The sequence below is a fragment of the Lycium barbarum genome, chromosome 4 (genome assembly GCF_019175385.1).
Source record: "Lycium barbarum isolate Lr01 chromosome 4, ASM1917538v2, whole genome shotgun sequence".
Lineage (NCBI taxonomy): Eukaryota > Viridiplantae > Streptophyta > Magnoliopsida > Solanales > Solanaceae > Lycium > Lycium barbarum.
Window position 1 is genome coordinate 24,886,097 of NC_083340.1, and position 69,994 is coordinate 24,956,090.

The 69,994-nt window shown below is 36.2% G+C and overlaps 4 protein-coding genes and 2 pseudogenes across 4 annotated transcripts; 5 read left to right on the forward strand and 1 right to left on the reverse strand.

Annotated features, from left to right (window-relative positions):
* Positions 1-22,261: 22,261 nt before the first annotated feature.
* LOC132637311 (uncharacterized) lies at positions 22,262-22,972 on the forward strand. Its single transcript, XM_060354423.1, has one exon. It carries the CDS (start codon positions 22,262-22,264, stop codon positions 22,970-22,972), a length of 711 nt encoding a protein of 236 aa, XP_060210406.1.
* A 41-nt stretch (positions 22,973-23,013) lies between these two features.
* Positions 23,014-23,538, forward strand: LOC132637312 (uncharacterized). The gene has a single exon (XM_060354424.1). The coding sequence runs from the start codon at positions 23,014-23,016 to the stop codon at positions 23,536-23,538; it is 525 nt and encodes a 174-aa protein (XP_060210407.1).
* Positions 23,539-38,465: 14,927 nt separating this feature from the next.
* Positions 38,466-41,931, forward strand: LOC132638297 (aspartyl protease family protein At5g10770-like; annotated as a pseudogene).
* Positions 41,310-45,675, forward strand: LOC132637313 (aspartyl protease family protein At5g10770-like; annotated as a pseudogene).
* A 3,319-nt stretch (positions 45,676-48,994) lies between these two features.
* LOC132635615 (aspartyl protease AED1-like) lies at positions 48,995-51,947 on the forward strand. Its single transcript, XM_060352073.1, has 2 exons — positions 48,995-49,677; positions 50,587-51,947. Exons 1-2 carry the CDS (start codon positions 49,536-49,538, stop codon positions 51,777-51,779), a joined length of 1,335 nt encoding a protein of 444 aa, XP_060208056.1. The 5' UTR covers positions 48,995-49,535; the 3' UTR covers positions 51,780-51,947.
* A 4,533-nt stretch (positions 51,948-56,480) lies between these two features.
* Positions 56,481-57,538, reverse strand: LOC132635616 (putative germin-like protein 2-1). The gene is made up of 2 exons (XM_060352074.1): positions 57,335-57,538; positions 56,481-57,216 (listed from the first exon to the last, which is right to left on the reverse strand). The coding sequence occupies exons 1-2, from the start codon at positions 57,456-57,458 to the stop codon at positions 56,654-56,656; spliced, it is 687 nt and encodes a 228-aa protein (XP_060208057.1). The 5' UTR covers positions 57,459-57,538; the 3' UTR covers positions 56,481-56,653.
* Positions 57,539-69,994: the final 12,456 nt, after the last annotated feature.

The window sequence follows — 69,994 nt, forward strand, 5'->3', positions numbered from 1 at the left end:
AGTTGATATTCCGAAGACCGCTTTCAGAACCCGTTATGGCCATTTTGAATTTCTTGTTATGTCATTTAGATTGACAAATGCGCCAGCTGCTTTCATGGGTCTCATGGACAGGGTCTTCAAGCCTTATCTCGACTTATTCGTCATTATATTCATTGATGATATTTTGGTGTATTCTCATAATGAGGCTGATCATGCAGAACATCTCAGAATAGTGTTGCAGGTTCTTAAAGATCGCGAAATTTTTGCAAAGTTCTCAAAGTGTGAGTTTTGGCTTAAATCAGTGGCGTTCTTAGGCCATGTGATCTCAAATGAAGGTGTTAAAGTTGATTCTCAGAAGGTTGATGCTGTAAGGAGTTGTCCCAGACTAACCTCAGTTTCTGATATAAGAAGTTTCTTGGGTCTGGCAGGCTATTATCGACGCTTCGTAGAAGGATTTTCTTCTATCTCTACCCCGTTGACTAAGTTGACTCAGAAGAAGGTTAAGTTCCAATGGTCAGATGCTTGTGAGCAAAGCTTTGAAGAGTTGAAGAAGAGATTGACTTCTGCTCCAGTTTTTACACTACCAAAAGGAACCAAAGGGTTCGTGGTTTATTGTGATGCTTCGGGAGTTGGTCTCGGATGTGTCTTAATGCAGCATGGTAAGGTTGTAGCTTATGCATCTCGTCAGCTCAAGGCTCACGAAAAGAATTATTCGACTCATTACCTAGAGTTGGCAGTTGTTGTTTTTGCACTTAAGCTATGGCGTCATTATTTGTATGGAGTGCATGTTGATATTTTCACAGATCATAAAAGTCTGCAGTATATTTTCAAGCAAAGGGAGTTGAATCTTAGGCAGAGGAGATGGCTTGAATTGCTTAAGGATTATGATGCGAATATTCTCTATCATTCGGGGAAAGCGAATGTTGTAGCCGATGCTCTTAGTCAGCGCTCCATGGGGAGTTTAGCCCATGTTGATGCAGATAAGAGAATTATGACCAAGGAAGTTCACTGTTTGGCTAGTCTTGGAGTTCGACTTTTAGACTGCGAGGATGGCGGCGTAGTTGTTCAGAATAGAGCCCTTTCCTCCTTAGTGGTTGAAGTCAAAGAGAAACAATTTAGTGATCCCTACTTGTTGCAGCTGAGAGAGGGGATTCACAACCATAAGACGACGGCTTTTGAACAAGGGGGAGATGATGGTACCTTGAGGTACCGAGGCAGATTATGTGTTCCAGATGTAGATGGGCTCAGAGAGCGAATCTTGTCAGAAGCTCACAACTCCAGGTATTCCATTCACCCAGGTTCCACTAAGATGTACCATGATCTTAAGGAGATTTATTGGTGGAATGATATGAAGAGGAATGTAGCATATTTTGTAGCTAAGTGTCCGAATTGTCAGCAAGTGAAAGCCGAACACCAGAGGCCTAGTGGCTTAGCTCAGAATATTGATATTCCTGTATGGAAATGGGAAATGATCAATATGGACTTTGTATCAAGTCTACCTCGTTCAGTTAGGAGGCATGACTCTATTTGGGTGATCGTTGACCGTCTTACTAAGTCGGCACACTTTTTGCCAGTCAAGACTACAGATTCAGCAGAAGATTATGCCAAGCTGTATGTTAATGAAATTGTCAGATTGCATGGGACACCAGTGTCCATTATTTCAGATCGTGGTGCTCAGTTTACAGCGAACTTCTGGAAATCCTTTCAGAAAGGATTGGGCACCAAGGTGAACCTCAGCACAGCTTTTCATCCACAAACAGATGGCCAGGCAGAGCATACTATTCAGACTCTGGGAAGGCATGCTGAGAGCATGCGTCTTGGATTTCAAAGGTAATTGGGATGATCACTTACCTCTTATTGAGTTTTCTTATAATAACAGTTATCATGTTAGCATTGGGATGGCACCATTTGAAGCTCTGTATGGGCGAAGGTGTAGGTCACCCATTTGTTGGTTCGAAGTTGGTGAAGCAGAGTTGTTAGGGCCAGATTTGGTCTATCAGGCGATGGAGAAATTCAAGTTGATTCAAAAGCATTTGAAAACGGCTCAAAGTTGCCAGAAGTCTTACACAGATGTGAGGCAAAGGGACTTAGGGTTTCAAGTTAATGATTGGGTATTCCTTAAAGTCTCACCTATGAAGGGTGTTATGAGATTTGGGAAGAAAGGGAAGCTTAGTCCCAGATATATTGGACCTTACAGAATTTCACAAAAGGTAGGTCTAGTAGCTTATGAACTTGAGTTGCCACAAGAATTGGCTGCTGTTCACCCATGTTTCATGTATCCATGTTGATAAAGTGTGTAGGAGACCCATCGTTGGTTGTTCCTGCTGATACTATAACAGTTAAGGATGGCCTCACCGATGAGGAGATCCCCGTAGCCATTCTTGATCGTCAAGTTCGCAAGTTGAGAACTAAGGAAGTAGCCTTAGTAAAGGTCTTATGGAGGAGCCAGAAAGTTGAAGAGGCTACATGGGAAGCTGAAGAAGGCATGAAATCCAGATATCCTCACTTGTTTGAAGAGCAAGCAAATAGACTTCAAGGTAAATACCTTTAGTATTCATGTCATGTCCCTTATGTATTCATGCCTCACGTTTCACCTTCAAGTTCATGTATTCTCTATTTATGTCTCATGTTTTAGCACTCATTTTTTCATGAAACTATGTCATGTCAAGTTTTCCATTGTTCTATGTCATGTTTCTTCACGTTCATATATTCAAGTTATGTCCAGCCACATTCTTAACAACGACCCATCATTCGAGGACGAACGATCCCAAGGGAGAGATATTGTAACACCTCGTGCATTCGGGCTAAAATTTGACTCATAAGACGGGGGTATAATGAACCCAATTTTAGTAGTGTATAAATGGTGTTTGAAACCCAATCAAGACATGAGAAGAGTCCTTGAGCAAAGGAAAGTCGGAAGCTACCCTACGGAGCGTGTTTTCAAGTGACTGTGCACCATGTCTCAATTAAAATGAGTATACAGAAAAATATGTAAGGATTTTGGGAATATTTCCTGCTTGAAAGTTGTAAATCTTTGAAATACCTTTCCAACGGTATATTATGGGGGTCAAACAGACATCTGTACGAAAATTTATGCCCATTTTACTAAAAATAGTGTTCTGCCGATTTACGGTGGAATATAAGGGTCGTGAAAATTATACGGGTCGTATATACCAACCGTAAAATTGGTTCAGAAAGCCCAAATCGCTATAATTGATTTACGGTGGGATATACGGTCCGTAAAAATTTTATGGGCCGTAAAATAGGGCGTAAAATGGGTCCGACAGAAATTTTAAAACTTCGTTTTAAGGCTTTTGCACTTCATTCTTTACACCCTAAGCCCTAGAACGACCTTCTATTCTCTCCCATTGTTACACCTCGTAGTCGCGTACGTGGAATCTATTGGGCATTAGTTGGTTAAGTCTAGACTTGGCGCATTCATCTCGTGGTTACGCTGAGAAATAGAAGTAGATCTGGCCTGGGATTCTGCATTCATAAAAGAATGCAACAAATGCAGGTCAGTACAAAACCACAGTACTTGTAGGTATCATCGGCAGACAAAGTATAGCTAACATAATTTAGACAATAAATCAAATAGGCAAATAAATCAACAAGTATGAGCTGAACATAATCAGAACCAAGTACAAGTCATCGCCTAAGTAAAGCATCTAATCCCAAATGTGCCAAGTCTCAATATGTCCAATCCAAAACCAACATCACAAGTAAAACGCCAAATCATCTCAATATAAGCCATGATGCAATGCAATGCAATAATGTATGAGTGCAATGTAATGCCATGCAAATGTTGTGTACACATGTACTCCGGACGGAAATATCGACGTCTCGGTAGCACAACCCATGGGGGACCCCCGAAGTCCATGTACTATGTCGCTCCGTATAACACAGCATAGAGACGACCTTTCCACCCTTCACGCCTACCGACCATCCCGTATCACACAACATAGAATGGTCGCGCAATTAGTATAAGACCTCCCAAGTATTTCAAACAAGATAGGCCACATCGTTACCGCCCTGTCAAATGTGCCTTATATATATATATATATATATATATATATATATATGCAAGATGAGTGCTCAAAGTATGATTCAAGTATGCAAATGACAACAAGAAGATCTCTTATCACAATCATTCCGCTCCGGTACATGACCTCAGATCACGGACTCTCACATCACACAATCCACGATTCCGGAACAACCATCGGATATCGGACTACTCTCATCACTCTCATGCAAACTGAGCTCAACACATCACAGTGTTTCATCAAGTACCAATAGTGTCTCAACAGTATATCATGAATAATGAGAATAAGTGAAATGCACGTGTCAACATCAAGAATCAGCTCAATATCACAAGTACCAACATGGGTACGCCAACAATATAATCAATGTCATAAGTACTAATCATGGATACGCCAACAAACATATCAATGTCACAAGTACCAACATAGGTACCCCAATAATATCATCAACAACTATCCAGATCATACGAATATCTATGCTCACATCAACCTTAAAAGTAAAGTACCATCATGTCATAATCAAGCTGTAACAACAGTTCTCCGATATATATTAACAACACGTGGCATCAAGCCAACACAACATATCAATCAAGTCACACACAACGGGGTGGCAAGCCCCAATCACGCAACAGGGCCCAACCCAAGACAATATCCAACCCAAGACAATTTTAGCAATTAGTTTTTGGGTTTTGATCACCTAGTGCTTAATTTGACGTTTTACTCCCGAATTTCCCGTTTTGAACTTGTGGGCCCATTTTCCCAAATTCTAGGATTGGTTTTTGACCCAAATTGAATGATAGCAATATTAGTATCTTTCTTCATGATTTCTAATCTAGATTTCGAATATGCCTAGACATTGGACCATTGACTTCGACTCCTGCTTAGAAGCTTCAACTTGGACTGGAGTTGCCACATTGGATTGCCTTCTATTCTAGTTTCCCAGCTTTGTTGCACTATCTCTAGGAAATCAGGTTGTGTTGTCCAAAAATTCAGAAACCTAAAGTACTTAATATGTTGTTGTTGATCATTATGGGAATTCACCAAAAGGGGTCTACGGTCTGAGCCTGTTCTAGCCAAATGCTTAACAATATTGTTATTAAAGTTTGGAGCCCACTGATCATTGACTAGGACTCTATCAAGTCTTTTCCAAATTCTTTTTCTTGGTCTTGTATTATTCATAAGCCTCCATAATACTAATAAAATCTAGGCTCTTACTTGCTCTGTAATGTTTGCCACCATGATAACGTCCAAATCCACCCTATTAATTAGAATGGGCACGGTCGTATGCAAATATAATTTACCCAACTATGAGTCGGGGTCGAATCCCACAGAGAACAATATGTAGGTGATTTAAGCAGATTAGGAATTATCACTTACAATAGTTATGCCCGAACGCATCAATGGTTGTTTTTTATAAGGTTTTTATAAAATATGGAAATATAAATTCTAATCTACAAAGCAAGTAAATTGATCAATGGCAACAAGAATGGAAGAAGGGAAACTACTTCTCAAGTAACGATCCAATCTATTTCACGAATTGTAAATAATAGCAAGTTTATGTTATTTAGCCTCGGATAATGACTCTAAATTAACTTCTTCCGAAGATTAACTAGACTACCCAATTGAAGATCCCTCAAGCAATTAGGAGCATTAAGAACACCCGAATATGGCTACAAGTGGTATTGCCTATTCCTAGGTCAACTTCCATTAGATGAGGGTTAACGCCCCAAATTCATGTTAATTATTCTATCCCAACTCCGTTCTTCCTCTTCCGAGTTTCAAACAAAGTAAATGGGCGAGTTCAAAGGTTAGCTAATCCAATGAAAACATTCAAGAACAAGAATAATTAAAATAGCAAAAACTTACTTGATTAAGAACAATGCAAATGAATAAATAAGCACAACAAGAGTATCAATCTTAATTGTCACCAAGAGATTTCCATCAACAAGGATTAAAAAGAAGAGAGAACATTTTTGTAGGAACCCTAGCCTCCAACTTGTGGGAGCTGCCAAAGATAATCTGATATTTTGCCCTAGTTTTCTATTTATATGAAGTGGGATGGAAGGCATCGTCAAAATCCGAGTTCTGGTCGAAAACGCTGAAAAATCCTTCAATGCGATCGCGCCACGTCACTGCGCGATCGCGTGTAATTGCTTCGTTTACGAATCGCGAACGCGCGAAGAGGAACCGCGATCGCGCAGGGTCACGGACGCGCGTGACCGCGACCGCGTGAACTAACTGCGCGTTCGCGCAGTGTCACGGACGCGCGTCACCGCGAGCGCGTGATCTTGCCGCGCGATCGCGAAGAGCAATATTTCGGAGCAGATGACATGGTTGTTAAGTCCCTGCGAGCAGAGTACCATTTAATGTATTTGCAAGAAACTTTCAACATATTAAGAAAGTAGAACATAAAGCTGAACCCAAAAAAGTGTGCCTTCGGTGTCGGTTCAGGTAAGTTTCTCGGATTCATGGTATCAAATCGAGGGATTGAGATCAACCCGGACAAGATAAAGGCAATTGAAAATATCACTGTGGTAAACAACATCAAAGGGGTGCAAAGGTTGACCGAACGGATAACCGCCCTGAGCCGATTCATCTCCAGATCCTCGGACAAGAGCCATCGGTTCTTCTCATTGCTAAAGAGTAGAGAAAAATACCGACTTCGCCTGGACCCCCGAGTGCCAGAAGGCCTTAGCGAAACTCAAGAAGTACTTATCGAGCCCACCTTTGCTACACACACAAAAGGTGAATGAGGAGTTGTACCTATACATGGCGGTGTTCGAGATAGCGGTAAGTGGTGTCCTGGTTCGAGAAGAAGAAGGTACGCAATACCCAGTTTTCTATGTAAGTAGGACCCTAGGTGATGCTGAAACCCGATACCCGCAATTAGAAAAACTTGCATTAGCTTTATTGAGTGCATCTAGAAAGTTAAAGCCTTACTTTCAATGCCATCCTATATGTGTCATAACATCATACCCGTTGAGAAATATCATGCATAAACCCGAACTCTCGGGCCGGTTAGCAAAGTAGGTTGTCGAGATTAACGGGTACTATATTGAATATAAACCCCGGATTGCTATTAAATCCCAAATACTAGCGGACTTCGTGGCCGACTTCACACCGTCTATGATCCTCAAAGTCGATAAAAAACTACTCCTCACTTCGGGGACCAATTTGGGAGTTTGGACCTTATACACGGACGGTGCTTCCAATATGAAAGATTCCGGGTTGGGAATCGTTCTCAAACCACCAACTGGAGACATAATAAGATAATCTATTAGATCTATTCATTTGACTAACAGTGAAGCCGAATATGAGGCTATGATTGTCGGTTTAGAACTAGAAAAGAGCTTGGGAGCCCAAATCATTGAGGCCAAATACGATTCCCTCCTGGTGGTCAATCAAGTGAACGGTACATTCGAGGTCAAAGACGACCGAATGCGGAAATATGTAGAAAAACTACAGGTGGTCCTCCATAGATTCAAGGAATGGACACTGGAACACATGCCTCGAGACCAAAATAACGAGGGCGATGCTCTGGAAAACCTGGGATCATCGGTAGAATTGGAAGGGTTTAATTCTGATGCTGTGGTACAGCTAATGAGTTCCATCATCGAGATCGGCCACGCTGAGATAAATTCAACTAGCCTCACTTGGGATTAGAGAAACTAATACGTAGACTATCTTCAAACAGGGAAGCTACCACCCGATGCTAAACACTCGAGGGCCCTTCGAACCAAAGCAGCTAGATTTTGTTTGGTCGACGGCCAGCTGTACCGAAGGTCGTTCTACGGTCCTTTGGCAAGATGTTTGGGGCCGGGGGAAATCGACTATGCTATGAGGGAAATTCAAGAGGAGATTTGTGGAAACCACTCGGGAGCCGACTCACTGGTCCGTAAGCTGATCAGATCAGGTTATTACTGGAACGAGATGGATAAAGACGCTCAAAACTTTATTTGAAAATGCAACGAATGCCAAAAGCACGCCCCAACGATACACTAACCGGGGGAGGAGCTTCATCCGGTCTTTTCTCCATGGCCATTCATGAAATGAGGAATGAACATAGTAGGGCCTTTGCCTTGGGCCCCAGGTAAGGCTCATTTTATTTTGCTTATGACTAATTATATCTTTAAATGGGTTGAAGCACAAGCACTTGAAAGGGTCACAGAGAAGGATGTCATTGACTTCATTTATGACCATATAATCTGTTGATTCGGGGTACCCACGAAAATTGCCTGTGACAACGGGAAGCAGTTCATAGGAAACAAAGTCAGCAAGTTCTTCGAAGAATGCAAGATCAAAAAGATCTTGTCCACCCCATACCACCCGAGTGCGAATAGCCAAGCTGAGGAAACAAATAAGATTATACTGCAGAACTTAAAGAAACGGATGACCGACTCTAAACACCGATTGAAGGAGATTTTACCCGAGGTCTTATGGGCCTATCGCACTACGGTGAGATCGAGTACCGGGAAAACTCCATTCTCCCTAGTATATGGAACCGAGGCCCTAATACCCGTCGAGGTCGGTGAACCAAGTTTAAGATTTCAACATCCTGCTGAAGACTCGAACCAAGAAACGATGTCTGCTAGTCTGAATCTCGTGGACGAAAAGAGAGAAACTGCCTACGTCCGGTTAGCAGCTCAAAATCAAATGATGAAAAAATATTATAACCGAAGGGATAACCTTAGGCACTTTCAGATATGGGACTTGGTCTTGAGGAAGGTCAAACTTCACACCAAGAACCCCAACGAAGGAAAATTGGGTCCGAACGAGAAAGGGCCATACAGAGTCACGGGCATAATCGGGAAAGGTTCTTATCAACTCGAGAATGGAAATGGAATACAACTTCTAAACACCTGGAACGTGGCACACCTAAAACGATACTATTGTTAAAGGTACGAGTGACCTTTTATTTTCTGTTCCATTTGGTTTAAACATACAGGCATACGTCGAAGTGAACATCGAAAGCAGCGCAATAGAAGCCGAGAAGTCATAGATTTAGGACTGAAAGCACGTGCTGTACTCTTTTTCCTTTCGATCGGTTTGTCCCGAAGTGGGTGTTCCGGTAAGGTTTTTAATGAGGCAGTGCCGTACAGCGTGCTACTAAAATATAGAAGATCGGTCAAGAACCAGGGACAGAAGACTGCCCATGTCGGGTCAATAGTACCCGAGCTTCACACGTCTAACTCAAGCACTAGGGGACCATCATACCCGGGGTTAATTGATACCTATGTAAAGCTAAGGCTTGAACGATAGGATTTGATGTAAGAGGACCAAACGATCGATTTAATCGTGTCTGATTAGCTTGTTCTTTCCACGGCAATTATTGTAAATTTGTTTCTGTTTCCATTAAGAAAAACGAGGACTTTCCTCAAAATATTTAATATGCAAGTCACCGAACCGGACCCACAAATAAACGAAATGTGAAAACTCGAAAACTATGGTCTAAACGATGAAAGACTACGGTTTAAACAGTTAAAGACTAAGGTCTAAAAACGACCACGTTGTGCGACTCAGAGACGTCTAAGTTCGCAAATAAGGTCTTTCGCATACCACACGCACTCAAGAACGAGTCACTGTCACTTTAAATTTACTTTTGCTAAAGCAGTGATACATGCTAAGGCAATGGCGCATATCGGACAAACAATAAACCTAGCCAAAGAATATTTTAATTCTCAAACACAAAATACAAGGCAATAAAAAATAATGGATAAGCCATGCAAAAATTTTCTTATATATAAGTCAAGGACTTACAAAGGCTAGACAAACGGCCTTGAGTCCAAAAGACAAAAAGAAATACAAGGCTCCTAAGCCTAATCTTCACCCGAGCTCTCAACATCACACTTGAGGTCGCTATCCGACTCCTCAGGACTGTACACAGACTTTTCCTCTGCTTCAATCCCCTTAGCCTCCTCGATTAGATCAGACAAATCTATCCCGGTGGCCTAAATCTCTTCAAGAGTCTCCCTTCGGGATAAACACTGCATATATTCGGCCCGAGCATCGCTAACCCTCTCAGTAGCGGTCACGTCGGCTTTATACTGAGCCAACATACTATCGTATCCCGAGATTTAGCCTAGGGCTTCATTATGTTTAGCCTGCAGATTGGCAATATCTAGGCCAAAGCCATCGCGCTTCGATTCGATCTGGTCAAGTTTTGATCGAAGTTCGGCAGCTTGCTCCGACATCATACGGAGTTGTTCCTTGAGAGCATGCCGCTCGATGACAGTACCAATCACCTTTTCTTTAAAGAAATCAAGCTCAGGTTTGATCTCGTCCAGTTCTGCCCGAAGTTGATCGATTTGGGTCACATAAGACCGGGACTAAGAAGGAGTAACGTTAGCATCGGTTGTTAACGGTTTATTGTGAACTTTGAAAGCCCTTATCTTCTCTGCTAACCGGTCATGCTCCTGTTTTGCCTCGGCAGCCTCTTTCCGGGATGCTGCCAGATCTGACTAAAGGACGGAGGGGTCGGGAAGGCTCAAGATATACTCCAGTTTCTGCTCGTAAAGATCCCCGAGCGCATCTTCATCCTGATTCTTCTTCTCGAGCTCCTCCTTGAGACAGTCCATCCCCAACTTAAGTCGGTGAAAACTTGCGTGATGGAGCATAGAGGCCTAAAAAAAGAAAGAGAAGCAATTTTTAGGATGTGATAAGAAAATAAAGTTAAGCGTAAAAACAAAGGGAACAAGATGTACCCGGTTCAAATCATGTTGGGCCTCGTTGAAAAGGCATGATTTGCTGACCTTCTCTATTTTCTTCCGATCCTCTTTGGTCACTAGAGGGTACAGGTAGCTGGCCACCCCGACCGGGCCAGACAATATGTTCATGTCGGCTGGTGCCTTAAACGAGACCAGCCTTTTTCATTTTGGGTCTACGCGGGAGGCCGAGAAAGTTTTCTCCAATCTAGGGCCTGAATTGACACCGAAGTGACTGGCTACGGGGATTGACTACTGTTCGAATCCCGAACAGCTTGTGGCCGGGATATCACCTTTCTCGGCCCGATGACCGGACACCTCTTCTGGTCCTACAGGGTCTTCGACTATTTTGCCTTTGGCCCTAGCGCCATCGGATGGAATATCCATTGTTCGAGGCGGCGAGTCTTGTATGCAAATAATGGTCTCAACCGAAGCCACAGCCTGAATTGGAAATACAGAACCTATACTATATAAAGGCAGAATGTAAGGTACCTTCGAGCCAGACGTGAAAGGTGCTGCCCTCGATCCAGCGGCTGCGGTGGTATATCGCCCTGAATCTCGTGTGGATAAAGGCTTGGTGTAGCATCTTTGAGCACCCCAATTTTCGGCCCAATAGTTTCCACACCCGCCGATCTCGGGACATATTTTGTCGAGCCTAGTGGCTCCTGGTTTGAACTTTCCCCCAAAGGTGGAGTGGTTTCTGTCGAGCTTTCCGGCTCTTGGTTGATATTTTTCATTGGAAGGGAAACACCCGATTAACGCTTGGACTTCGTCATCAGATTGACTCTTGAGTAAGTCGATGTCATCGGCATCCAGAACCCGTGCCCGTGTACTTTATGTGGAGGGATCTTTGATGGTAAGCCTTGATCTTTTACTGATCTCGGTAGGAGCACGAGAAGATTCGGAGGACCGCTTTTTCCTCTTCTCGACCTTATCTCCCTCGACGGCTTCTCTTCCGGTTTGACGCTGAGTAGGGGGCTTGGAGGGATGTCCCTAGCCGGGAGCCTCAATGTTCGCTTCATCGGCCGAGGCCTCTTCATCATCTTGCCCCCGGATTTTGGTGGCCTTTGAAAGGCCTACAAAAGGAAGGAGGGCGGAATAAGTATACCAATCGTGGCGTAATATGTAAGAAAACGGGAGAGCACCCCGATGAAGGACTCACTATGATTCTCGGCCTCCCATATGGATCGGGATAGTACATGCCAATTGCGCCCGGCGTAGGTTAGTTAAGAACAAATGTTCCTAAACCATACTTCCTTATTAGTAACTGCGCCGAGGGTCCAAGAAATTGCTACATACACATGAACAAAATTGAGAATTGGTAAAATTAAACATCAAGGATACGACAGGGATAGTTGAAAACAAAGGCCACTTACGAGTCGGGTTCCATTTCTCGGGGAAAGGCATATTGTCCCCAGGAACCAAATCCTCAGTCTTGACCCGGACGAACCTTCCTTACCAACCTCGGTCCCTGTCTTCATCAAGGCTGGAGAAGGGAGCTTTTCTCGCTCGTTTCGTGAGATTAATCATGCCTCCCCGAAATACTCGGGGACTATACAACCGGAGGAGGTGACTAACCGTGAAAGGTTCATTCACATTCGTTGTAAAATAACGGAGAAGCACCACGATCCTCCAAAACGAGGGATGGATCTGGCCAAGGCATACCTCGAACTTCTTGCAAAAATCCACAATCACCGGGTCGAGTAAAATAAATGTGAAAGGGTAGGTGTAAACACTCAGATACCCATCCACGTAAGTCGTTATGGATTCAGATTGGTCGGGAATAACAACCTCCATATCTTTCTAGCCACAGTCCTCTTTGACCCGCTATAGCTTATTCGGGGGAATCGTGCCCAAATAATCCGATATGTCAGCCGCTCGATCCCCTTGCTGGTAAGGCTTCTCGACCTTGAAGTCCCTGACCGTTACATAATCGGACAGGACAAATTCTGACAGTGCCGGTTTCGGTTTTGGAGCCAAGGAAGCCTCACCGGTTTTTGTTTTGGAGGATTTAGTCATTGTTACTGGAATAGCAATGTTTGAAGGTTTTGTATGAAGGTTTGAAAATTTGATGAAGAACAAGTAATGAAGATATGAAGGTATGAATGTATGGGTATGAAGATTTGCTATTCAAATGCACGAGGGTAAAAAAATTTCTTGGTGAAAATCTAAAAAGTGAAAGGAAAAAATCTACTTTTATAGAGCGGGGTCGAGACGGTTTGCATTTCGTAAACGTCTTCTCGTACAATCGGGTCTTTAGGCTTGGCTGATGTCAGAGCGACGCGACGGATGGGACTTTAATCCTATCCATTCATGAGAAGCGTATGGGAGAAGGAACCGGACCAGGCTACAAATGCATTCGAGAACCAAGGAGGACGAAGCCATAGCCGCCTTTGATTCCCGGTTAAGCTATTTAACACTCTTTTTATGGATCAATCATCCCGTAACCAAGGTTTCAACACGGCCAAGAACGAGCATCAGCATTATTACGATCAAGATCATGACAAACGGGGATCACTATCAAGGAGTTTTGGTTTCTCACGCATTGCTCAAAGTTTGACAAATTAAGATAACAGTGGATCGGACGTTTCACAAACATAAATAGAAGTACAATTCAAACAGGAGATACGAGTGGAATGCATTCAGTAAAACCCGGTATGAAACCGGCCAACAAAGTTCTATTAATTTACTCCATAAGGCAAAATCCCGATTTTATTGGATACATCAGTTCAGCAAAAGGGAAAAGAAAAAAGCCCTACTTTATGACCCCAGACTTAGAACAAAAAATAACCCCCCAAGCCGGTATAGTGAGCCAAAGGTTGAGAACTCCGGCCTATATCTTTGGGCGCAGCAACGGCATGTGACACCGACTAGACGACCCCGGGATTATTTTCTGGAGCAGACGAACCAGGGCTACTTAGCTCTCCTCATCAATAACTACAGTCAGTGTGGGTCCCCCACAAGGTATTTCCCATCGAGTCTCCATGATATGGCGTGTTCTGACCCGAGAACCAATCCTCGAGTGAATAACAGAGGTGCTCGCAGTAGCTCGGCGACGAGATGTCCTCATTGATGCCGAGGTATTTCTCCCTCGAACGGAATCCTCGGCGCCCTCTTCAACAATGGTTTTCCCTTTCAAAGATTTTCTTGTTGGAAGCCCTGAAAAATGAAGAGTCGAAGTTAAAATACAACACGAAAAAATTAAAATCGTTTAAGCAGATTGGGAATTACCGTGGCTTCTGCCTTTCCACCCTTCGGGTGCCATCCTCCTCCAAGAACGGCCCGAGCTAGAGAAGCTCCTAAAAGCGCAACTACTCATTCAAAGATAGTGACGATGAGGTCGGACTCGATCGGATTCTGAGCAGGGTTCCATATCTCCGGAAAATCGACGGATAATGGGCGGTGAAGTTGAGCCGCACGTATCATCATGAACCGGTGGAGCCATCCCCTGTCGTAATCATCTTCAGGGTCTATGAGGCCCCGATTTCCTCGAGGAAGCAGGTGAATTATCCCACCTTGGATTTCCTGAGGTACGTATATATGTAACAAGTGGTCAAGGGTTAAGGGAATCCCGGCTATGTTAGCCGACATTTTGATGCAGTACACGAGCCTCAAAATCTATGGGGCGAGCTGGCCGATACACACACGATATCGGTAGCAGAAGTCCTCGATCACTCGAGGTACGGGAAGAGAGAACCCGATGGCAAAGGGATGAGTATAGACCATCGAGCAACCAACGACGTGATGATTCAACGTCATCCCACTTTTAACAGGACGGACATCAACATCCGCAGAAAAGTTACAATCCTCCCTGACCACGGGAATGGTAACATCATCAATGCAGGACTCGAACTTTTCCACAGAGTCGAGGTGATAGGATACTTTGCAGTCATTCGTGTATTTGAAACCCGACAGAAGAATATCCACTGCAAGAAATTCTAACTCTTTATCAGGGTCGGTGGTCCCCCTCGGCAACAGAGGCAGTGAGTGGGGAGGGGACGCAAACTGGTCTTCACCTTGTGTTAACAATGAAAGAGAAGCCATGGCCGTGATTGACGTACAAAGCCAAATAAGGGAAGATCACGCCCTAGCAGAAGAAGGTTCAAAACTTAAAAATGGTATAAACTTGGTATGGGCACAAAGTAGGATTTTTTAGAAAAATAAGGTTTAGGTTTAGAGAATAAAGATGCATGGCAAAGGGAAGATACATGCTCTTTATATAGAGAAGAATCCAAAAGGCTTTGTAGTGGATCAAGAACCCTGACAAGGGGCGGCTTTCCAAGAAAGATTTGGCGGCTATGGTAATAATGAGCTGACATCGGGCAGAGTGCGATGAGGTGACAAAAATGTCTTATACTAGGCAGGTAGGTACAGCCAGTGGCGGAGCCAGGATTTATGCCAAGGGGGTTCAAAAATATAAAGAAGCCATAAATGAAGAAGCTAAGGGGGTTCAACGTCTACTATATATACATAAAAAATAATTTTCACCTTGTATATACATTGTAATTTTTCGCCGAAGGGGGTTCGGATGAACCCCTGGGCTCTTACTAGGTCCGCCACTGGGTACAGCTCACTCGGCTCAGTTTGGATCCATTTCCCGCAGTCAATATTTCCCCTCGGAAAATGGGGGGACTATCTGTATACGGGTAAAATCGAGGCAAGGGATATCCTCGGTTTCCCGATATGAAAACTATGCTCGGTCGGTATGAGACCGATCCCACCAGGACCCGGGATCCCAGCTCGACTTGGAACGAGGCGTCGGAGTGAGATGAAGAGGTGGTTAGACACCATGACGAGAAGACCGAAATATCCGACACCGGCTGGATATTTCGGCACCGATCGCACTATCAGTTATTTGGGAGATTCTATGCCTTATTTAGAATTGTACTAGGGTTAGGACTCCTCTACTATATAAAGAGGATGCCCCCTTTACTTTTTGGGGGGTGCTTTTCGAATACACGCACACATATGTGTTGAGCATATCACATAATTATCAAGATTCATCTTTTTAACTCTTTCATCGTTGTTCATTGCCAATATCAGATCACGGTGGACTGACCTCAGTTCTTAGTACCCGAGGCCGATCAGCACCCATCGCAGTCAGATCTATATATTTCATTCTACTTCTTTGTTTGTCGTATAATCTAACGTCGTGTTAAATTAAACCACATATCCTTAGCACCGCGTACAAATTCAATTGTTATCCATTTTTAGGGTAAACAACTACATTAACCTTTTATCTCTTAGCAAATTTATTCATAGAATTTGTAAAGACTTCTTCGATTGTCCAGTCATTTATTAGAAAAAAACAATTTTAGAATAAAAAAAAAATTGATAGTTTTTTGTTTTTTTTCAAAAGAGTTGCTTATTTTGAACCAGTTTTTTTTTTTTTTTAAACGTAGAAATCACTTAAAAGGGAGTATTAGAACTTGTGATCTTAGATATACTCCCGCCATTTCGAAATAAGTGGTGTTTTTAATTTGGGCACCCCCGTTAAGAAAATTACTCACTCGTGAGTCGTGACTTGTAGAAAGTAAAAAGTATTTTTATTAATTTACCCTTAATCAAATGCCTTGAAAAAATGAAAAGGTAAAAACACCATTTATTTTAAAATGCACACAGTAACAACTTATGACTATAAAAGTATGTTATTAAAAGTCATGTTCCATACCCTCCCATAGAATTCTTTTAATGTGCTAAACCGTCACTATTGCAAACAGGTGGGCTTAAAATGGAAGGACGGATCATGACATTATTATAATCAAACAAAATATTCTCATTCTTTTTATCAGACAAACCTTTTGCTCTGTCGAATAAAGTTTAGTATCAACGTAATGGATGGGGATGCTTCTTTCTTAACCAGATGTCTCGGATTCGAGTCCTGAGCATGAAAAAATTCTTCCTCTAAATAGGGCCCTACGCGGCTTGAATCCTGATATAGTCGGACTCTACTGTGAATACCGGACACCGAGTGAGAAACAAAAAAAGAATAACGTTGAGGAAGAAGCGTATAGTTTGTCTAGGAATTAAAATCTTTTTATCTTTGGGTTGGTTTCGAATGTTGTGTCTCTACTTTACTACTTGTCTTCTCAATTATTGGCCTTTTTTGGGAAGAAAGTTGCTGTTTTTGGTCGTGAATTCGTTGGGATAGGATGTGGTTGATCATTGAATATATGGCGGGGCATGTAAAGTTGCAAATTAGATCCTTAGACTTTTATCTAAAAGTTTAATTGGTCCACTTCCTTCTATTTTGTTATATTATAGGTACCCTCAATCTCTTATATTCATACTAAAATAATATGCAATTGCAACCTCATTGACACATCAATTTCTCTTGTAATGTGCACCTTTTACTCAGGAAACAATAAACTGCCTTGCTTCTGGTTTGTGTGGTAACATTTTCTTTTAATCCGGTAAAGAATAATGATGATTTGTTAAATTTAAAAATAATTTAATTTGACCTTCTATTTTACTTTAGTGAAAAGCATTCATTAGTCACGTAAAATCACAAATTTTAAAAGTCTTATAACCATACAATTATAATGACATGTTTATGGTCAAGAGTTACAAAAGTCATCATTTTTCTATCTTAAATTTAGTGTCTATTTTTGCCACGTAAATTAAAACAAAGAAAAAGTACAAGTTAAAATGAGCTGAAAAATTAGTACTCTAAGAGGAATCATATAAAAAATTCCTCTCATATCTTCTCCCTCTCTTGCATTTCTTAGAAATAATCTAACGTGCTGCATTTTGAAATATTCTATTATTTCTGTCAAAAATGACTTAGTTCTATTTATGAGATCATATTTATCAATCTTTCATCTTAAATTGAATATTGAATGTTTTCCTTCAATTGAAATAAGGCACTATTTTGGAAACTACAAAAGAAACCTCCACTAATTACAAGGCCATTTGAGAAAATAACTTCAATTCATTTTTAAATATAAAATAATTTAAGTTCTTGAAAAGAAAAGAATATTAGTTCTACTGTCAGTAGAGCATTTATTTTTTTCCAGATAAGAATCACACATAAAAGTCAAAGAAACATAATCAACTCAAGTTTTTTTTTCATATTGAGATGAAATGAGTGAGCTTCTTTTCTGAAACATTTTAGGGGCTTGTAGATATTATTTGCTACTCTTGTTTCCAAGTTGAAATCACATACAGGAGTCAAAATTACACAGTTAATTCAGAAGAAGGGATAATTTTAGATACATTCAAATAAGTAGGTTACTGAATTTACTTTCATTTCGACGACATTCGGATACCGAAAGCTAAATGTGTCAACTCAAAGCATCACCGTCCTTTTAGCCTTAGACCCTTACATAATACTCCTATTTGTACTTTAAACATTGTTATTTTCTTACTTTAGGACATTTTTTTATCAGTTGCCTTTCTGACACCTGCACTAGAATTTTACATGAGTAGGGTGTTTGATTTTAGTTTTGTTTTTAAATATAAATTGAGAAACAATTTCACAGAAAAATTTGTGTACTTAAATTAGCTTTTCAAAAAAATGATTTTAGAGAAATTTGTTGTTAGCATTTGTTTTTTTAAAAAAAAAAAAAAAAAACTTATTTGATTGGTGTGTCTCAAAACTTTGTTTGAGAATAAATGGTGTGTCTCGGCAACCAAAATAAGATAAGAGCTATATAAAGCAAAATAAGGTTTTTTTACTAAAAAGAGAAGTGAGAGAGATAAAGACTCATATCCCTACCAATAAATCTGAAATTAGTTACAAATTCCGTCGTTTATCTGTCGCTAAATTATGTGTAGCTAACAAATTCTTTTTGAATAGAAAAATAATCTTTTCAGACTTCTTCTATGTTATTTTCTGATATGTATTTGTAAAAATGATGATCTCTTATTAAAAAGACATAAAACTAAGAATAAATTTGTAAAAGACTTTGTACTTTAAGCTGACATATATCCGTTAGGGAAAACTACGTATATATGCATGTTAAGGAGAAATATTTACGAAACGTGACGATAGTTTTCCTTATTTACAAAACATAACGATATATTACGAAACATGACAGATTTTCATATATTTTTTTTCCAGAAAATATATATACATTTAAAAAAAAAAATTATATATTTTTTTTAAATTAAATTTTATATATTTTAAAAAAAATTAATTTTTTTTTTTGCTCAAAGGCTTAAAAAATTACCTCAAATTTTTGTGTATGAAAGTTGTATGAAAAATATATGAAATGTGTATGTGTGAGCGAAATTTTTAATATAATTTTCATACACAAAATTGTGAGCGAAAACTTTAGTATGAAAGTTGTTAAAATGTTGTTGTAGTTGTATTAATTTTCCAGAAACCTAATATGAACTTTATATACGAAAAATGTGAATGAAATTCTAAGTTTTGAGCGAGATATACATATTTCATACCATTCTCATGCATAAAATTTTGAGCGTAATGTTTAAGCATTGATCGAGATATACACATTTCATACGTTCTTCATACATAAAATTTGAGCGAACTTTTTAAGCCTTGAGCAAGATATACACATTTCATACACAAAAATTTGAGCGATTATTTTAAGTTTTGAATGTTGTATCAAAGTTGTATATAATGTTGTTGTAGTTGTATTAATTTTACAGAAATCTAACATGAACTTTATACACGAAAATGTGAGCGGAACTTTAAGACTTGAGCGAGATACAAATTTCATACACACAATTTTGAGCAGATTTTTTAAGCCTTGAACGAGATATACACATTTCATAGATTTTCATACCGTTTTCATACACTAAGTTTTGAGCGAACTTTTTAAGCCTTGAGCGAGATATACACATTTCATACATAAATTTTTGAGCGAAAAAGATATTTACAAAAAAAATTAAATTTTTTCTAAAGCATATTTTGTATAGGGTTTGTAATGTTATGTTTTGTAAGTATAAAACTATCGTCACGTTTCGTAAATATTTCTCCTTAAAATGTGTATATACGTAATTGTCCCTATTCGTTATAATCTAGTAAGGGATTGTCATGTGGACTAGGCTTGGGCTTCCTTGGATTGCAAATCACGCGGGCCAGTTGGATCAGGTTTAAGACCCGTTTTGACTTTTTGTGCGGATTGTCCTTCAAAGGCACTGGTCTTTAACATTTGGCCCTCAACTTGGTGGTCTTTAATTTTGTCCCTCAAATTGGTGGCCTTTAATTTTTGTCCTTCATCTAATACTAAGGGATTCTGAGTTTGAATCCTAGCTCAGTTAAAAAAAATAAAAATTCGCAAGACAGAGTTTTGAATCAGGCATGCAAAACTCCGCCTTAAGTGAGAGTTTGAAACTCTGCCTGAGACCTAACTTTTGCCCGAATAGGCCTAACTTTGCTACGAAACTCTGTCTTGCGATTTTTTTTTACTAAGCCAGGGTTCGAATCCCAAACCTCATGGTATTAAGCGAATGACAAAAAATAAAGGCCACCAATTTGAGGGGCAAACATTAAAGACCAGTGTCTTTGAAGGATAGTCATGCAAATGAACCCACAAATATGATCCAAGAAAGAGACATTCAACTGACAATCCCTTTTTTTGAATTGGACTTGAATTGTAATTTCTTGAATCCAAAAATTAAAATTTTTAAATTGAAGTTTTCAGATTTAATTTGAACCGCCCATATGTCATCCTTAATGCCAGGCGTTCGACGATCTCCCTAGAGGTCTTGGTTAACATGTTAGTTATGTGGAGACTAATGATGAACTTTTCATTCTCAGAAATATAATGAAGTGATTGATATCCGATGATTAAAGGGCACCTAGGTGCACAAAATATCCCGTGTTAGCCAGGTCCGGGAAAGGGCCGCATTTCAAAAGGTATGATATAGAGAGCCTAATCTAATGCAAGCATTATTGGCTACTTTCACGGCTCGAACTCGTGACCTATATGCGGTGATTAATAATAAAAATTATCATCTAGTGATATGGAGGAACTCTCTTCTTCTTGGTAGAGAAGTGATTTTTGTGTTGCTATGATAGTATGAGTGATGATTATGGTGATTTTTAGGGGGTGGTTATGGTGTTTTCTGGTGGTGGTCTAGTGGTGGAATTATATTATGTCGGGTGTATGTCATTATATGTCATGTGTAGCACTATGCATTTATATATACACGAGATACAAGAGGCATACAAGTAATATATCAGTGCAACATGTATCTCATGTGTATTTCATTGTATGTCATGTGTATCACTGTATATCTGGTGACACTTACACGTGACATACAAATGATCCGTATTGTGTATGTCAATATATGTCATTGTATTTCATGTGTATTTCAATATATAAAATTGCTAAAACTGTAAGACTAATTTTCTAGTGTAACTCTTAACAATTTTTCGGTGGATCGGCTATGAGTGATGGTAACAGTAAAGGGGGGTTGAGTGTTCCCGATACTATACTAGTAAAAGAAGTTCCAGAATAGTGGCGCTAGGGCTTTCGAGAAAGACAAGACAAGAAGAAATAGAAAATACTTAAAACTCCTAATTTTATGGAATATTGGAAGGTTGTATACGCAAACAGGGGCGGATCTACTCAGTGGTGTGGGGATGCCACGCGATCCACAAGCTTCAGACGAAACTCTATGTGTGTGTGTGTGTGTGTGTGTATTTATATAATGTATAGCTAAATAATTAAAGCGGCACCCTGATGACAAACAGATACGGTAGTGCCACTGGTGAAGGGCGAAAGTTCCGCCTTTGGATGCGCAGGATCGAACCCGCGTAACTACATTCTTTAAAAAAAAAAAAATACAGAAAAAAATAGACAGCATTAGCAAGCAGCAATGTAAGGTAGAAATCCTCCTATTCTAATCTCGTTCTTTTTCTTTTAAATAATTCCAGTTAACTTAGTTTCAATTATTAGTAATTTGTGTTGACTAATTTTTAATTTATTATTCTTTGATCTTTTTTATTTCTTATTAGTTACTAGTTGTTTAGATGTATAAACTTAACAACATAAGTCCTTCTCTCTCATCAGATCAAGAAACAAAAACCATAGTTCTTGGGTTTCCCCTTTCCAAAGTCAAAACAAGTACCTTCCAATTCCATTGCCAAGAACCTTCATCTCCAAACCTTCATCGTCGTCGCGCCGCTGCCTCCGTCGACCCACCTTATGTCTCTTTTTGTCTCTCTTTCTTTGTTTCATTTGGTTATTTACTTTTTTTTTTGTCTATTGAAAATTTGAAAGAAATAAACATTACAAAGAATATGTATGTTTCAGAATATGGAAATCAGATTTGTGTGCAAGTGGACTTGAAGGAAACTAATATGCATTTATTTGAATGTGACAGTGATATCAAGGTTTTCTTTGAGCTTTAGATTGGTAAAGTACTTTTTATCCATTTTGGATTTGGTAATGAGTTTCATCTGATATATATCTTGTTAGAACTTTGTGCAAATAGAAATACAAAACTAGCACTTAAGTGATTCCTTCACGTTTACAGAGAATATTTACTTACTGCTCTGTGCTTCATAACTGTGAGTTGAATACAAATATTATTTTGTAGGAATGTGCTCCAATTTTGTGAATTGCGATGGATAAATTTCTCACAAAATTCAATTGTTCTCAACCAAGTGCTAGTACGGAAGCCAATCGTTCTCAACTTATAAATGAGCTCAATTTAGGATCTCTTGAAGACGATCTAGGAGAAAGGGTAACCATTGCTGAATATAACCCTCGAATTCGGGATAAAGTGAGGAGACATTATATTCGAACAGGGCCTTGTCAATCTTTACTGAAAAAATTTCCTACAACTCAAATAGGAAATAGAGGTCGTCAATTTGTTTCAAATTGGTACAAAGGTCCACATTCTAAATGGTTGGAGTATAGCATGAAGAAAGATGCCGCATATTGCCTATGTTTTTATTTGTTCAAAAATGAATTTGTATATGGAAATGCGGGTGAGTTTTATACAAAAAATGGTTTTTGGGGTTGGAATAGGGCTCTTGAAAGATTCCATTTGCATGTTGGTGGGGTTAATAGCGTCCATGATAAATGTTTCAAGAAGATGCTAGATTTGTCAAATCATCATCAATCAATTCAAGTTGTTCTTGAAAAGCATTCCAAGAAGGAAAAAAGTGATTATCATATGCATTTGGAAGCCTCAATTGATGTGGCAAGACTTCTTTTGCATCATAGGTTGCCTTTTCGGGGTCATGACAAAAGTGAATCTTCAACAAATCAAGGCTTCTTTCTAGGATTTTTACGATGGCACGGGGACAAGCATCCGGATGTGGAAAAGTGATATTAGAAACTGCTTCATAAAATGATACTTTGACTTGTCCTATGATCCAAAAAGACATTGCCAATGCTTGTGCAAAAGAAACGGTGAAAGCTATAATTGGAGACTTGAATGGAGATTACTTTGGTATATTAGTGGATGAGTCCAAATATATCTCACACAAAGAACAAATGGCTCTCATGTTGCGGTATGCTGATAAGAATGGTGAGGTGGTAGAACGATTTATCAATCTAGTCCATGTTAGTTATACATCGGCATGCTCATTAAAGAAAGAAATCTACTCTTTGCTTTCCAATCACTCACTAAGTCCATCTAAAATACGTAGACAAGGTTATGATGGAGCTAGTAATATGAGAGGAGAGATAAATGGTCTCAAAACTTTGATTAAGAAAGATAGTCCATCGTCATATCACATTCATTGTTTTGCTCATCAATTGCAATTAATACTTGTAGCTATTGCTAAAAAACATGGGGATGTTGAAGACCTCTTTGATCATGTTACTAATGTGTTGAATGTTGTTGGAGGATCTTTTAAGCATAGAAATTTGATTCGTCAATCATCAAGCTGAAAAGTTTGAGCAGTTACTTGAATAAGGTGAAGTTCATACTGGACGAGGACTAAATCAAATGCGTGGACTTCAAAGACCAGGTGATACTAATTGGGGATCACATTTCGAAACATTGGATAACTTTATTGTTATTTTCTCAACTATAGTTCATGTGCTTGAAGTGATTAAACATGAAGGTTCCACCTCAAGTGATAGAAATCAAGCAAAATATCTTTTGATTGATATTAAAACATTCAAATTTATTTTTATGCTTCACTTGATGTTGAAAGTGTTGGAAATGTCAAATGAGTTGAGCAAGATTTTACAAAAAAAAAAATGATCAAGATATTATTAATGTCGTGGAGTTTCGTAACATTGCAAAAGAAAGATTGCAAAATATGAGGGAAATTGGATGGAAGCCTTTGTTGGATGACGTTTCCTCATTTTGTGATGCATATGATATTTTGATTCCCAAGTTAGATAAGTCTTATTTTCTTGGAAAGTCAAAGCGTAAGTCTTCTGGTGTTTGTTATTCACACCACTTGCGTATTAAAATCTTTTGTGTTGTGATTGATGTGCAACTTCAAGAGCTTAATGATTGTTTTGATGTAACAAGTAGTGATTTGGTTCTTGGGATGGGTAGCTTGAATCCAATCAATTCTTTTGCTAATTTTGATAAAGGTAGAATCATGACTTTAGCAAAGTGTTACCCAGATGAGTTTGATGAAGTATGAATTCGAGATTTGAGTTACCAACTCGATACTTTCATATTTCATATACGAAGTGGTAATCCCAAGTTCTCCAACTTGCAAGGAATTCGTGATTTGGCAAAAGCATTGGTTGAGGCAAATCTTGTGGATACTTATTCACTTGTTTATTTACTTGTGAAGTTAACTCTGACCTTACATGTTGCTACCTCAACTGTGGAGAAAACATTCTCATCCATGAAGCGGATCAAAAGTGAAGTGCGGATAGTATTGGTGATCAATATTTGAATGAATGTTTAGTATGTTACATAGAGAGTGATGTATTTACAAATGTAAGTAATGATGTCTTCATTGATCATTTTCAGAAGATGAAACCTCATCGAGGACAATTGTAAATGAATGATGGATATTTATGATATTATTAATATTATTGAAAATTTTATGCTTTTCTCTTCTGTATATTGCTATAAGCAAATGATTCATCGGAAAAGACGAATAACCCGAATCAAAGCTCGAAAAGATCAATAATCCGACCCGAAGCCCAAATTGATGGAATGATGCATGGCACCCGGAAACTTTAAATCCTGGATCCGCCTCTGTACGCAGATTAGCTGGATTTTATACGTTTTGCAGAACTAGTATTGCTATACTTCGTTAAACACTATGATTGGGAATAAGAGTCATTAATGTTGCTATATATGAAGTGAGGAAATAGAGGTTTTAGTCCCTGAGTTATAGTTATATTCCACTTTTGGTCCTTGTGTAATTTGAATGAGTCTATTTAACCTTCAATTAATATAAACGTGTGATTTTCATCCCTCAAACTAGAGAAAGTTAAAAAACTTAACGAAATCAATATTTAAAATAATTAAATAAAAAAGAGAACAACAATAAAAATGAGGAGATTAATAAGTAAGTTTATACTATTTTCAATCTTAGTAGAAATTTTTAGGCAATGAGAAGAGCTCAGTGGGAGCTAGATTCATTTGACAGCTTCTGTCGAATTTAAATAGTCGAAAAGTAAAGAAAGACTGAAGCTTCTTAATTAATCCTTGCATATTAAAATTATTCTTATTTGTGCTTTCTGTGGTGGATCTAACCTATCAAGAAAGAATAATAAATTAGAAAATTGTAACAGAAGGAAATGAATAGAAAGCGGCGAGAAAGAAACTTTTCTGTACCAACTTGATTTCGAGTATCATTTGAAAAGGATAAGTTGACAAGGCGGCCTGGCCTTTCCCAACCTTCTCTCTCTCTCTCTTTTTTTTTTTTTTTTTTTTTACTTTTTTTTTAAATAATAAAAATATTGATTCCGTTAAATTTTTAACTTTCGTTAATTTGAGGGATCAAAATCACACATTTATATTAATTGAATGTTAAATATGCTCAGTCGAATTATGCAGGGACCAAAAGTGGAATATAGCTATAATTCAAGGTCTAAAACCATTGTTTGCCCTTATGAAATATTCCCTATAAATTTTGGGTTATCACGGTAAGTATTACTTCTTCATCCCACAAAAAATGAAGGAATTAGAATGAGGTCTGAAACTTCTAATTCTCACTGTAAATTCGTATATTCATTATGAAATTTACATAATTAGAATCTAAACTGTTTATTACAATTTTTCAATTCAAAAATATTTAAAAGGAAAACTGAGACACATGTACTATTGCTAAAAGCATAACCAGCATTCTAGCTAAGGATTAATATTAGCAAGTGTAGCACAAATAAAATTGGAATCTCATAGCCAAATCACTCAAAAAAGGATGGAATTATACGAAGATGTCAATATTCTCACTCATACAATAAGCCATAAAATTCTCAAGGTAGTTCTGCATCGCGGGGAAAAAGCTAGGTCCCTGAAAAGCTCCATTTCTACACATTTTTTGTACAATATTGATTCTATTTTACTACTATATAGAAAGGTGGGTTGGGCACTTTTCGTCGTCCTTTTTCATCGTCAACAATAAGCTCACTTTTTAGAGCACCAACATAAGAGGAGTACGTGTGGTTTGCTAAAAAATAAAGAGCAATACACGTGTTTAATAGAAATAGGTCAAAGATATGTACTAAATAGATGGGCCAAACATAAAAGTACCATTCATATTACTTTTGGTACCATAAATGAATGCAGTGTTCGTCCCACCCAAGTCTTATTTATATTAATCGTGTTTTGAATATAATATCTCATATTGACAAAATTAAGCAATATAAAAAAAAAGTGAATCCCATATTAAAAAAACAAATAATATAAAAAAAAAAGTGCAAACTTTGTATTCGTAGCAAACACTAATATAATAAAGTTTTAGATACGGAGCACAAACTACAATGTTATATTAATCGTGTTTTGAACATAGTATAGTGTATATATATATATATATATATATATATATATATATATATATATATATTATATGCATAAAAATAGTGCAAACTAATAATGTCCAAAAGGGTGGCCCCATACTAAACAACACTAAGCAATATAAAAAATAAAAAATAAAAAACTATATAAAGCAAGGGTTTAGACCCATGCTTCGTCGTCCGTTGTCCCTTTAAAAAAAAGGGTGGGACCCATACTAAATAACACCGAGCAATAAAAAAAAGGAAGAAAAAAAAAATGGAACTCACCATCTTCAAACTCATGTGAAAAAAAAAGTGGATCCCATATTATCAAAATCAAGCAATATCAAAAAAAAAAAAAAAAAAAAAATTGAACCCCATATTAAAAAAAATATAATGTTAAAAAAAAAAGTGCTGACTTTGTATTCGTAGTAAACACTAATATAATAAAGTTTTAGATACGGAGCACAAACTACAATGTTATATTAAACGTGTTTTGAACATAGTATATATATATATATATATTATATGCATAAAAATAGTACAAACTAATGTTATATTAATCGTGTTTTGAACATAGTATATATATCTATATATGCATAAAAATAGTGCAAATTAATAATGTCAAAAAAAAAAAAAAGTGCACTCCATATTAAAAAATCAAACAATATTCATGTAATTTTCAAAGTATCTCATTAAGTCAATAATGATGGATTCATTGCCACGTGCGTATCAATCCATAAGTGGGAGCAAATGAAATTGCTTTTCTTCAAAAGATTAAGTAGTCAAACCATACAATTTTTTTTTTATATTAGCCTGAGATCTAATCTAGATATTAAACTGTTGTATCTGCTATTCCGCCATGTCATTTATTTGTTATGTTTACTAAAATAAATATATTTAAAATATTTATATTTTAAAATAAGACAGAATTTAATTATTTTTTTATTTTTATTCTTACTCTAATAAATGTGAAAAAACATTAATGTCGTAAAAAAATATATATCAAATGGAGATCAAATAATGAATAAGGTAAATTAGTCAAATTATAATTCTAATCGACGTTTTCTTAAAAAACCATACAAAAGACAACATGACAAGTAAAATGAGCTAAACCAAGAATATTTACCAAAAATTAAAAAATAGTATTTCTTCGTTTAAATAGAAAATCAATTTCTACTTTGTTTCGTTTTAAACATGCAAAATTAATTTAATAATTTGAATTAGAATTATCCAAATCAAAATTTGATAAAAAATAATAACTATTTTACACCTTTAAATTAATCGAATTAAAATTGAAAGTAGCAACTAATGCTTAAATATTGCTATTATTTTATCTCAAAGAGAGGAAAATAGTTTCCTTTAAAACAAGTCTTCTCTTTTAAAAAATATTAATAAATTAGCCGATTTTGTATTCGTAGCAAACATTAATATAATAAAATTTTAGATACGGAGCACAAACTACAATGTTATATTAATCGTGTTTTGAACATAATATATATATATATACATATATATATATATATATATATATATATATAATCACTATTCAAAGACAACTACATACACATAGATGCACTATAATCTAAAGTGTTGGGCCCGTGCGCAGCAACGCTTTGGATTATAGTGTATATTTTAAACAACTACTAATATTTTTTTTTTAAATGTGGGCCCCATATTAAACACCATGTCACATATTAAACACCAACCAGTAATAAAAAAAAAAAACAGTGGAACCCACCACATCCAAACTCACGGGAAAAAAAGTGGATCCCATATTAACAAAATCAAACAATATTAAAAAAAAAATGAATCCCATATTAAAAAAAAATAATGTTAAAAAAAAAGTGCTTAGAAAATCAAACAATTAAATCAATAATGATGGATTCATTGCCACATGCCTATCAACCCATTAGAGGGAGCAACAACATACTCAATATTTTACTACTATTTCGTCCGTTGTGGGCCCCATTTTAAAAAATTGTGGGCCCCATATATATATATTAAACAATAACTAAAATAAAAAAAAATTGTGGGCCCCATATATATTAAACAACAACTAATATTAAAAAAAATTGTGGGCCCCATATTAAACACCAACCAGTATTAAAAAAAAAAGTGGAACCCACCACATCCAAACTCACGGGAAAAAAAAGTGAACTCCATATTAACAAAATCAAGCAATATTAAAAAAAAAAAAGTGAATCCCATATTAAAAAACCAAAAAATGTTAAAAAAAAATGCTTAGAAAATCAAACAATTAAATCAATAATGATGGACTCATTGCCACATGCGTATCAACCCATTAGTGGGAGCAAATGAAATTATTGTACAGCAACATACTTAAAATACTTATATATTAAAATAAGATAGAATTTAATTACTTTTTCATTTTTTCCTTACTCTAATAAACGTGAAAAGAGATTAATGTCATAAAAGAAAAAATAATATTAAATGGAGATCAAAAATTATAATTCTAATTGACGTTTCTTTAAAAAACCGTGTAAAAAACAACATGACAAGTAAATGAGTTAAACAAAAAATATTTACTAAAAATTAAAAAATAGAAGTTCTTCATTTAAATAGAAAATCAAATTTCTAAAAAAAATAAAATTGTGGGCCCCATATTAAACACCAACCAGTATTAAAAAAAAAAAAAAAGTGGAACCCACCACATCCAAATTCACTGGAAAAAAAAGTGGACCCCATATTAACAAAATCAAGCAATATTAAAAAAAAAAAGTTAATCCCATATTAAAAAAACAAACAATGTTAAAAAAAATGCTTAGAAAATCAAGCAATTAAATCAATAATGATGGACTTATTGCCACATGCGTATCAACTCATTAGTGGGAGCAAATGAAATTATTGTGCAGCAACATACTTAAAATACTTATATATTAAAATAAGATAGAATTTAATTACTTTTTCATTTTTTCCTTACTCTAATAAATGTGAAAAGAGATTAATGTCATAAAAGAAAAAATAATATTAAATGGAGATAAAAAATTATAATTCTAATTGACATTTCCTTAAAAAACCGTGTAAAAAATAACATAACAAGTAAAATGAGTTAAACAAAAAATACTTACTAAAAATTAAAAAATAGAAGTTCTTCATTTAAATAGAAAATCAAATTTCTATTTTGTTTCATTTTAAACATGTAAAATTAATATAATAATTTGAATTAGAATTATCCAAATCAAAATTTGATTCAAAAATTATATGTATTACTTTACTATTACTATATATATTTAAAAAATAAGATACAAATTAATTAATTTTTTATTTTTATTCTTACTCTAATAAATGTGAAAAGAGATTAATATCAAATGAAGATCAAATAATGAATAAGGTAAATTAGTCAAATTATAATTTTAATTCACGTTTCCTTAAAAAATCATGCAAAAGATAACATGACAAGTAAAATGAGTTAAACCGAGAATATTTACCAAAAATTAAAAAAAAGCATTTCTTCGTTTAAATAGAAAATTAATTTCTACTTTGTTTCGTTTTAAACACGTAAAATTAATTTAATAATTTGAATTAAAATTATCCAAATCAAAATTTGATAAAAAATAATAAGTATTTTACACTTTTAAATTAATCGAATTAAAATTGAAAGTATCAACTGATGCTTAAATATTGCTATTATTTCATCTCAAAGAGAGGAAAATAGTTTTCTTTTAAACAAGTCTTTTCTTTTAAAAAGTATTAATAAATTTTCATAGCAAACACAAATAAAATAAAGTGTATATATATATATATATATATATATATATATATATATATATTAATATTATCACTATCTAAACACAACTACATATACATAGATACACTATAATCCGAAGTGCTGGGCCCGTGCGCAGCACGGGCATATGCCGTCTAGTTCTATTCTAAAAGTATGTAGTTCTATTCTAAAAGTATGTTTCTCTGTCTTTTTAAGTGTGGTAGTAGTTCATTAGAAACACCCGGACAAGATTATATACAAAATTTGAGAATAAATGAAAGTAAAGACATTATTTGAAGTCAAAATTCAAATATGAAGAATGACACTGCGACAATGTATACCACGTGTGTATGTTGTCTATATCAAATATAAATTTTCATGAATATACATGATATACAGATATACATAAATGATACAAATATACATGAGATATCACGGATATACATGGGGATAACCTGATATAAAATCTACTATAACCCCAAAAATTCGACGAAAACCGCTCCAATCTTCTCCAAATGAGCTCAATTTCAAATTTAGCTTCCCAAAGATATTTTCAAGCTATTGCAACAAAACACGTTCAATTTAACATTTTCAATCTTCAGACCCCCATTTAAACTTCAATAGCAGAGTTTTTTCAATTTTCCTTCTCTTTTACTCTTTACAAAATATCCGCAACAAGAAAAAGATGCAAATTCAGTAGCGAAAGAAGAAGAGAGAGATGATTAAGTGGCAAGAACATGCACTTCAAATAGAGAGGGAGAAAAGATGGGGTTTTAGAGTTTGTATATAATTAGTTATATCATATCAATCTTCTTAGTTAAATCGTTGATTTTCTGTTGTATCGTATCAATTTTCGTACTTAAATTGTTAATTTTCTATTGGGCGCCAATTGCCATTAATAGAAAAATGATACTGCGACCATGCCAATTGGCCCAACAGCAACTATCCTCAATCCGCTACCAAGAGCCCGTTTGGATTGACTTATAAGTTGGTCAAACCAGTTTATAAGACATTTTTAACTTATTTAGGTGTTTCACAAAAATAGAAAACAACTTAAATTAAGTTAAAAAGTGTTTAAAATAAGCCGAAACCAAGAAGTTGCTCGGCCCCAATTTTTTTTTTTTTTGGCTTAAAAGTCATTTTGGTTTGACCAACAACTTTACCCTTTTATTCCTTATATTTTCTGTTAATTCCAATACTACCCTTACTTGTAAAAATCCTTTAAGTACTTTTATCCAAAACGTAATTGCTTATTTATAAAATAACTTTCAGCAATTAAAAAGTACTTTAATCACTTATGCTTAAAAGCTACTTTTTTTCCAGCTAATCCAAATGGGCTCCAAGTCATTTGATATAATGATGAGGGATATGAACCCCCAAAATAAAATGTGAAATTATCTTAAATCGCGTTTGGTTGAATTTTTTACTCCGATCTCCAGTATAAGCAGTATTAGGATTATTCATAGCATATTTGTAGTATTATTGAGTGACAAAACTAGTCCAAACCCATTTGATCCGCCCAAGTTTTAATGGGTTTCGGCTAGAGTAATTTTGAAGAGGAACTGATTTGGACTAGCCCAACTTGACCCATTATAAATCATCAACCCAAGCTAACCCATCAAATGAGCCCAAACTGACACATCAACTATCATTTGTTCAAAAGTATAAAACCTACAAAACATGAATTAATTTTTTAATCATTATTTTTTTTTACATTTTTAATTTTTTTAAGAATTATTTTCTTATAATTTTTATTTTTAAATTTTAATTTAATTTTTAATTTTTTTTATTTCTCTATTTCCAAAAATTATTTAGATATGATTTTCAAAATGTCGTTTATTTGGAAAAGCATGAGCGAGAGAATATTTGTAATTAAAAAATATCAATATTTAGTTTTTCAAAATATTTTAAAAGTGGGTTAAGTTGGGCGGGTTGGGTTATGACCCATCATTTAGCCCATCTTGATCCGGCCCATTTTAGCCCAAACAAGCTTTAGGCAGAGTTAGACATTTGCCCATCTATTGTTTCAATCATCTTGACCTGCCCAACTTTAACCCAAACGGCCATGTGCCAGACCTTACACTACACTCAATGTGAGATATTATTAATCGTAGGATAAAATAACAAATGATAATTTGTTCTTCTACAAAGCAAAGTCAAAGTTAAAATTGAAAATACAAATCTATCTTTTTATTTTTATTTTTTATAATAAAGCAGCCACTAAGCATACACTTAGTGACTTTTATTTTATTCATAAATAAAGCGGGTCCGGTCCTTACATCAAAAGGCAAGAATCTCAAATAAGCAACTACACAAACACTACACCCGACATATACAGAGCTTCAAACGTTTGAAAATAGGGTTTCTTCATCTTCAAATCTGCTCAATCTAGATGGTAACTCTTCAATCCAGCAACAAATCTTTCAATGAATCAACTCCAGCTGATGAAAAACATAGCTCGTGTGACAGCAAGGCTCAGATGCGTGGTTTATGACCTCAAGAAACTCATTCAAAACGTACTTGTGATTCTTTGATTCCTCTCCTAGCTTATGAAATGTATTTCCTGTGTTGTAAACATACTTGTGCTAGCTACAAATCTTGAAAAATCTCCTTTGAATCTCTGCATCTGCTCCGATAAAGTGCTGTTATTTGTTGTGTTTCGAATTTCTAGCTTTTCCATCTTGGGTCTCAACAAATCAAGAGTATCCCTGTAATTTAACAGATTTCATGTGTCTTGAGTAAGTAGTAATCAGGTAGCCTGTGGTCGACCCCATATATATGTCCCTCTAAGCTCTCACCAGAGACATGGTTAACAACCACCTTGAGATTTTCTCTAGGCTCTGAAAATTAACTAAATAAACAAGATGACAATCTTCTGCATTCAACAGGGATGGTACTATGCTAGAAACTAGAGAAATAGGATTAGGAAATTAAAACTAAGACCTTTAAATTACAGTGCAAATTACTTCCCAACTATTGTTAACCCTTCAATAGGATGAGCCATAGAGCTAATACCACACATTGAAATGTTGTCAATACATAGGTTGCTAATTACACTTATAATCCATTAGATCTGATAGCTTTAGCATTTCTAATCCTCAGACTGGGAATTTCCTGCTGGTCCAAATTAAGTATTTTCCTCCCTACACAAGGTAATTCATTAAAAGTAGAAAACTTCGATGTACATGCAAATTCAAAAACATAGTTAGTTAAAAAATTAGCCAAGTTGTTCCCCTCTCTATATACATGTTGTATTTTCACATTGAAGTTGTCCGTTAGCTTCTTAATTCAATCCACTTCTGTGATAATACACCATGGTGGCTCCCACTGTCCTTCCACCACCTTCTTTAACACTAATGAATCAGTTACCAAAATCAAAGGGTGATACTCATTCTCTACACAAATCTTCAGCCCTTCCAATATTGCTTTTGCTTCTGCCATCACATGTATTTGTAGAAGATCCTATTTCAGCACATTGAGCAAAAATTAAATTCCCTTGCCAGTCCCTCACACAAAACCCATAGGAACTAGGTCCAGGGTTCCCTCTTGATGGCCCATCTGTATTACACTTGTACCACCTTTCCAAAGGCATCTTCCATTGAACAATTTTGTGATTATCCTAGGCTGAATATTTTCCAGATGGTTGACCAACTCAGGCCATATAAATGGTAAATTATTCAGCCAAGGATATTTCATTCTAGTGAAATAATACAAATTATTGTTCACCTCATGCACCACCCTTCTAAAGCTCACATATCCTCCCATGCCTTATTGTATTTCTTCTTTTCCACAGTTCCCAAGTAATCATTGCTGGCATAGCTTGAATTATTGGTTTGACTTTTCATCACATTTTACTGCCCACACTGCCCTGATAGTTTGTTGTAGTTGCACCATCTTAATCTGTAAGCCTGCTGCCTCTAAGAAAAATCTCCATACTCCCACTGCAAAGTTGCTTGTTAGGAAAAGGTGTTTGCATGGTTTCCTGATGAGGACTTGTACAGCAATAGCACCTAGAAACTATAACAATCCTCATCCTTATTAAATTATCATCTGTAGGAATTATCCATTTCCATAGTTTCCATAGAAAAAATGAAATCTTGAAAGGAATTCCTTTCCTCCACAAATGTTTAAAATCATCCTGAACATGCCCCTTCTGTCTTAAGATTTCCCAAGCACTGTTCCCAGTAAATTTTCCTGTGCTTGTTGGCATCCACCAAGGTCTGTCCCATACCCCATTAAGCTGCTCTATATGAATTTTAGACTTGATGTGCTCTACAATATCTGCTGGAAATTTTGCTGTAAAACTCCATCTTTCCACCTACCTTCCTCAATCAATTCTGAAACATCACCCATGGATTCATTAATTGGATAGTTATTGGGTACCACATAGTGTAATCTACTGTGTAATATAACACATATTTTATATTATATTCCGTGTATTTCATTTTAATCCAATAAATCAAACATCTATCAATAGAAACCTATTACCTAAATAATCCCTTATTATTTAAGCCTGCATAAAATTCTCACATTATAAACCCAATATAACCCATTCCCACACCAAATTACCCTTCAAAAACTTCCCTCAATGCCAAAGTCTTCACAAAATATCCTCAACGTCAAGGAAAGAAAAGGACAGAAATATGTAGAATTGTAAATGGCAAATTTCCACCATGCAAATTAACGTATGTTCTGGTTTCAATGAAAGACTTGGACTACTAGTGGACTGACCTGGTATTCAATTAAAATTGGGTCGTCAAATGTTTTCTAGCCAAATTACTTGATGTGGATAATTTTATAACATAAATTATCTTGATATTTATTTCTTTATTTTCCAATTTCCTTATATGCGAATGTAAATAAAACTTAATTTAATAGTTATGTTCAGGGCTAATTACTCGCTCACTACCTATTTTTGGTGGAGCTTCAGCTTAATAATATGTAACTAGTGCTAACTAATTATAACATAAGTGCAGGGGCGGAGCTATAGTTATATAGGGGGGTTCGGCCGAACCCCCCAGCTTTTTCGTAGACCCTGTATTTGTATTAGAAAAATTAGTAAATATAGATAATATTTACTTGCAAACCCCCATATATAAGCAAGCAAATGGTTCAGTGGCTGGGTAGTGCCTAGCGAAGTACTATCCCACTCGTGATGCAGGTTCGAATCCTGCTAGCACCCATTGCTTTCTTTTTTGTTTTCTTTGATATAAAGCACTGCTTTCTTTTTTCCCTTTTTTTTTTTAAAAATAAGGCCCCAAAAGGGGCTGATTTTATTGATATTAAAACGAAGGGTCCACAAGACAAAAAAAAAACAAAACATAAAGCAAAAAAAACAAAAGGGAAAGTGCAGTTCAACGAACCACAAAAAAATGAAAATCTAAATCTATAGAAATTCTCCCATCTAAGCTCAGCTATTTGAGTTTCTTTCTTCAAGCTACTCCAGATCGGTACCCATTTAGCTCGAATGTTGCAGCTGAAGAACCCATTTTGCGTTTGTGTCATCCAGATTGTGCAAATATCCAGTACTGTATCCATTGTTATCTTCAATTTCCTCTTGTTTCTCTTTGAAATTGTTGTCTTATCCAGCAATTGTTGTTCCCTTGTTGTTTGTTGTAGCTCCGAATTCCTGAATTTGACATGTATCAGTATGATATTTATCTACATGTATGATATTTATCTGCATATAAATTGTACCAACATAGAGTGCAATATGTTTCCTGAAATGAATGAGAAGTATGGTCTTGGAAAGTCGAAGCGTAAAAGCTTAAGTGTTATATATTCTCATCATTTGCGTGTGGAAGTTTTTTATGCTGTTATTGATTTGTAACTTTCAGAGCTTAACAATCGTTTTAGTGAAGTGAATACTGATCTACTTCTTGGCATGGCTAGTTTGAGTCCCGAGAATTCTCTTGCAAATTATGATAAAAACAGGATCATGAAGCTTGCTACTTATTATCCAAATGAGTTCGGTGCTTCCAAGCTTGATGATCTTAGTTTTGATCTTGACAATTATATTTACTATGTGAGAGAAGTGGACAAAGCTTTTTCAAATTTGAAAGGACTTGGAGATCTTTCGATGGCGTTGGTTAAATCAAATATGCACAAGACATGGGGACTTGTTTATTTGCTTGTGAAGTTAAGCTTGATATTACCTGTGGCTACTGCAACAGTGGAAAGAGCTTTTTCCTCAATGAAGTTTATTAAAAATGGCTTGCGAAGTAGAATTAGTGATGGCTTTTTGAATGATTGTTTAGTTTATTATATAGAGGATGAAGTATTTGAAAGTGTACCTAATGATGCGATCATTGATCATTTTCAAAAGATGACAACTCGTCGAGTGCAATTGTAATGATAATGCTTATATTTATGTAGTGTATAAGTAGTTTGTCGCCTTTTTGAATATATTAAATACCGATACTTATTCGTTAGTTTAACGGTTGTTATACATTAACTTGAGGTCGTTGTCCCGTCTTATGATTCGAACCCCTAGACTTGAAATCCTGGCTCTGCCTCTGCATAAGTGCCTAATTGCTACTTAAACAATTAGATGTATATTCTGGTCTGATTCCAGTGACCATCTGTCAGACAAAAGAGAGACCCCATTGATTTGGACTACTAGTGGAGTGACCTGGTCGTAAATTATAATTAGGTTAAAGGTTCTCTAGCCTATCACTTTGCATGATAAGGTTTGTATCAGACATTTTCGGTTTATTTTTTATTTTTTTAAAATTATGTGTGTTTTCAAGTGTCCATTATGTAGATAAGTTAAACCTCTTAAAATATGTAGCTTTTTTTTACTATATGTATTAGCTTCAATAAGTCATAAAACCTCAGATTTTTTCCAATATATTTTAAAGAGTTAACTTAATCACCAAATAAACGCTTGAGAATACGCGCAAAAGTTTTTTCAAAATTTGAATCGAAAGTGTCTAATAATATGTATTTATGTGCTCAATTTGAATAAATTGTAATACGATTGTCTAAAAAAAAAAAGGGGAAAAGGATATATATGGCCGGGCAGGTGAAACTTATTCCACCCGGTGGCCAAAGTCCTTCTAAACCCAAATTATACCCACTAAACTAATTTCATCCATTAGCCAAAACTTAAATAAGACAATTCTCAAATAAAAATACAAATACAAAAATGTTTGAGGCGATTTTTATATATAATATGTGTCATTTGTGTATAAAATATGTATTAGTACCTATCTGTAATGTATATAAACTGTATAAAATATGAATCACTAAGGTATGTATCATTTTTGTATATAATGTGTATCATTTGTGTATATAATGTGTATTAGCACAGTGCAACTGCCCTGTATAGAATAGAACATTGTATCATTTTTGTATATAATATGTATCATTTTTGTATAGAAAGTGTATATATAATTCTAGCATGTGTATATAAATTGTATCAGTCTTGTATAGAAAGTATACCATACGTACAAAAATTGTATTATAGAAACCGTATCATTGTGGTATATAATATGTATCACTATCGTATATGTAAAAAAAATCATATCATTATTGCATAATATGTGTATAATAAATGTATAATTAACGTATAATTTATGTATAATAAATGTATGATTAATTCCGGCATATGTATATAAACTGTATAATTCTTGTATATAAAGTGTATATATAATGCAAACATATGTACATATGTTGTAGCATCCCTTTAGTGGCGACTTAGTCGCCACAAAAAGTCTTTTTTTTTAAAGTGCTTGGGCTGTTGGGCCGGCTAACCTTGACATTATTTTGGGCCGGCCGACTATTTTTTGGCATTAATTTGGGCCGACCAGACACCTAGTGAAATTAAACCCAAAAAGTAATTAAATGTAAGATTAGTTTGGCTGAAAAAAATTACTGAGAAATTTAAGGGGGTTGCAGATGTATTATGCCGAATTATTTCAAATTAAATGATATAGCGTTCAAGGTAATCTTCCAAAGAAATCCCTCTCCTCTCTCCGCCTTGAAAACGATTGAAGATTGGTCAATAACGGGTGACGCTAAAGCTAACTAAAAGTGAAAATACTAAAAAGAAAAAGAAAAATAGAATTGTGAAGACTTGAAGTCGTCTACCCGCAGCATTGACTTGTTCTTCTTTTTTAAGTATAAAAATGTGGGTTGATCCTATAATAAATTAAAAAGTGTCAAGAAGGAGAACACATAACAAAAACCTACAAAATTCTACTTTGAGATTTATTCTATGGCTTGGATAAATAAACATATTCCTCCATGTTTATTTTTGGTGTATTTTGGCTATTACTACTTAATAGTAGTGCCTATTCTTGGAGAAAAACTCTCAGCACCACCCCATTTTCAGGTGGTTAATGTCAGCTCGTTGAAGCCAAACCTTACTGCCAGAGGTCTAGCTCAGGTAAAAATCAATTTTTATATACAGTAAATTATTCTTAATTGGGACACATGTCCCATTTGCACGTGTCTAATGATTTAGAGTCCCTGGAACATCATACTCCCTCTGTACTATATATGACACTTTTTTTTTTAAGTCAGTTAAAAAAAAAACATAACACTTTTCTATATTTAGAAAAATTTAATGTTAGGAGATGATTTACCGCCACAAAAATATGTAAGACTTATTTTGGACAAAAAATTTCACAAGTTTTCCTTCTCTTTTTAAATTCCGTACTCAGTCAAACATCTTCATATAAAACCATATATGACCATCTTTCCTTTTTAGTCAATAAAAAAAGAATGACATTTTTATAAATTTGGAAAAATTTAACGTTAGGAGATGATTTACCGCCATAAAAACATGTAAGACCTGTTTTGAACAACAAATTTCAAAAGATTTCATTCCTTTTTTAAACTTCATGCTCAGTCAAACACCCTCATATAAAATGGTCGGAGGGGGTACTATGTGTGTGTATATGATATAGTTAGATTAAAGGTCCGCATAGCTAGCGAGATTAAGCTCGAATGTCACTGCGTGCAAAGACGTATCTAGCCTTGTATGATGGGTTCAATTGAACCCCAAACTTTTGATGCGGAGCATAAATTTATGTGTAAATATGAATTTATAACTTAAAAAATATACTGGGTTCAATGCTAAAAATCTTAAGGCTGAACCCACAGAATTTAAATTGTGGATCCGCTTCTGATTGCGTTCGTGACGAAGGCAAGATTTTCACTAAGCAAATTAAGTAAACACACGTGAAGTCAAGAAAATTACTATTTATGTATATGTAGAGAAAAACAAAAAAATTTGACCTTATATACACAGGGTTTGAATGAGCCCCCTTTCGGCAGGCAATGGCGTCATGCCCTCCATTTTAGATTGTCACATAGATATCAGTTAGTTTGAGCTAAAATCTTGCGCCAAATATCAACAACATAACCAGTGTAATCCTGCGCCAAATATCAAGCTCGAATAAATTTTGGCACAACGTAAACTGTAGCTATATATTTGACTTATTCATTTAATTATATCAATTTGCTTTGATTAGTGTTGATGTGATTATGGTTTCGTATAGGTCCAACAATTGGATCGCAGAAATTGGAAATCGTGTCCAGATATGGACCTTGCTTTCCAAATGCTAAAACTCCAACATCCGATCAACTCCTGAATTGGGATCAAGTTAGAGTTCGTTCAATCAATAATAAAAGACTTAAAAGTCCACTTGGTCCCATTAATGAAGGCAATTATGATCATGGATACTATATTGTAAAGATAGGTCTTGGCACACCACGAAAAGACTATAACTTAATGGTGGATACTGGTAGCCAAAAGACTTGGGTACGTTGCAAATCTTGCACCAAAGGTTGTAAGTCAGACAATCCTTTGTATGATCCTTCAAAATCATCGACATATACAACTAATAGAACTTTGTGCAAAGGTCCATTTGGAGTCGATTATGGTGATAAATCCTCTACAAAAGGCATCTGGGGATGTGATACTCTCACTGTAGATGATCATGATCTTGGTGCAGTAATGAACTTCCGATTTGGTTGTGGCCATGAAATGGTGGGTCGCGATAACTTTGGTGATGCAGCTGGAGTACTTGGACTTGGCAGAGGGGATTCCTCTTTGCTATCTCAAAGTGCTAAATCAATGCAAATGTTTAGCTATTATATCCCATTAACAAGTAGCCTTAAGGGAAATCTATATTTTGGGGACAAAGCGAAAGCGCAATCTAACACTTGTTCAACCCAATTTACACTGTTGGTACAAGGGATTAACGAATCAGTAAACTACTATCTCGACCTAGTTGGTATAAGTGTAGCTGGAAAGAAACTCAAAGTGCCATCGACTACATTTACTTCTCGAGGAACAGTTATAGACAGTGGAACGGTCATCACTCAATTGCCACAAGTGGTATACTCTGCACTTCGTGCTGAGTTTAGAAAACACATGTCGAATTACCCATTATTATCAGAAAAAGTCGATGGGATTCTGGACACCTGCTACAGCATTGAAGACATTGATCAAGTTGTTTTCCCCGTGGTAACATTCCATTTTGGAAAAAGAAGTACTATTGATGTGACTTTGTCAACCTAGGGAATTATATGGACTCCACATGATAATAAAAAAGCAATAATGTGCTTGGCTTTTGCTACAGCAGCGGATTTCATCATTATTGGTAACGTTCAACAGCGTGGATTGAATGTGATCTATGATTTGGAAGGGAAAAGAATTGGATTTGGCAGTAATTGTGCTAGCTAGCTGATCAGAGCCAGAGCCAAAGCCAAATGTTTGTTTTTCATGTTTTTAGCGTAAGTACTTGTGTAATCATTTTAATTGTTATTTATATAATAACAACTTGTTGTAGCTGACCGCTTCTTTTGAAGGGTAAAAACTTACTTTCATCGGATGTTTACACCAAATTAACTAATAAATGTATGAAATGTGTTTGTACGTAAACTGCTCTTTCTTCGACATATTGATATGATTTAAGCACCTCTGGAAAGGTTACATATGCCAATTGAATGCTCTAACTTCCCTCAATTTATTACCCATTGGCTTTTAATCGCGACTGAATCAATGAAATCAAGGCCAATGAGAATAATTACTACTGCTCAAGCACAGGAAATGACACAAAAAAGAAGGTAAACGAAGGTTCTGTTCGACTGTCAGGTAAACGAAATCAAGTCACCTTACATCATGTCCTTTATGTGCCTTATTTACGTTGCAACTTACTCTCCGTCCCCCAACTTACTGATAATTTTCATACTATTGTCTCTTTTAATTCTTATATGTGTGCTATTCAGGACCCACTGAAGGAGCTGATTGGAACGGGAGTTAGGAGGGACGGACTATACTATTTTAACAAACCGGACGGACTATACTATTTTAGCAAACCGGACGTGGTGCAATATGTGTCTACTGTCGTGGCAACGTTCGCATTGGAATTGTGGCATCGACGATTGGGGCATCCTTCCGAGAGAGTAATTAAGTTGCTTCCTCATGTCAATAGTGATAAGAGTAGTTTACCAAAGGATTGTGAAGTGTGTTTACGTGCTAAGCATCCTAGAGACAAATTTCCTTTAAGTGATAATAATGCATCTAGAATATTTGAGAAAATACATTGTGATTTGTGGGGCCCATATCGCCATGTTTCCTCGTGTGGAGCTCGTTATTTTTTAACAATTGTTGATGATTTTTCCCGAGCTGTTTGGATTTACTTGTTGGTTGATAAAACAGAAGTGTTTCCGATATTTATAGCTTTTGTTGCTATGGTTGATCGACAATTTAACCAAACAATTAAAGTTGTACAAAGTGATAATGGTACCGAATTTAATTGTTTGCTCGATTATTTTTCCGCCACTAGTATTTTGTTTCAAACCTCTTGTGTGGGTACTTCGCAACAGAATGGGAGGGTAGAGAGGAAGCATAAACATGTGTTGAATGTTGCGAGGGCTCTAAGATTTCAGGCCAATTTGCCTATTTTTTTCTAGGGTGAATGTGTTCTTGCTGCATCTCATCTCATAAATCGTACTCCCACACCCAAATTGGAAAATAAAACACCTTTTGAAATTTTATTCAATAAACCTCCTTCTTTTGATGCTATTCGTACTTTTGGGTGTTTGTGCTTTGCTCATAATAAAAAAACTCAGGGTGACAAATTTGCTAGTCGGAGCAGAAAGTATTTGTTTGTGGGATATCCATTTGGTAAGAAGGGGTGGCAGTTGTTTGATCTTGATACGAAGGAATTTTTTGTCTCTCGTGATGTAAAGTTTGTGGAGGATGTGTTTCCTTTTGCTTGTCCGGAAGATTTTAATATTTCGTCTAGTTTTTTTGATGAGGGTGCTGAAATTGATCGTGATTTTATGGTGTACGGGGATGAATTAGGGGGCGAAGTTGATAGTTCGGAGGCTGCCGAGCAGCAGCCGCAAACCACTGCCCAACCAGCGACTGTCCAGCCCGCTGGGAACCCAGCGCCAGCTGGCAGCAAGGCTGAGTGGCTGCCAACAGCCACTGCACAGCCCGCTGGGAACCCAACGCCCGCTGGCAGCGGGGGGGGGGGGGGGGGGGGGGGCAGCAATAACATACTCCAGTCACGAATGTGGAAGGTGGCTTGGGGCGTGGTTTTCGGGAGAAATTTCCCTCTATTGTGCTTCGTGATTATGTGACACACTTAGTTTTTGCTAATAGTCCGTCCCCTACAACTCCTGTTAACAATCAATCCTCAGGTACTCCCTATCCTTTGGCACACTATATTAATTGTGATAATTTTTCTGTAAATTATCGTAAGTTTCTTGCAGTTATTATTTCGGGTAAGGATCCTAAGACCTTCAAAGAAGCCATGAAACACGAAGGTTGGAGACATTCAATGAAAGAAGAGATACGTGCATTGGAAGACAATGGTACATGGACTTTGGAACATCTTCCTCTGGGTAAGAAAGCACTTGGTAATCAATGGGTGTACAAGACCAAGTTTTTGTCAAATGGAGTTGTGGAACGGCTCAAATCGCGCTTGGTTGTGTTGGGAAATCATCAATAAGCGGGGATTGACTACAATGAAATTTTTGCTCCGGTTGCCAAGATGACTACTATTCGAGCCTTCTTAGCCATTGCAGCATCCAAAAATTAGGAACTTCACCAAATAGATGTTCATAATGCCTTTTTACACGGTGACCTTGATGAGGAGGTGTATATGAAGCTCCCTCCCGGGTTTGAAAGTCCAGATCCTACGTTGGTGTGTCGTTTGCGCAAATCGCTGTATGGGTTGAAACAGACCCCTAGATGTTGGTTTGCAAAATTGGTGACTGCTTTGAAAGGGTACGGTTTCCTTCAATCTTATTCTGATTATTCTCTTTTTACATTTACTAGAGGGAATATTCAGATTAATATCTTGGTTTATGTTGATGATCTTATTATTTCTGGGAATGATTCCGCTGCACTTGCAACTTTTAAAGCCTATTTGAGTGATTGTTTCAAAATGAAAGACCTTGGGTCTCTCAAATATTTTTTGGGTATTGAAGTAGCTCGTAGTTCATCAGGGTTGTTTTTGTGTCAACGCAAGTATACTCTGGATATTATCTCTGAAGCAGGATTGTTAGGTGCAAAGCCAAGTGGGTTCCCTATTGAGCAAAATCATAAATTTGGCCTTGCAAATGGAGATTTGTTGTCGGATCCGGAGGTCTACCGTAGATTAGTCGGGAGTTTCATTTATTTAGGGGTCACTTGATCGGACTTGGCATAGTTTGTTCATATTTTGTCTCAATTCATGCAAGAACCCCCGATTGAACATTGGGAAGCGGCCTTACGATTGGTCCGTTATTTGAAAGGCACACTAGGACAGGGTATTTTGTTACGTGCCAACAGTGAGTTGACTTTGCAGGAATGGTGTGATTCTGATTGGGTGGCTTGTCTTCTTACTCGTCGTTCGTTTCTAGGTCGGCTAGTATTTCTAGGTCAAACTCCCATCTCTTGGAAGACAAAGAAGCAGCACACAGTTTCTAGATCTTCTGCAGAGGCTGAATATAGGTCCATGGCTGCGATCACTTGTGAGTTGAAGTGGCTGAGAGGTCTGTTGTTGATTTTAGGTATACAACATCCCAAGGCGATCAAATTGTTTTGTGATAGTCAGTCCGCTTTGCACATCGCAAATCCGGTTTTCCATGAACGAACAAAGCACATTGAGGTAGATTGTCACTTTGTTCGTGATGCAATTAATGAAGGTTTTATTTCTCTGTCACACGTTTTAACATCTTCACAATTGGCAGATATTTTTACCAAAGCTCTCGGCAAAACTCAGTTTGACTTCTTGCTTTCCAAGTTGGGCATTTTTTATTCCCATGCTCCAACTTGAGGGGGGTATTGCAGTATAATATCTTGATATTATTTGGTAGCATATTTGTAGGGAAATAATTACCATTTATTAGTTAGTTTCCTTGTTTCACTGGGATCTTAGTTTCCTTGTTTCACTAGGGTTCAAGATTGTATCCTATATATATTTTCTCTTGGTGAATGAATGGAACAAGTCAAGATTGTATAGTTTCTACAAAGTCAGACAATCCTTTGTATGATCCTTCAAAATCATCGACATATACAACTAATAGAACTTCGTGCAAAGGTACATTTAGAGTCGATTATGTTGATAAATCCACTACAAATGGTAGTTGGGGATGTGATACTCTCACTGTAGATGATCATGATCTTGGTACAATAATGAACTTCCGATTTGGTTGTGGCCAAGAAAATGTGGATCGCGAAAGCTTTGGTGGTGCAGCTGGAATACTTGGACTTGGCAGAGGGGATTCCTCTTTGCTATCTCAAAGTGCTAAATCAATGCAAATGTTCAGCTATTATATCCCATTAACAAGTAGCCTTAAGGGAAATCTATATTTTGGGACAAAGCGAAAACGCAATCTAACACTTGTTCAACCCAATTTACACCGTTGGTACAAGGGATTAACGAATCAGTAAACTACTATCTCGACCTAGTTGGTATAAGTGTAGCTGGAAAGAAACTCAAAGTGCCATCGACAATATTTACTTCTCGAGAAACAGTTATAGACAGTGGAACGGTCATCACTCAATTGCCATAAGTGGTATACTCTGCACTTCGTGCTGAGTTTAGAAAACACATGTTGAATTACCCATTATTATCAGAAAAAGTCGATGGGCTTCTGGACACCTGCTACAGCATTGAAGACGTTGATCAAGTTGTTTTCCCAGTGATAACATTCCATTTTGGAAAAAGAAGTACTATTGATGTGACTTTGTCAACCCAGGGAATTATATGGACTCCACATGTTAATAAAAAAGCAATAATGTGCTTGGCTTTTGCTACAGCAGCGGATGTCAGCATTATTGGTAACGTTCAACAACGTGGATTGAATGTGATCTATGATTTGGAAGGGAAAAGAATTGGATTTGGCAGTAATTGTGCTAGCTAGCTGATCAGAGCCAGAGCCAGAGCCAAAGCCAAATGTTTGTTTTTCATGTTTTTAGCGTAAGTACTTGTGTAATCATTTTAATTGTTATTTATATAATAGCAACTTGTTGTAGCTGACCGCTTCTTTTGAAGGGTCAAAACTTACTTTCATCGGATGTTTACACCAAATTAATTAATAAATGTATGAAATGTGTTTGTACGTAAACTGCTCTTTCTTCGACATATTGATATGATTTAAGCACCTCTGGAAAGGTTACATATACCAATTGAATGCTCAACTTCCCTCAATTTATTACCCACTGGCTTTTAATCGCGACTGAATCAATGAAATCAAGGCCAATGAGAATAATTACTATTGCTCAAGCACAGGAAATGACACAAAAAAGAAGGTAAACGAAAGAGGGTAGATTTCCATAATTAAATTAGATGTATCTATTGGTTGCAATGGCTTGTTTTAAAGCGAATATTATTCCCTTTTCTTTTTTCATTCTATTAAATTCAATCTCCTTCAACATGCATATGCCATCTGTCAATAGAACAAACTCCATTTGTTATGTTGAGGCCTAATGATAAGAAGTTAGAGCTCAACTTTCACCAATTAATGTCGAGCAATTTGCACGATTGCCTTATTCGGGGATGGTCTTTAATTTTTGGCCTTCAAATTGGTGGTCTTTGATTTTTGTCCTTCGCTAGAATCCCTTGGTTTCGGGTTCGAACTCCCGTTCAGTCAAAAATTAAAAAAAATCGCAAGACAGATTTTTGACTTATGCCTGAAGGCAAAACTCTACCTTAAGGTAGATGTTTGCAATAAGGCAATTTTTTTTTTTTAACTTAGTTGGAATTTTGCAAAACTCTGCCTTAAGGCCTAACTTTGCTACAGAACTCTGTCCTCCGTTTTTTTTTTAATTACTGAGCCGGGGTTCGAACCCAAACCTCATGGTATTAAGCGAAAGACAAAAATTAAAGACCATCAATTTGAGAGACAAAAATTAAAGGGGTCATTTGCACGATTACCCTTTGGCTAATGCCATGAGGTCTAGGGTTCGAACCCCGGCTCAATAAAAAGAAAAAATCGCAAGGCTTTCGTAGCAAAGTTAAACCTCAGTCAGAGTTAAAACCTAGAGTTTTCTGCCTTGCGAATCCAAACCTCTGTCTTATGAATTTTTTTTACTGAGCTGAGATTCGAACCCGGAATCTCGGGATATTAAACGAAGGGCAAACATTAAAGACCACCAATTTGAGGGGCAAAAATTAAAGACCAGTTCCTTTAAAGAGCAATCCCCTCCCCCCGCCAACACACACAAAAAAAAAAAAACCAGTGAATTTGAAGGACAATCCACGCAAAAAAATGATTAATGTCACGAAGGATACCCTTTGGGCTTTGTATCTATTGCCTCGCTATTTTGCGACGTTCTTTATAAATAAATAAATGACATGAAAATTTTGGTGAAAGGGCAAAGGGTCAAATTTACCCTTCAAGTATGGTTTATAGTTAAAAGTTGAGATCACATTTGCCCTTCGCGTTAAGATATTTGATAAATTTGCCCTTGCATGGATGAAAGTGTGATTTGGACTTTACAACACAAAGTAATTAGCCACGTCAGATTCATGTAGGCTCCACGTAAGCTCCCAATGCCCAACAAATATCATTCCATGATTCTAGTTAGTTTTGTGAATCATATCTTTGTCAAATACAAATAGAACTCCCACATAGATCTAGTGCAACATCACCAACGCTATTCTCATGCACAAAGTCAATCTCCGAGCTAACAAAAAAAAAATCAAAATTTAAATTCAAATTAAACTATGGCGTTAATCTAAATACACAAAAATAAATGGATTGGAACAGTAAAAACGGAAAGAAATAGCTACCAGGACCGGAAAGATAATTGGCGTTAACTAATTGATGTTGTATTTTTTATAAAGGTCTTCTAATAGCGTATTAATTTTGTTATGAACTATGACTTGCTAATTTGGTAAGATTGTATAAGAATTGAGAAAGTTTTGATAATTTTCACAACTTGTGGGGTTTTTATGTTTATAAAAAAAAATACAACTTAAGAAATCCAAATTGCATATCCAAACATGATTTCATTTCATGGTTTCAAATTATGTCCAAACAGCTCCTAGCATTTGTCCATGATATGAAATCATGATTTCAAATCAGCATTTATTTATACAATTTGCACAAAATTTCAACTTCAACTTCATATCATGATGTCAAATCCCAAATTCTCCTAAAAGGTATGATTTAGGATTCCAAATCATAATTTCAAATTATTTTAAATGTAAATTTTGACCCATAAATTAATATTTTATTAAAAAAAGACCCATAAGTTAGTAAATATATTTAACAACCATGTTTACCAACCATTTATATCACATGTTAAAAATTCTGTAAGTTGGTAGTACATTTATAACACATTTACTCTTATCAACCATTTACTAACTGCATGTACTTACTAGTAACGTATTAATTTTGTTATAAACTATGATCTGCTCATTTGACAAGATTGTATAAAAATTGAGAAATTTTTGATGATTTTCACAATTTGTGGGGGTTTTTATGTCTATTAAAAAAATACAACTTAAGAAATCCAAATTGCATGTCCAAACAAAACTTCAACTTCCAATCGTCACGATTTCAAATCATTAATTTCATATTACGATTTCAAATCATATCCAAACGGCTCCTTAACGTATACCGACGATGGCTATAGGATTCGGGGGTGAATAGTTTTTAGCCATTTCTAACTAAAATGTTAAGACCTATAACAAAAAGGACACACGGTGAAAATTTTCATTGTAAAAGGGTAAGTTTCCTCCTTTTTTTTTGGGGGGGGGGGGGGGGGGGGTGTTTACAAAAAGGGCAATTTTCCTTCTTCTTTTTTTGGGTACAAAAAGGGCAAATTTCCACCACGAAATTAGAATTTAGACGTATGTTCTGGTTCCATCGACTTTGTTTAAGACAAAAGAGACCCTATTGATTTGGATTACTAGTAGACTGACCTGGTGGTCAATTTTGTTTGAGTTAAAGGTTCTCTAGCCCATTACTTGATGGAGACAATTTATACATTACAAATATTATGACTATTTATTTTCTATTTTTTATATATCTCCTTCAGTAAATAAAACTTAAATTCAAGTAGTTATATATTGAGGCTTAATACTCCCGCTGTCCCAATTATGTGAAGATGTTCGGAGTATGAGAATCAAAATAACGAACTTCGATTATGAATTCGAATATAATTTTTTCAAATTTCTTGAAATACAATTTACGTAAGTACATAAAAGTACTGGAGCACAAGTTAGCATGGCTGATTATTCAAAAAATAAAATAAAATGATTGAGAAAAATAAAGTTAAAGAAAAAATTGTTAAAGAAAACGTGTCACGCCATTAAAACATTACACAACACAATTTCGTAAGTTGAACTTATGGGCAGGGCATTTTCGGTGGACTAGCCCACTTCCCATTATCCAACAGGGCAATTCCTCCCACATAATTAAGGAAGCCATTGAAAGGTGACTAAAACGCTAGAAACGGGACTACCCGAACTTATATCTTCGGGGTACATAATATAGCTTTCAAACTTTTAAAATAATCTTTCAAAGAAGTCCCCACCGTGAAATCGATAAAAGATTGGTCAATAGCGGGTGACACTAAAGCCAACTAAAACTGAAAAACATTAAAAAGGAAAAAAAAAAAAAAAAAGAATCGGAAAGACTTGAAGTCGTCTAGCATTGACTTGTTCTCCCTTTTAAGTATATATGAATATGAATAACGGGTTGATCCTATAAACAAATTAAAGGAGTCAGAATACACAACGAAAACAAAAAAATCTGTTTTGAGTTTCATTCTACATATATGGCTTGGAGGTATAAACATATTCCTACATGTTTCTTTTTGATGTATTACCTAACAGTTGTGACTATTCTTGGAGAAACACTCTCAGCAACAGCTCACTCTCAGGTGAAGCCAAAACCCAACTGCCAGAGGTCTAGCTCAGGTAAATTCTTAATTGGTCCTCCCATTTGCATGTTTCTCACGGTTTGGAGTAGCCTGCAACTTCTGAATTATTAGCAGCGGATTAGTAACAAATTATCAAAAAAAAAAAAAAGTAGCTCCGAGCAATTTAGCAATTGATCATTAATGAAGAAAATCGTTTTTTTTTCATATAGTGTTTATTGTCAAATGAGGTACGTGTTTTGGCCATGCGCAAAGCGCGCACACTAAACTAGTATGTGGATATGTGTATCATGATTTAATGGAGTTGAGGGTTCGCTCAGTGGGGATTAGGCTCGTATGTGCTTTCGTAACCCTTCAGTTTTGGATTGTGACACTAATATAAATTAGTTTGAGCTAAAACTAGGGGTGTCAACGGTTTCTCAAATATTGACTGAACCCAATCGTACCGAACCCATTAGTAGATTTTAATAAAACTGTAGGTTTCTATATAAACCTATAACAGATTGAATAATTAGGGTAGACTTTTTATTTTATAAGATTAAATCGAAAAAATGGCGAATCCAACCGAATCATTGACGCCCCCACCCCCACCCCCCTACAGCCAGATATCACAAGTTTTGGTAAATTAATAGTTTATCGTAAAAATGGCGCGGTCTCATGACCAACTTCTGGTCTGCTTATTAATGTTCGGCCATCGTTTAAAATGTAATGAAAAAATGGTCAGTTTTTAGTTACAGTTTACCACTTTATATGCATTGTTAATCGTTTTTGTAATCCAATTATATGTTCTCTTCTTACTTTTGTAATTTTGACCCTGCAAAGTTTTAGCTATTTGCTATTCACCCCTCTTTCGAAACTTGAATTCTGACTTTGTAGCTATATTTGCCTAATTCATGAACTTGTTTTCATAGTGCATTAGTGCTTATGAAGTTATTATGGTTTTATGTAGGTCCAATAATTGAATCGCACAATTCGGAAAGAGTTTCTAGATTTGAACCTTGCTCTCCAAATGCTAATCAAATGAAAACTCCACCATCTGGAAAACATCTAAGCAGGAATCAAACTCGAGATCGTTCAAAAAATAAAAAACTAAATCGCCAACGTTATGGTAATAGTCCTCTTGATAATGGACTTGATCAAATTGATTCTGATTATGTTTGGTTTACTGTGACGATAAGTCTTGGCACACCACAACAAAATTATAACTTAATCGCGGATACTGGTAGCCATTTGACTTGGGTACGTTGCCAACCTTGTTTCCAAGGTTGCACATCAAATGATCCTTTGTATGATCCTTCAAAATCATTGTGCAAAGATACAATATCAGATCCCTTTAATGTCACTTATGCTGATAACTCGTTTACAAAAGGTATTTGGGGATGTGATACTCTCACTATAGATGATCTTGGTAGAATAATGAACTTTAATTTTGGTTGTGGCCAAGAAAATGTCGAGAGAGACAATTTTGTTGGTGCAGCTGGAATTCTTGGACTTGGCAAAGGAGAGTTCTCTTTGACATCTCAAAGTGATGCATCAATACAAATGTTCAGCTATTTTGTCCCAGAAAATAGTCGTGATGGGAATTTACATTTTGGGGATAAAGCCAGGAATATATTTAACACTTGTAATTCAAACCCATTTACGCCATTGGTAGAAGGCGATGATCCAGTAAAGTACTATCTTGACCTAGTTGGTATAAGTGTAGATGGAAATAAACTCGATGTCTCATCTACAAAATTCACATCTGGAGGTACAATTATCGACAGTGGAACGATCATCACTCGATTGCCACAGGAGGTATACACTGCACTTAGTGGTGCTATTAGACAGTCCATGTCTAATTACACATCATTAGAACATGTCGATGGCCTCCTAGACACCTGCTATCACTTAGAGGGAAACGAACCATTTGTGCTACCAGAGATTAAATTCCATTTTGGAGAAGAGAGTACTATTGATGTGACTTTGTCAAACAGTGGAACTATATGGAAGAAAAATGATACAGTAAATTGTTTGGCTTTTGCTGCAACGGAAAGCATTAATAGTAATAGCATTATTGGTATCGTTCCACAACGTGGATTCAATGTGCTTTATGATTTGGAAGGGGAAAGGATTGGATTTGGCCGTAGTTGTGCTAGCTAGTTGATCAGAGCCAGAGCCAAAATTTCATTTTTCATGTTCTTAGCATAACTTGTGTAATCAAACTTAATTGTTATTTACTATTAAGTTTATCAGTGATGATAAGCTTTGTATGTAAATCACTGATTTTGTGTTTCATTTTCGCATGTAAGTTCGTTGGTTTCGAAGAAATTACTTTCGTTTAGCCTTGCATTTTGCTGAGATATTGTCGAAGCTTGTAGTGCCTTCTTCTCCTCTCTCGATAAAGGTACTTTGCGATTTTCAAATTTCAAATTTTCAGTTCAGTTGATATGAGAAGCCATAAAGCTTAGCATCTGCCATTTCAGTGAACTTTTCATAGTGAGATTGTTTGTAGAATTGCTTGAACAATTTTGTTTGAAATTGATCTTTGTTAATTCGCTTTTAAAATAATTGTTTCATTATCATGGATATTACGGATTGAAATTATTGTCGAAGGTGATTTGATGTTGTATTAACAGAGCTCTATTAGCTATAACCAAGGAATCTGCTAGTATTATTTAGTTATTGCTTTATATTTGTCTATAAAGCAAATGGTAGTCAAATGTTTGTGTATTCTTAAATAAGTTTCTTGTCTGAATTTTGAATATTTGACCAAAATAATAGATTATGAATCCGGATATAGCAAATACAATCTCTACTGATTTGGAGTTTTTAGCACGGGGTCCAATGACAGTCTGACAGATGTAAGAAGGTTCACTTCTTATAACATTAATGGATTCATCTAGAATCTGAAGCTTTGAAGATTTATCTGATTTGTGAGTTCTCGTTCCTCGTTTTCACGCCTTTTCGATCGGTAAATCAATTGAGTTGTTTTTAACTTTGAATTGCTTTACTAATCATTTTCTTTATATTTGTTTACATTTTTCCTTTACTAATCATTTTCTTAATTACTTGCTAATTACCAAGGCTTATATTTGCTCTGATTGTGGATGGTTCATGGATACTTGTAACCATTAAAAAAAAAAAAAAGCTAGATCATTGGGATTTCTGGTAAGATTGTTGGTTCATTTGAATCTCTGATTAGCGTCTCAAATTGTTTCTGTGTGTTGGTTCTCGTTTTATAATTAGATTTGCCTTGTCTTTATGCAGTTCCAAAAGTGGTTTGATGATGCAATGGCGACAGGCTTGAAGGAACCAGATGCCATGGCCTAGTCAACTACTGGCAAAAATGGCAAGCCGTGAGTGTCTGGCTTTTGCAAAAATTATTTCATTTTATTTTATTTTTTAAACGACCTGCTGTAATAATATGCGACAAGACTTTACCTCTTCTCACGCCCCTTTCTCTCTTGCATTATCTAATCATTAAGAAATTGTGATGAGAGCTATATCTTGTAGATATAACAATGGTTCCGCCTCCTTGTCTTTCCAATGCCCTTGGCTTGCCAAGCAAATAGAATATTGTCCATCTGCATTGAATGGCAAGTGACTTTAATTTTCTCATTTCTTAACTATATAAACCAACTTTGTGATACTTGTAAGTTGTAACCATAATAAAAAGCTAGATCATTGGGATTTTTGGTAATATTATTGGTTCAATTGAATCTCTGATTAGCATCTCAAATTGTTTATATGTTGGTTCTCGTTTAATGCTTAGATAAGTTCGTTTATCTCTTACTTGGACCATAAACTTATAGCATTTTATGACTCTTTTTAAACTGAAGTTCATCAAGGATCATATTGCTGAAAGGGTTTGACAAGGATGGCTTTGTCCGATTAGTTCTGCTCTTTTGTATGGTAGTGCATACTAAAAAGTCATTCAGAAGACACTACCTATTTCAAGTCTCTATAATTCTTAGCATTTTGGTGGAATATGGAAAATGTATATGATATTCATACTTTTAGTTGCCTGCCAAATTAAAAGGAAAGTGTTTTTGTACTTTCTAGTGCTTATATATATTAAGCACTCATTTATGAGTAAAAGTTACTTATTAAAAGAAACTCAAATCCATGTGAAGTCTACATTGGTTGTTGAATAATATGACATGGTTGTATCTCCTGCTGCTGATAATTACTGTTATTGTTTATAAAAATGTTTTTTTTTCCCCTCTTTTTCTGAATGAATCTTAAAACAAGAATGTGGTCTCTAGGTAAGAATCGAAGGGTCTGTGCGAAAAGTTTCTGATGAGGAACCTGAGCAATATTTTCACAGTCGTCATCGAGGAAGTCAGCTTGGTACCATAGGTAGCCAGCAGGTCTGCCAGTTTCTTAATCTAATTCTTGAAGATGTTTCTTTAACTTTGTTTTTTCAATAACTTTCTTTTATTTGCCCATATAATTTGCAAATATTTGTCTCTTGCTTTTTCTTAGAGCACTGTTATTCCTTGAAGGAAAGTCCTCCTTGACGAATACAAACAGTTGGAGGCAAAATACTTTGATGGGTTAATATCGAGAAAAGGACCAAAATCATCGATAATGTTTGGGTTTGGATCAAAATCATGCATATTCTTTCACATGGTGCACTAATAGTACATTATGTTTGCATAAGTGGTGCACTTTTAGTCACAATCCCAAATAAATTTAACGGAAAAGAACAAAAATGCCCCTGAACTTTTAGAAAAGGTATAAAAATACCCTTTATTCATCTATTTTGCTAAAACTACCCCTCAATTCAACTTTTTGGCTCATTTATTCCCCTTGACTAACGGACAACACTAATTTTTTTTTTAAAAAAAAAAAAATTAAATTGCACATGACATTTTATTACTGAAAAATTGATTTATTCTTTTAAAAAGAAATCTGAAAAATCGTTATTTGTAGAATAAGGAAAAATAATTTTTCAACATCCATTTCTTTAAAAAAACAAATGTAGTAAGCCTTTTATATATATATATATATATATATATATATATATATATATAAAACAGAATTGGATTTTCATTAAAACATGTGGAATTTTTTTAAGTTTGGAAAAAAAAAATTAACGGGTGGAAACCCCATTTTTTTTTTTTAGAAAATTCAATTTTTAAATCTGAAAAACTGATTGTTTTTTTAAGTAAAATGTGCAAAACTAATACTCCATAATTTTCTTCTAGATTTTAAAAAAGATAGTTTTCTGGTATTTTTTTAAACACAGTTTTTCCATAAAAAATTTAATTTTTTCAGATTTTTATAAAAATCCAATTTTTCACATTTTGAAAAGAAAAAAAATTAGTGTTGTCCGTTAGTCAAGGTTTTACTCGTTAAAAAAAAGTTGTCCAAATTTAAAAAAATTCCAAGGTTTCAGATTTCTTTTTAAAAGAATAAATCAATTTTTCAGTAATAAAATGTCATGTGCAATTTAATTTTAAAAATAAAAATAAAAAATAGTGTTGTCCGTTAGTCAAGGGGAATAAATGAGCCAAAAAGTTGAATTGAGGGGTAGTTTTAGCAAAATAGATGAATAAAGGGTATTTTTATACCTTTTCTAAAAGTTCAGGGGCATTTTTGTTCTTTTCCGTTAAATTTATTTGGGATTGTGACTAAAAGTGCGCCACTTATGCAAACATAATGTACTATTAGTGCACCATGTGAAAGAATATGTATGATTTTGATCCAAACCCAAACATTATGGATGATTTTGGTCCTTTTCTCGGTTAATATCTAATCTAACTAATCAACTGCCTTAGAATGCCAAAGCCAAATGGAGATTGTTTCGCAACGTCTACTTGTAAAGTGCCTAAAGATCAACAGCCCTGTTTGGGGAACAAGTAAAGTGGCAGGAGGCTCGTTACGTATATATTCGAATTAAGCACTGTGTATATAGAGAAGGTGTATTAGAATTTTTTCCTCAATTCTTATCTTATTTGGGCATAAAGGTGTACCTAGAATTTTGATGAGTTGTGATATTGCTTATATTTTTATGATTCAAATAACTAGTGATATTTCTTATTATAAAGATACTTCTGAACAATGATTTGGTAGGTCTCATTATGCAACTATGCTTTATATGTACATTAATTGTAACTTAATTAATAATTAAAAAAATTGAAAGTTATAATCCCTACAAAAGTAATGTAAAAATAAATTTCATAAAGAATTGCGGAGGTTAGAACCCCGCAAAAATGAAAGCAAATTTTTTTTGTAAGAAGCAACTTGAGGAGGTTAAAACCGCCGCCAAATGACCAACTTGACCGCCGCTAAAATATTACAACGGTTCTTTAAAACCTCCCGCAGTCGAATTGCGGCGTACGTTATTGCGAGGGTTTTAACAACAGCCGTGAAAATAAATTGCAAATTTAACCACCGCAATTTGAGCCTTTTTTTGTAGTGATTTCAAAACGATAACTAATTTGATATAACTATTCTTAAAAATCACTCTACATAATTTGAGACGCAAATTTTGTATTCTAAAAGCAGTCAACCCTGTGTTCACAATTGAGTCAACAACTGCTCGTTTTTAGTTAATCTTTATGGAGTTACGTGGCCGCTGCTTAACTAATTCCCTTTTTCATTCTTTCTTGAATTAATAAGCCAAAAATAAAGAACCAAAATAACAGTTGTTTACTGTTTCTTTTTCTAATAATGGACTAATGCTCTTTGCAACTCGTTTATACGAGCAATAATCTTTTGGTATCCAGAAATGCCTCACTTGTGTATCATAAAAATTGCACTAACAGTGTAGACAAATTTAAATGTCACAAATACCATGACGTGTTTTAATTTGACACACGTCTATGGTCTTTCTGAGAACAAAACCACAGCAAATGATGAACGTAATTTTACTTAAACACATCACAAGAAATCCTCGCTTAGTACATAAAATACAAAGATCAGGGAAGACTAGTCCAATGGACTAGATCCTATTTTTATTTATGATTCTTAAATTCCAAAAACAGCCACAAATAATGGCACCATAGTATTATTTGGCTTATACTGTTTTAGTTATTGTCCCACCAGAATTGTGCTTGAAGGTGATCGATAACTTTCTTATCAACTTGGAATGCTTTGGCGAGGACATCGTCATTGATTGGTGGGTCTGAGCCAAATACTGCATTTGCAATAGTGATAACTCCTGGATTTTGACTACTCAGTCCAGCAAGTGCAATAGCCTTAGTCTTTCCCACGTTAAATTGAAAATGAATGAGACCTATCGGGAAAACGAACACGTCTCCAGCATGTAGAATCTTGGTAAAGAGTTTATTCTTCATATTTGGACCGGGGTTGGAAAGGACAAATCCAACATAGAGCGTGCCCTCTTGGACAACAAGAAACTCAGTTGCTCGGGGGTGTGTATGAGGTGGGTTGAGACCGTATGGTGCGTAATCAATACGAGCTAAAGAAATGCCCAGAGTGTTGAGTCCAGGTAAGTTGTTGACGTTTACAGCAGTTACAGCAGATCCAAGTTGATTTGAAGTATTTCCAGGCATATTTAGACCTGGTCTAAAGAAGTCATCAGCACTGACATCCTTTGGATCCTTGCAGAATTTTCCATTCACGAAAACTGTATAGAAATCACAATTAGAAAGTAAAAATAACAATAAACACAAGTAAAGAGGAAACAAAATAGGCATGAAATGCGAAAGCTGTGATTGAAATAAGTATCAAATGTTGTGGTTTACCAGCAGCCATGGAGTCATTAACAGCAACACAAAAATCTTGCAAAGGACTAGGATCAGATGCATGGCTTATTGGAGTCACCACGGCCAAAATGGCAATGGTCAAGGCAAAGTACTTGAGAGCCATCACAAATTGATTAAAACTCTGTATATATTGAAATAATCTAATTTGTTATTGTTCTCTGTTTATATGTGATCAATATGATAAGAGAGGTATGCCTATTTATAGAAAAAAGATTGTTTGAATTAGTCGTCAAACTTTCCCTGAGCAAAGTTTGAATTAGGCTTATGCATTACCAAGTCATAAATGGTAAATTATTAAACATTTGAGTTGTGAAGTTGGTCAACAACTATGAGGACTAATTAATGTTATAATTGTCTTAGAAGATACAAACAGTTTATAACAACTACAAATAATTAAATACTAAATTATATTTGTAGAGTACTTATTACTGGAAATGGTCATGATCATGGACGATTTTCCTTCTTTTTTCTGTCTTTCTCCTTCCTCCTATCCCCCCGCTCTCCTTTCTCCTTCCACCATCTCTACTTCTCTAATTTGCTATCATCAATTCACTACCGCACGGTATTTCCACCACAGCCATTATCTCCACCATTTTTGAATCACCAAAAAGGTCGCCATCTGCCAAATGGAAACCACCGAACCCAATTCCCCCATTTTTGATTTAGCATGTATCAAAAATTTAACAAAAGTGAAAAACGACGAAACCAGCGAAATTTCATCCGCAAATACCTAATTTGAACTGGGGAAGTTACATGGGTCCAATTTCACCATATTTTCGCACTCCAACCAAATACAAACTTGAACAGAAACAAAGTTAAATACACTAAAATTCAACTTCATAGGAAGATCAACAACTCAATTGAAGATTTTAAAAAAAAAAAAAAAAACTTATTTTGATAGTTGGGATTTCATTAGTGATTCTTCTTAAAGATTGATATATCCTCTAGTACGTTGCTGAGTCATTTAAAGGGTAGCCATGTAATTGGTGCCGCACTAATCACATCCCTAACCTTTAAACTCATCTTTGAAGTTGGGGAAATTTCAAAGATGAGCAGGGGTGGTCGATGGAGTAACTGTTGTTTTTCTTTGGGTTTGTGTCTCCTGGAGAAGAAGAGCAACGTTTTTTTCTTTTTTTCTTTTTCCCGCTAACATGCTCTTTTTATTTGGTCTTTTCCCATGCCTTCCGCACTATCTTCACGCGTTTACATTTTTGGGTTAGCTATTTTTGAGGGGTTTAATTGGTGAAACTTCTAACAAAATAAAGTGTTCCATAGGAATAAGGTTTAGCTGAGTTATCTAAATGGAAAAAAGAGACAAGTTTAGGAGGATGCACATGTGTTCAACCAAATAATAACCAGAATGCATAGGGATCCCAACAAGATGTAGACTTTAGAAGAAATATATAAGCATGATAAAAAGATGTTTTCCTTATCAACACCCAAAGCTACAATTCCTTTTGCTATGTTCGGAAATTATCAATCAATAACCATATTTGTTAAGCGGTGTAATTGAGATCACTGGTAACAATACAACTTGAGCTTAAGCTCAACAATGGAGTCTAGATAAGTCAGTGAAGGAGAGAACATTAGAGAGAGAATGGAGGAGAAATGAGTTGGTGAAGATGGGGAATGAAAAACTACTTCATTCATCTATGTTTGTTTACATATATACACATCACACACATTGACAACTCACGCACAGCTAAGATGAGCTCAAAATATCTAAACACTAACTACCTATCCTAACATAATAACTAACATGCTGACTCAACATTTGTACAAGATATTTTAACTATCCAATCTTCAATAGCACCCCCCCCCCCCCCCCAAGTTGGAAGGGAGGGAAGCACTGACAACTTGCTCATAACATAAGAATGGTTGAGTCCAGTAAGAGCTTTTGTAAGTACATCAGCAAGCTGTTGTCCAGTTCTAATATGATGCAAAGAAATCAATCCTTCTTGTAGTTGAGACCTAACAAAGAGGCAATCCACCTCTATACGTTTGGTCCTCTCACAGAACACAGGGTTCTTAGCAATGTGCAAGATTGATTGGCTATCATAGTACACAGAAATTGGTCTAGGAAATGGAATTGTAAGCTCAGTAAAAAGTCTACTCAGCCATACCAGTTCACCAGCAACCTTTCTCAAAGCCATGTATTCTGCTTCTGTTGAAGAAAGAGAGATGGTTTCTTGTTTCTTTGACTTCCAACTAATAGGGCTATCCTCAAGAAACACAATGTAACCTGAAATTGATCTCCTAATGTCAGGGAATGCAGCTCAGTCTGAGTCATAATAAGCTCTTATAGTGTAGTCAGGTCTGTTGGACAAAAATACTCTCAAAGTTGTGTCTGTTTTTAGGTTCCTCGACATAAGTATTGCTGCTTGGTAATGATGTTGTCTGGGGTCCTGCATAAATTGACTGAGTTGTTGTACTCCATAGGCTATATCTAATCTTGTATTAGTGAGCAAGTTCAATTTCCCAACTAACTTTCTATACATGGAAGGATCATCCAAAGTTTCCCCTTCTTTGGCTTTCAGTTTTATATTTGGATCCAAATGAGAGCTTAAACAGGTGTAATGATGGCAATCAAACTCCTTCAGCATATCCAAAAGGAACTTCCTTTGTGAGATTACAAGACCATCACTCTTGTACAGTATTTGTAGGCCCACGAAGTAGTGTAACTTTCCAAGATCCTTGATCTTAAAAGTGTCATCAAGGAACTGTTTGAGATCGTTGATCTTATTTAAATTAGTTCCTATCAATAAGACATCATCTACATATATAGCAAGGAACACTGTAGAATCACCTTTCTTTCTGTGAAATAGGGAATAATCATACATGGAGTGAGTATAGCCTCTAGAATTTAATGCTTCAGTTAGCTTCTCACACCACTATCTGCTGGCTTGCTTCAGGCCGTATAAGGACTTGTTGAGTTTACACACCACCCCTGATATGCCTGTGTCTAGTCCTGTTGGCACACACATATAAACTTTTTCATGCAAGTCCCCATGGAGGAATGCATTATTGACATCCAATTGGTAGATATCCCACTGTCTCTTCATAGCAAGATTAATAAAAGACCTGATTGTTGTCATTTTTACAACAAGAGAAAATGTCTCTGTGTAGTCCACCCCTTGATGCTGAGTATAGACCTTCACTACAAGTCTGGCCTTGTATCTTTCCACTGATCCATCTGCCTTATGTTTGATTTTGTACACCCATTTACAACCTATGGGTTGCTTTCCTGCAGGCAAAGACACTAAATCCCATGTATTCTTAGAGTGAAGGGCCACAAATTCCTGAGTCATAGCTAGTTGCCATGCAGGACATGTTGCTGCCTTCTCATAAGAAGTTGGTTCACCATTATGACAGATGTTTAAAGCAAAGAGCTGACTCTCATGACTTAGATCATCAGAGGAAATTTGATTAGATAAAGAGAAAGAAACATGTGGAGAGGATCGATACTGAGTAGGTGTGCTAGATGTTGTATTTGACTTTAGGTTAGGAACTGCATAGAGATAATCTTGAAGGTAGGATGGGAGCTTGGGCACTCTATGGGACTGTCTAGTTGGTTCAAGCTGATGAGGAGAATGAACTTGAGGTGATGCAGGTGTAATGGTTGGAGGAGAATGAACTTGATGTGATGTAGATGTATTGGTTATGGTTGGTTCAGTTGAATTAATGGAATTAGTAGGTAAAATGGATGATGAAAGAGGTATGGTGTTTTGTGGAGAGGATGATAGAGAGGGATTTGTGACAGTATCACTCCTGTGATCATGCAATGTATGAGTATTATTATTATTATTATTATCATCATGAAGAGAGATAAAATCAGGAATGACAGAGTTCCGAGACTTATTATCTGGGAAAGAGAAAGGAAATGTGCTTTCACAAAATATGACATCCCTATGTATCTTCCTTGTATTCAGATTTAAGACTTTGTACCCTTTTGTGGCATAGGGATATCCAATGAAGACATGAGGTGTAGTCCTAGGTGCAAATTTATCTTTATGTGGTTTGGGTAATGTAGGATAGCACAAACAACCAAATCTTTTCATGTGTGAATAGGTAGGTTTTGATTTATGAAGTAATTCAAAAGGGGAAAGGTTTTTTAACAGAGTGGTTGGTAGTCTATTAATTATGTAAGTGGCAGTGAGTACATATTCTCCCCAATATTTCAAAGGGAGTTTGGACTGGAATAACAGTGTTGTGGCTATTTCAAGGAGATATTTGTTTTTTCTTTCCACTACACCATTTTGTTATGGTGCATATGGGCAGGTTTGTTTGGTGTATAATGCCCTTGCCATGAAAGAAATCTGTGGCATCTTTACTAGGTCCAAGCCATTATCTGTTCTGAGGAGTTTGATAGTGGTTTTGAATTGGTTTTCAATCATACGGATGAATGTTTTGAGTACATATCGTGCATTGCTTTTGCAGCTAAGGAGATAAATCCAAGTTGACCTACTATGATCATCTACTATGGTCAGAAAATATTTATATCCATGACGTGTGGCCACATGATATGGACCCCATAGGTCAACATGGACAAGATAAAAAATCTCCTTTGTCATAGTAGTCTTATCTGGAAAGGGCAATCTACTTTGTCTTGCCATAGGACAAATTGTACACAGGAAAGGTTGTTTGGAAGAAAATTGGACTAGTATTGAGTGTATCCCTTTTATTTTATTAAAAGGTACATGTCCAAGTTTGATGTGCCATAACAAGTCCACATTATCCTTAGGAAACACATGAGAATGAATACTGTCTTTATTAGTATGAAGAGAAGTATGTACAATGTGGGAGTTGTAGGAACGGGAATGACTCAGTACATCATTTGAAATAGAAGGATGACACAGACAGTGTGACCTATTTACAAAACTAGAATTAGAGAAATGACATGAATTTGCTCCCCTCTCAACTATGCAGTCGTTCTTCTTCAAACAGTCTGAGCGGAGGAAGTATAAGCCATCATGTATCCTACAAATCTCCAGAGACCTATTCAGTGGAGGGGCCTGTAGAAGACAAGAGATATTAGAAAATGATACAATGCACTTGAGATGCATGGTCAGAGAAGTGATGGAAATTAAATTGAACTTGAAAGATGGGACAAATAATACTTTGTACAAGGTGATCTTAGGTGTTAATGTCACATTTCCAACTTTTGTCACCTTTACCATATAGCCATTGGGCAATTTTACTAATTGAGGATATGGCAAGGTTGTGATACTCGTGAGTTGGGTTTTACTAAAGGTCATATGATGTGAGGTTGTGATACCTTGACTCAAGTCATTTATTTCCTTCTGAATTTGGTACAACTTAGCTCCGTTAGTTTGATCATACCTATCTTCGAATTCACTCCAGAGTTCTACAGAATTAACAACATATTCTAGACCATATCGTCACATCTCTCCCATTGTCGAAGCTTTGGAGATTGTCAATGTGGTCTTTTGCACTCTCCAGTGATAAAATTATTTTTCACCGATAAGGATCTTAATACACTACGCTTCCATGAACGATAACCTATCTTATCAAAAGGTGTGAGAACTAACACAGAACTGGAATTATCAGAAGGATGGATGTAAAGAGGGTTACTTACATCAACCGTACTGCTTTCTCCTGCTGTGTTCACAACATGTTCAGTATTTTTTTCAATCGGAACTTCAATTGCCATGATTGAATTGTTAACTGATGAGATTTATGATTTGAATGAGAGAAAAATGCTTCGATTGTTATCGAATGCGATTTGTGATGCTTAGAATGCAAAATTGAATCTACACTTCAAATTCTCAGAGAAAAAAAAACCCCCAATAATGACTCTAACAGAGGTAATTTTCAATCGATGAACAAACCCTAATTGATCGAAGAACAAAACCTAATTGCGATTGAATTTCGCAAGAGATTCTCGAAATTTCTTAGTCAAATCGAACCTCTAGGGCTCTGATACCATGTTTAGCAGTGTAATTGAGATCACTGGTAACAATACAACTTGAGCTTAAGCTCAACAATGGAGTCTAGATGAGTCAGTGAAGGAGAGAACATTCGAGAAAGAATGGAGGAGAAATGAGTCGGTGAAGATGGGGAATGAAAAACTACTTCATTCATCTGTGTTTGTTTACATATATACACATCACACACATTGACAGCTCACACACAGCTAAGATGAGCTCAAAATTTCTTGTCCTCCACTGATGCCACTCCCACCTTATCTCGGATATCTTCATTCCTAATCCTATCTCGCCTTGTGTGCCCACACATCCATCGCAACATTCTTATTTCCGCAACTTTCATCTTCTAGACGTGCGAGTTCTTGACTGCCTAGCACTTCGCCCCGTGCAACAAAGTCGGTCTCACTACCACTTTGTAGAACTTGCCTTTAAGCTTTGGTGGCACCTTTTTATCACACAGCACTCCTGAAGCGAGCATCCATTCCGTCCACCCTGCACCAATACGATGCGTGACATCATCGTCAATATCCTCATCTCCTTGTACAATAGACCTAAGATACTTAAAGCTTCCTTTCTTTTTGATGGCTTGGGTACCCAACCTCACTTCCACGCCAGCCTCATATGTCTCGTCACTAAACTTGCACTCCATGTATTCTGCCATGATAAAGCAGTATGAGAAAACAGAAACAGTAGCTACCATAGATAAATACGATAATCGTGGTACACGGACTAACATATGGTTGCACAAATCAAAGGACAAGAAAATGAAGATCAACACTGCGACTACTAGTAAAACGGGATACTAGCCTTCTACCCTAATCTGAGTCCTCCATAGCCTCCTATCTAAGGTCATGTCCTCGGTAAGCTAGGACTGTGCCATGTCCTGTCTAAGCACCTCTCCCCAATACTTCTTCGGCCTATCTCTACCTCTTCTGAAACCGTCCATAGCAAACCTTTCATACCTCCGCACTGGGGCATCTGTGTCTCTCCTCCTCACACGCCCAAACCATCTCAGCCGCGCTTCCCACATCTTGTCCTCCACTGATGCCACTCCCACCTTATCTCGGATATCTTCATTCCTAAGCCTATCTCGCATGGTGTGCCCACACATCCATCGCAACATTCTCATTTCTGCAACTTTCATCTTCTGGACGTGCGAGTTCTTGACTGCCCAGCACTCCGCCCCGTGCAACAAAGTCGGTCTCACTACCACTTTGTAGAACTTGCCTTTAAGCTTTGGTGGAACCTTTTTATCACACAGCACTCCTGAAGCGAGCATCCATTTCGTCCACCCTGCACCAATACGATGCGTGACATCATCGTCAATATCCCCATCTCCTTGTACAATAGACCCAAGATACTTAAAGCTTTTTTTTTTTTGATGGCCTGGGTACCCAACCTCACTTCCACGCCAGCCTCATGTGTCTCGTCACTAAACTTGCACTCCATGTATTCTGTCTTGGTCCTACTTAAATTGAACACTTTAGACTCCAGAGTTTGTCTCCAAACCTCTTGATTGCCCAGCACTCTGCCCCGTACAACAAAGTCGGTCTCACTACCACTTTCTAGAACTTGCCTTTAATCTTTGGTGGCACCTTCTCATCACACAACACTCTTGAAGCGAGCCTCCATTTCGTCCACCCTCACCAATACGATGTGTGACATCATCGTCAATATCCCCATCTCCTTGTACAATAGACCCAAGATACTTAACGCTTCCTTTCTTTTGGATGGCCTGGGTACCCAGCCTCACTTCCACGCCAGCCTCATGTGTCTCGTCACTAAACTTGCACTCCATGTACTCTGTCTTGGTCCTACTCAACTTGAACCCTTTAGACTCCAGAGTTTGTCTCCAAACCTCTCGACTGCCCAGCACTCCGCCCTGTACAACAAAGTCGGTGTCACTACCACTTTGTAGAACTTGCCTTTAAGCTTTGGTGACACCTTCTTATCACACAGCACTCCTGAAGTGAGCCTCCATTTCGTCCACCCTGCACCAATACGATGCGTGACATCATCGTCAATATCCCCATCTCCTTGGCAAAAGAAGCTCCAAAAAATTAATTACTATTGATTTCCTTACTTCTATGAGAATTACATCGTACTTTTCTTTCAATCTTTATCTTCATGTTTGTTTTTGTTTTTTTTCTATAAGATGTAATATTGAATAGCTTTTCTTCTGCGTAAGGGTTTATTTACAAATCAGTTTTTGCACTTAAAGTACTGCTTCTTAAACACGTAACCATCTGAATTGAAGTGACAAATATTGTACTGCTTTACATGAACGGCAAAATTATTTGTCCATAATTTAACGTAAAGGCAGGCTATTAATGGAGTACATTCCTTCATTCTCTAGTATGAAGTTAAATCAGAAATCTTCTAAAATAAGAAAATTGAAATGCGTGTCTCCTATTTTTCGCTTGTATGTAATAATGGAAACCAAGCTCGGAGTACATGCAAAATGTGAAAGAAAGAAACGAAACAAAAAAAAAGATTGAGAAAAAGAAATAAAAATACATAGTCTGTATGTTGTGACCGAAAATTAACCTTTATTTTCTTAGGCAGCCTAAATCTTCTTCTTTACCTTTGACACTGCCTATGGTGTTTCACTGTTTCACCATTAGTCTTCGAATTCACTCCAGAGGTTGTGATACCTTGACTCAAGTCATTTATTTCCTTCTGAATTTGGTACAACTTAGCTCCGTTAGTTTGATCATACCTATCTTCGAATTCACTCCAGAGTTCTACAGAATCAACAGCATATTCTAGACCATATCGTCACATCTCTCCCATTTTCGAAGATTTGGAGATTGTCAATGTGGTCTTTTGCACTCTCTAGTGATAAACTTATTGTTCACCGATAAGGATCTTAATACACTACGCTTCCATGAACGATAACCTATCTTATCAAAAGGTGTGGAAACTAACACAGAACTGGAATTATCAGAAGGATGGATGTAAAGAGGGTTACTTACATCAACCGTACTGCTTTCTCCTGCTGTGTTCACAACATGTTCAGTATTTTTTTCAATCGGAACTTCAATTGCCATGATTGAATTGCTAACTGATGAGATTTATGATTTGAATGAGAGAAAAAAGCTTCGATTGTTATCGAATGCGATTTGTGATGCTTAGAATGCAAAATTGAATCTACACTTCAAATTCTCAGAGAAAAAAAAAACCCCCCAATAATGACTCTAACAGAGGTAATTTTCAATCGATGAACAAACCCTAATTGATCGAAGAACAAAACCTAATTGCGATTGAATTTCGCAAGAGATTCTCGAAATTTCTTAGTCGAATCGAACCTCTAGGGCTCTGATACCATGTTTAGCAGTGTAATTGAGATCACTGGTAACAATACAACTTGAGCTTAAGCTCAACAATGGAGTCTAGATGAGTCAGTGAAGGAGAGAACATTCGAGAAAGAATGGAGGAGAAATGAGTCGGTGAAGATGGGGAATGAAAAACTACTTCATTCATCTGTGTTTGTTTACATATATACACATCACACACATTGACAGCTCACACACGGCTAAGATGAGCTCAAAATATCTAAACACGAACTACTTATCCTAACAGAATAACTAACATGCTGACTCAGCATTTGTACAAGATATTTTAACTATCTAATCTTCAATGATATTGATTGCTAAATTCTTGAAATTAAATATATTAAACTGATAAAAAGTTAATTTTAAAGCAACATTTTTAGACTTCTAGACCATCTGGAACTCGAGATTCGTTATTATACATTTTTCCTAGTATTTATTACAGCTTAATATTTAGTGGATGAAATTCAACTATTTCAATGTGACGAAAAATACTTTTTGTGGCTAAAGCCAATTTAGTGACCATGTATACTTTCTTTTTTTCAATTTTTTTAATTAGATCCCTACGTGACCATGTATACTTGAAAGTAAGCTCATGCGTATTTAGAAAAAGTCTATTTTGAATAATGAAATTATTCATGAATATCATACCAAGGTGACAATTATCGTCAAGTCTACATCTCTAGTGGTTCCAAGCTTTTTCCTTTTCTTGGAAAGTCGCTATATATTTTTTTTTTAAAGTTTCATCCTAATCTTTTTGTTTCTTCCTGTTCCTCGTCATTTTCAAGACTATTTCAAATGGACAGGAGGATTAATTAACTGGCATAATTCCTATGAGAATAGGTTTAGTCTTTGTAGTTGTTGAAGAAACCTTCACGATTCAAAAGATTGAAAAATTCACCATTCGATGACTTGGTAATGCGGCAGAGGCCTAATCCACATGACTTTGTTTAGCTAGAATCAAATTTCTATCTAAGGGAGTTCTTAATTGGTTCTCTAAAGTTATAGCAATATGATGCACCGATTTTATCGTGGAAGATATATGATTTATTGCGACACAATAATTTTAATCACAGTTGCGCTGATGATTATTAGTTGATGCTGTGCGCTTTTTTAATACTATGATCTTAACTTTGTGTAATAGGGGTTTAAATGATGAACCATTGAGAAGTAACTCAAAAAGAAGGAAAATAAAAGAAGAAAGGATCAAACATTCATAATCTGAAAGTTGCTAGCTAGAGTTAGAAATGAATATTTCTGGATAACGTAAGAATCATCAAGGGGTTAGTCACATGTATGATCTTTCAATTTTCACTTTATTAATGTCAACGAATGACTTAAAAGTTGAATTTAGAAAGATCAAAATAGGTTGAGTTAATAAATGAACGAGTTATTAACCTGTCCTAATGGTCACCTGAGTTGAGATGATGAGTTGTGTCAAGATAGACTAAACAAGAGATCGTAGCCCAATCCATTCAATTCTTACCAAGTTCTAATTGTTTTGTTTGTTTTCTTCTCATTTGTTTAGTTACTAAATAAATTAATAAAACATTTCTTTTTTATGTCTATATATAGAAAATATTAAACAAAATAAAATTTAGAAAATATTTTGATAAGGTTTCTCATGGGTCAATCTGAACTGCTTATTTAGCTCAAAGCAGCTCAACTTTTATATGAGATGAATTGAAAGGGTTAGAACGAGCTGAGTTAAAAAATGGGCGAGTCATTAACCTAACCTGCTCAGACTTGGGAGGGTTAGGGGGTCATGTTTTCATACACGCACACGTTTCTGTGTAGCATGGCGGAGTTAGGGGGCGCAAGTCGAAAAGTTACACTGCATATACTAGCTCAAAATTATTTTTATGTGTGTGTGTGTATATATATATATATATATATATATATATATATATATATATTATATATATATATATTTAGTAGATGTTGTATGTCTTTGACTTCTTCGTGCATATATTTCTTTATATTTTGAATCACTTTAGTTAAAATTCTGAGGATTGATGTGTGACCGTGTGTATTATTAGAAGCCGCCCCCCGTCCCCACTAAAGTCAAAGTAACAAATATCATGTAGTGGAGTTTTTTTGCATTATTACAGGACTCTTAAACTGCATGCTCTAACTAGGGAAATTATGTTCCAGATCATAGAAAGAAGAAATTGTATATTATTGAGGCCAAGCTTACATACGTATATATAGTCAAACCTTTTTATGACATCGTCGTTTGTCCAAATTTGTTTTGGCAGCGAGTAATGTTGTTATAAGAGAACATATATTAATATAACATCATATAAAAGTCGGCTCCAAAATATAATAAAATGTTGCTATCAACGATGATTGTTATATTGAGGTGTGTCTGTATATAGCTATTTTCAATTATTACTCCTTTTCTAAATTAATTACAATGACAAGCTTGTAAATATGCATGGTGTTTTTTTTTTTTTAAGAAAACTTCCAGGTCTTCATGTAATCATGTTGAGATGAATGGATTTTCCTCTCGCGTGCTAACCAACGTAGTCATCAGTTTAATAAATTTTAGTAACTTTAATAGTACTGTGGTTTAATATGTACCAATGAAGCTTTTAGACTAATTAAATCAACAGATTAATGTACACATTATTTATTCACGACGACAACACAACAACATACCCAATGAAATCCCACAGTGTGAGGTCTGGGGAGGGTAAAATGTACGCAGACCTTACCTCCATCTCGGAAGATAGAGAGGCTGTTTTCTGAAGACCCTCGGCTCAAGAGAAAACATGATGAGAAAAGTCAGATAAGCAGGAACAGTTCAAAGCAATACCAAAATGAAACTAACGAAAGCGAAAAAACCATGATAAAGCAGTATGAGAAAACAGAAATAGTAGCTACCATAGATAAATACGATAATCGTGGTACACAGACTAACATATAGTTGCACGAATCAAAGGACAAGAAAATGAAGATCAACACTGCGACTACTAGTACGACGGGATACTAGCTTCTACCCTAATCTGAGTCCTCCATAGCCTCCTATCTAAGGTCATGTCCTCGGTAAGATGGGACTGCGCCATGTCCTATCTAAGCACCTCTCCCCAATACTTCTTCGGCCTACCTCTACCTCTTCTGAAACCGTCCATAGCCAACCTTTCACACCTCCGCACTGGGGCATCTGTGTCTCTCCTCCTCACATGCCCAAACCATCTCAGCCGCGCTTCCCGCATCTTGTCCTCCACTGATGCCACTCCCACCTTATCTCAGATATCTTCATTCCTAATCCTATCTCGCCTGGTGTACCCACGCATCCATCGCAACATTCTCATTTCCGCAACTTTCATCTTCTGGACGAGCGAATTCTTGACTGCCCA

What these genes read in the sequence shown, in the direction of transcription:
- LOC132637311 (XM_060354423.1), top strand. Translation starts at nt 22,262, where the DNA reads ATGGATAAATTTCTCACAAAATTCAATTGTTCTCAACCAAGTGCTAGT.
- LOC132635616 (XM_060352074.1), bottom strand. Translation starts at nt 57,458, where the DNA reads ATGGCTCTCAAGTACTTTGCCTTGACCATTGCCATTTTGGCCGTGGTG. An exon ending in TAATGACTCCATGGCTGCTG is followed by an intron (nt 57,217 to 57,334) that starts GTAAACCACAAC and finishes ATTTCTATACAG; the next exon opens with TTTTCGTGAATGGAAAATTC.
- LOC132637312 (XM_060354424.1), top strand. Translation starts at nt 23,014, where the DNA reads ATGATCCAAAAAGACATTGCCAATGCTTGTGCAAAAGAAACGGTGAAA.
- LOC132635615 (XM_060352073.1), top strand. Translation starts at nt 49,536, where the DNA reads ATGGCTTGGAGGTATAAACATATTCCTACATGTTTCTTTTTGATGTAT. An exon ending in CTGCCAGAGGTCTAGCTCAG is followed by an intron (nt 49,678 to 50,586) that starts GTAAATTCTTAA and finishes GGTTTTATGTAG; the next exon opens with GTCCAATAATTGAATCGCAC.